Source organism: Aulonocara sp. 'chitande type north' Nkhata Bay, linkage group LG4, assembly GCF_057382095.1.
Source record: "Aulonocara sp. 'chitande type north' Nkhata Bay isolate Kocher_YH1m ecotype deep benthic linkage group LG4, A_spYH_male_GT1.1, whole genome shotgun sequence".
In the NCBI taxonomy this organism is placed as follows: Eukaryota; Metazoa; Chordata; class Actinopteri; order Cichliformes; family Cichlidae; genus Aulonocara; species Aulonocara sp. 'chitande type north' Nkhata Bay.
The window spans coordinates 6,664,427-6,736,515 of NC_141347.1; the positions used below are offsets into that span (position 1 = coordinate 6,664,427).

General features: G+C 43.4%; 2 protein-coding genes across 2 annotated transcripts; both read right to left on the reverse strand.

Moving 5' to 3' along the window:
* Window positions 1-50,570: 50,570 nt before the first annotated feature.
* LOC147331861 (uncharacterized) lies at window positions 50,571-53,239 on the reverse strand. Its single transcript, XM_086288166.1, has 2 exons — window positions 51,845-53,239; window positions 50,571-51,388 (listed from the first exon to the last, which is right to left on the reverse strand). The coding sequence occupies exons 1-2, from the start codon at window positions 53,223-53,225 to the stop codon at window positions 50,871-50,873; spliced, it is 1,899 nt and encodes a 632-aa protein (XP_086144292.1). The 5' UTR covers window positions 53,226-53,239; the 3' UTR covers window positions 50,571-50,870.
* A 1,547-nt stretch (window positions 53,240-54,786) lies between these two features.
* On the reverse strand, window positions 54,787-57,180 carry LOC147331862 (uncharacterized). Its single transcript, XM_086290435.1, has one exon. The coding sequence runs from the start codon at window positions 57,178-57,180 to the stop codon at window positions 54,787-54,789; it is 2,394 nt and encodes a 797-aa protein (XP_086146561.1).
* Window positions 57,181-72,089: the final 14,909 nt, after the last annotated feature.

Below are 72,089 nucleotides of genomic sequence, written 5' to 3' on the forward strand. Positions count from 1 at the left end.
CACCTCAAACATCATGTGATCCACTCTCAGTCTGCACTTTCATTCATGACTTCAACAGGTTGAAATGAGCTTTGAAGAAACATTCAGTGGAATAAATCTTTCATGGATTCATGTGAGCAGCAGATGAACTTTACAAAGAATCAGTGGATTTATCTTCTGTTTTAGATCAACTTTGATCACTTCGACCCATCTTAAGTCCGTTTGTTCTTCTCACTCACTAACGTCTCATATGATTTCAGATCCCTGCTGTTCCCCAGCTGCCCTGTAGGTGGCCTCAGTGTGTCTCACACCATTTACAGATGATTACAGGTCGTTTACAGTTCAAACAGGTCCAACATAAGAAATATGCAGAAAATATCCTGCTATAACAGTTTGGGTCAAAGTGCAGATGTTCCAGATGTTCTGAGTCTGTCTGTGTTTCATGTTAACATGTAGATGTTGGACCAAAGTGAAGCTTTTTGATGTGACAGCAGGAATGTGAAGTGTAACTCTGAGCTGTAGGAAATGAAACTAAATGGACTTTTTCTCCTTTATTTATAGGAAAGTGTAGGAGAGCAACAGATGAACAAGCGTTACTGTAACAGGAAACATCAGAGGACCTTTATGTTCATCATCATCACTGTTTCCTTGTTCTGTCACAAACACACACTTCCTGCTCTCTCTCTGATGGATCTGATTGGCTGTTTCATTCACAGGAGGTCAGGGCGTCACACCAACAGCTTTAACTGCACAACGACACACTTTAAATCATCTGCAGACAAACCTGTGTGTTCGATTTATGAAGAAATAATAAAGACGTGTGTACAGCTGTCCATGAAGCAGCTTCTCACACAAACTCTGACACTTCAGCCACTTTAATTCCTGCAAAGCTGCGTAATAAAGAGCTGTGACTGCTATGAGCTGCTGATGATGACTGCATGAAGCTCTCAGCTGAAGCTTCTTTCATTTATTTTAATGTTAATGTCGCCTTTTTAAGTCTGTGTGAGGATTTTAATGACACACATTAAAGGAGCTTCTTTGATTAAAACCAAATTCATGTTGATTTTCAGCCTGAAATGATAAAAACTTTAATAATTCTGTTTATAATCATCAACCTGGAGACTAATGAAAAGTATAATAGTGAAAAAAAAAAGCCTTTATTATTTGAGTAATGCCTGAATCTGCTCAGAGACGGAGACAACACAGAGGTGTTGATGACAGTTTGACATTAACTGAATTAAAAACAAAGTGCTCTTATTGTGAAAATCTGCCTCCTACTTCTTTAAATCATTTTTATGTATTTTTTAACGTCACAGTGAAACATTGAGGCATTAATCTGACACAGTTTGATCAGCAGCTGTGTTTTCACTGACGTTTCACTTTGATTTGTTCAGACTGAGCAGAGAGGATCGGTTCTCTGTGTGCGCACTGCTGAGAAACACAAGCTCATTTCTGCTGCTTCATGAAAAGTGTTATGGAGGAACAAGAAGTTCAGCCTCTAAACTCTCAGCGTGAGGACTGAGTGAAGAGTTTCAGAGCAGAGAGTTTTGGCTCACAGCTTTTAGCGTCTACACAAAGAGACGATTACGCACTTGATCTGAGAACATCTCCACCTCCTACAAACAAACTCTCCTACGAGCAGCTGTCACAACCACAACAGGCAGAAGACTGGATTTCTTCAGGTCAGATTTACTGCAGTTTGCATAAATTGTGTGTCACAGACTTTGTAGTTCACATTTGTGTGACTCGTTTAAATCTTCTCCTCCTGAAAGTGAAACTCTTACAAACACATCAGGCCACAACCTGCTGCAGGTTAATGATTGATCTGAAGGCAGCTGACCTTTGAGCAGGAACTTGTGAGTCTTTTATTGTGTTTAGCACTGCCAAGTGCTGGCCTGTGCTTCCACCATCACATTTACACTGGTAGGTTCAGCACTGCTGCCTGCTTCAGACTGAATCCAGCAGCACAAAGACACAAGTTAATAAAATCAGCATCTATTCCTTTATCACTGCTTTGTTACACAGGAGAACAACGCTCCAGTAACGCGTAATCCCATTATTTTTTTGAAGTACCGAGTAAAGTAAGGGATTACTATTGCAAAAACAGTAATTAGATTACCGTTACTTTCCCGTAGGAACGCTGCGTTACTGCGTTACTAAAACCGTGATTTTTTTGCGAGAATGTCTCACGACAGTGACGTAAGCGAGTGCGCCGTTAGTGACAACAGCAGTGTGCAGATCAACAATGGATCACATATCGAGTGCAGAGAGAGTATGAGCGTGCAGCGTTTAAAGCGTGGAAGTACTGACCTTACTTTGAGTTTGATTCCATAAAAAGTGACAAAAACATTAGTGTCCGCTGTGCGTGGGAAGAAAACTTCTTTTTACAGCGAAAAAACCCCTAAACTTCCAACAAGCACCGAGTAGCTACGACGTAATGAGAAACTCACAGAGAAACTCGCGGATTCTTCCACTGACCGCAGCACACCTGCACCAGGGTAAACCTCCGCCTACCCCACTCCTGCTTTACAGGTGAAAATAGAGCAACAGGACCGCTGAGTCTGTGACTTTATTTATTTTCTGCTGTGTTTTACTTGCATCTATTTGAAAGACTGAGTGTAAACACACAAAATATTTTATTTTATGTGCTGGAATGTGCAGAAAATAGGTTTAAATGTTAAACTAATTTCTTCCAGTCAGAGAATGTTGCAGATAATTAAATGTTTGCTTGATGCATAAAGTTAAAAGTTTAAAACTAATAAAACAAGTTTTAAAAAGAGACTTTTCCATTTGATTACATTTTGTATGATGGATTATGCAGAAAAAGTAGAATTGGGCTGAAAGATCTATCGCTTTATCACCTATTCAGGTTGTAAATCGGGTTTTTAAAAAGTAACTAAGTAACTAATTACTTTTGAAAATAAGTAATCAGTAAAGTAACGGGATTACTTTTTGGGGGAAGTAATCAGTAATTAGTTACTGATTACTTTTTTCAAGTAACTTGCCCAACACTGGACAGAGTGTTGGCTTCATCACCGACACACGTCACCACATCAGGAAACAGCTGGTTCAGTGAGTATTTAAGGTTCACTGCAGACAAACTGGAGAAAAACGAATCACATGAAACATTTGTTACTGGTTTCTGACCTCGTCGTAGAGACTCACATACCTGTGTTCTGCTATCAGTGTGATCACATGTGCTGGTACAGTTTGCCAGGTTGACCCATGTAACCTCCACTATCCTGTAGACGTGGAATATGTTTCACATATGGATCGCTTCATTACTCGACTATGACTGTGTGCTTCACAGGTGCTTACTGAAGTGCTGCTTTACACAAAACCAGACAGTAAAAATAAGAACTGCAGGTCCAGACCACAGGTTTATGTGTTGATAATGATGATGTGCAGTCACTCATTGTCACAGGATACTTCCTGCAATGATGCTACGGGTCATGCAGTTCTGCAGAAGTGGAGGAAACAGATGCTTTTCCTAACAGAGACACTTTAATGACTTAAAGAATCTAACTGACACACAAACCTCAGTTTGTCTGACATTCATGAGAGTAAACTGCTCCTGAATGTTCTGTTAGTTCACTGGATGTTCACCTGACTTCAAATGTAAAGATCCCTGAGACAAACTCTCACGAGTTCAGCGGCGACACGATCGCACAACCAGCCGCGACGTTAAAGGCCGACGCGCTCACTACCTTTGGTTACAGCTCTCAGCTCACACGACATACACAAAAATAATGACAACACGAGTCCTCTGTAGGACGTCACTGTGGTTTACTGACAATGTTCTCAACAACAGACGCACAACCCTGGTTTGGTCTGGTTATTTGTGTTGTACGGCTTCGTTGGTCTGACGAGCTTTTAGGGATGTCAGCAGAAGGATTTCACGTGCTGAGGTCATATTTATGAATCAACCTGAACAGCTAATACTTTACCTCTTTATTTTATAACACATATGAACACGTTATAGTAGATTTGTGCAATGTGTGTTTCACGTCTTTATGGGCGTATAGATCTGTAAACAGGCTGATGGGTGTGTGTCTGTTTATTGTAGCGGTGCAGAAATGTTAAAAATGATGATAATAACAACACTTCTCACATCAGGCTACAACACAAACCTCCTGATAGCTGCAAACAGCAAAACCCCCAACGACAGGCGCACAAAGAGCGAGCAGGGACCCACCCTGACAGCATGTGAGCCTCCTACTACGACTCACTGTGGAGCAACACAACACCAGGAGACGGAGGATATGAGAGAGGATACAACTGCTGTGGGGGAGCAGCCACACACTCCACAGGAGACGACGGGGTGAGAGATGGTTCGGTGCTCCTAACATCATGTGGACGCTCGTCTGCACATAAACAAACCTCACCTAACCCCACCTCCTTTCTCTTTTTGCAGGGTGGGGTGCTCCATCCTTACACACTTTGCACCACGTGGCGCTCCATCTATTCGTTTACCTTCTTGGGTCTCTTCCTCCTCTGTCCCAGCCCATTGAGGCGATCGCTGGGGTCCAGCCTGTAGTGGGAGTGGCTGTCCTCGCTCATCCTGTCCCCGTCCACGCCGGGTTATTCCTTTCTTCTTTCTGTCCTCTGAATCGAGCTGACCTCTCTCCTCTCTGGTCCTCGCTCTCTGAGCCGGCGGAGCATGAGAGAGAGGAGTGGTTGGGGAGAGGGAGGGGAGACGAGCGAGGGAAGGAGGGAGCACAATGGTGTTGCCATGGCAGCAGCTGCCACCAGTGTTTATCTGGAAACGTCGCTGGCAAACCAGAATAGTTGCCACACGTTGCCACTGACTCGTCTGCACAAAGCATTTTGTAGGTTACAGCATGAAACGACTGCAATCTCCACATTTACACGCACAATTTCTGTTTTACTCTCAAACTGATCAATAACAGCTTTCCTGTGTAACAAACACACAAAATAAAACAACTGTACCACCAATCAAACACAAGGAAAATAAATGATATTGTGAGTTCAGCAGTGGGTCTGTGACCGGTGTGAAAGAGGACGATAGATGAGTGGGTGTTTGTAGAAACAACCTTTGTGATTTAAATGTGAGACAGCAAAGCGTCAGACAGAAGCCTGAGCTGAATATTTCCTGTGATATGAAGTCACCGTGTTTGGGTCGGTCAGTCGACTACTACTCAGTGAGTGTCCCACACACACACAGACCCACACAGACCCACACACACACACACAGACCCACACAGACCCACACAGATCTTAATGATGGCCTCAGGCTTTGAGCTCCCACTAACAGCAGGTACCAGCAGCATCCCATCAATAGTGATGAAAAATGCAGCTACAGCTGCTTTTCCACTACTGGAAGTTAATGAGGTCAAAGCTGGAGCTTCACCCTGTTCAGACTGAACCATGTGAGCCGGCCTCGCTCCACAGAGGACGCCTCCAGGACAAGCGTGGGCTCCATCGAGGCCCACAGCTGCTGTGACATCGTGGACGTGTTCTTTAGCTTGTTTTTCAAACAATCTCAGCAAACGTGCCAAAATCATCTTCAGGGAGACTCTGTGGCACACAATCCAAAAACAAAGAAGGCTAAAGGACATGCTCTGTCCTCTGTGTGACCCACAGTCGTGGCTCAAATGTGGGACTGTGGCCTGGTGTGACCTGAACACTGTGGGAACCTGAGGGGCAAATCTGAGGATTTCATTTGGCTTTTTCATTAGAGATAAGATGGATTATGTGAATGAAAAGGCAACACACACACACACGTAGGGTAGCTGTAGCCCGACTGGCTCATCTGCTAATCAGAGGGTTGCTGGTTCGATACCTGGGATCCAAAGTGCAAACTTTTGGGGAACGAGTCTACTTTGTGTGCATCTGAGGTTGAAGCGGAGCTGGTTTCAATAAACTGCTAGTTTCCCTTTCATACTCCTGAAGGACGTTCCTCACAAAGAGCAAGGCAGCAAGTCTGTGCAGGTCCTCAGTCATGCAGGTCAGCGTCGTCTGAAGAGCTTCTCAGAGTTTCATCTCTCACCCAGTTCCAAGCCCAGTTTGTGTCCCAGATACATGCCACTGATGGCCAGGAAGTGACATCACTGGATCAGTTATGAGAGCGAACCCTTCAAGACTCAAACCTGCCTGGCAACGAGGGAAACGGCTACACAGGAAGTCCAGTGACGGGGTGCAGATGTTCCATCACCGGGATGTCATCGCTTGTTGTGTTTGCGTCACATACAAATGACATCACGGGACTTTCAGGTTGTGTTGCTGTAACAGCCCCACCCACACTGAGGTGGTGCTCAACTGTAACTGAGAAACAGAGTCGAGTAGAGTCAAGTTGAGCTGAGGCAGTTATGTTCTACTGGAAAAGAGGCGACTGTGGCTCAGGACGTCAGTCGGTAGTTCGATCCCCGGCTGCTCCAGTCTGCGTGCCAAAGTCACCTTGGGCGGGATACTGGCCCCTGTTGCTGCCAGTGCTTTTATTAGATGCTCTGGAACTGGTTTAGTGCTTAGGGAGGGTAGAAGAGTGCTATATAAGAACCAGTGCATTTACCATTTACCATTACCATTACTTACATTCTTTACAAATCCTACCATGTGAATTCATGGATTTTTTTTTCACATTCTGTCTCTCACAGTTGACGTGTACCTCTGGTGCAAATTACTGACCTCTGTCATCATTTTAGGTGGGGGAACTTGCACAATCGGTGGCTGACTAAATACTTTTTTGCCCCACTGTAAAATTCCCTGTCTGAATTACTTCTATGATTTATCGTGCAGTTTAGTGGAACTACAAGAAGGCTCTTATTACTAATAGGGATGGGTATCGTTTAGGTTTTATCCGATACCGGTGCCAAACCGTTACTTTTGAAACGGTGCCGGTGCTTAAACGGTGCTCAAACCGGTGCTTAACGAATGGAGAACACAAAATTGGTCCAAAAACCTCTCATGTTCAGCTGTTTTTTTGTAAAAAGATAACAATGTTAGCCTTTTCTGCAGCTATGGGGCATATATGGTATCACTCTTGGCTGGAAGCAGTGCTTAAACAATGGAAAAAACACAAACTTTGTCCAAAAACCTCTCATGTTTAGCTGTTTCCCTCTTTTTCTTTGGTCATTTTAGCTTTTTTGGCCTCTCTGTAAGTGTACATCTCACTCTAGACTCTGGCTAACCCATTCTCTCCTCCCTCCGCAGCATTCCTACCAGCCCACCTATGGCTGTGCCACATTATACTGTTCATGGTAATACTGGTTTAATGTTGGGCAACGATAAAAAAATTAAATATCGCGATAGAATATGGGTAAAGTGCGCATGCGCAGTGCCTTTGTTTTCATACCCACATGGTGGCGATAGAGAATGAGAAGGGGGAAAGCAGATCGTTGAGTGAAACACATGAACCAGAATTGGTTTGTAAAAATGCTGCAACTTCAGTGGTGTGGAACTGGTTTGGTGTTTGTCCGTCGGATACACAACAAAGCACCATTTTTTTGTAGAACATGCAAGCGGCCGTCGTTATTGCCATATTTTTCGGACTAAGGTGCTCGTAAATCTGGGAGTAATCTGGGTCCTAAACTCCGTCCTTCAGGACCCAAAGTCAAACGAACACTGCGACATCACTGAGAGTTAAAAACGGTCTAAATTCTTTCATCTTTAATAAAACGATCAGTGTTGCTGCTTTACCAGGTGTAACTATGAAGTTTAACATCCAGGCATCCATGAAAACAGAATTTATTATATTTAACGGACTTAGAAGTTAACAGGAAGTTAGCAGGAAGTTAGCGGAAGGTAGCTCACTGGTTTTGCTAGTGCCTAAGCATGATATAGCATGTTCTGACTGAGAGATTTCTGAACAAATTAAAACGTACAGCTCTGTTATCACTTCCAACATAAATGGAGACAGGAAACTAAACAGCAGTGACGTTTGTAGGGTTACTGAAGTTGGGCTAGCTGGTATATAATGATGTGCTACATGATCGCTAGCGACACAGCTGTGTTAGCATAAACACAGTGAAGCTGGAGGACGAACACTAACACTTTTCCACTCGATAAAAGTTAACGTGAGGGTTCCTGATGGTTAGAGACAAATGCAATCGCATGGCAGGATGCTGTAAACCACAGGTGTCGAACTCCAGACCTCGAGGGCCGGTGTCCTGCAGGTTTTAAATGTGTCCTTGATCCAACACAGCTGATTCAAATGGCTAAATGACCTCCTCAACATCTCTTGAAGTTCTCCAGAGGCCTGGTAATCAACTGATCATTTGATTCAGGTGTGTTGACCCAGTGTGAGCTCTAAAACCTGCAGGACACCGGCCCTCGAGGCCTGGAGTTTGACACCCCTGCTGTAAACCATAGGTGTCAAACTCTGGCCCGTGGGCCAAATTTGGCCCGCAACCTAATTACATTTGGCCCGCGAAGCCATACCAAATTACTATTAGAGCTGGCCTACTGGTATTATACAGCTAATATATATATTGTTTAGTATTAAGCTTTGCTTGTTCCATATTCAGTTTTTCAGCAAAACATGTTTGAGTCCATAAGAAAAGATTCATTCTTATATCTGGAGGAATAAATATATTTCAATAAATATTAACGTTAGCCCGCGACTTTGTTCCAGTTTTGAATTTTGGCCCACTGTGTATTTGAGTTTGCCACCACTGCTGTAAACGGACCAAACTTCAGTCAGGAGAACAACTGAGATAATCCATCCACAATACGAGGTTAGTCATTAATATACTGCAACAACATGGGAATAGAGCAGCTGCCAGAGAATTCAACATTAATGAATCAATGGTAGAGAAGTGGAGGAAGCAAGAAGAATGAGTTTAATAAAGTTTGATTTATCTGACTGCTTTGTTTCGCTTAATGTGCCTTATAATCCCGTGCACCTTATGGTCTGAAAAATACGTACTGCAAACGAAATCATTTGAAGAACTTGTTACATTAGCCTTGAGAATAGTTAGCTTCATAACTTGGCCAGCTCCAGGCCTCGAGGGCCGGTGTCCTGCAGGTTTTAGATCTCACCCTGGGTCTACACACCTGAATCAAATGATTAGTTCATTACCAGGTGTCTGGAGAACTTCAAGGCATGTTGAGCCATTTAAATCAGCTGGACACGTCTAACACCTGCAGGACACTCGTGGCCTGGGTTTGGACACCACTGCCATAACTGAATACTGAAAGAAACTACAAGTCACGATCAGCTTCCTCATCAAGAACATCGTGAGAAGTCAGTGCAGCTGAGCAGACTTACTCAGGAGGAGTGGTAGAGAAGGACTGAAGAATGGCCACATCAATTCTCCCTGTGCGATAACACAGGTGGATCCTGCAAAACGAGTGTGTTGTCTCTAGTACAACATATAACAATTCTGGGTTTATCTCTGGACTCCATCTCTTTTACATCACTCTGTCAGAGGCCATAGCTGTGAGTGCCTTCAATCGGGCATACTGGGCATTTGCCTGGTGGGCCGACAGTGATTCTTCGTATTTATGGGTTGATGGGTTTTGTTTTGTTTGTTTGTTTTGTAACGGCATGAGCAATGAAAGGTGGTGGATTGGCCAGATGCTAGCCGATGTGTAAAAATAACTCAGTTGTTTGGTGGTGGCTATGGCAGAGCTTCCACAGCCCTGCTCACAGCATTCCTGACTCTTTTTCGCCTGCACAAAACAGTCCCCTTTAGATTATACCTTCGGCTACTGGGTATGATGGCTCAGCCATCCTGGTGGTCTGGCTTGGCTGTTTAAGAGTGTTTCAGCGCTGGGTGGTTTCTTCAGGCGCTTCCTACTGTTCTTGTGAGGATTGACAATACCACCATGGGGGCTTATATTAGCCATCGGGGAGGGATGCATTCACGCTAATAGCAGCAAACATTTCCTCTCTCTGAGTGCAACACATCCCAGAGTCAGAATGGGGAATGAATCTGCGAGGCGTTGTGTTATATGGTGATTGGGCTTTGCATCCAGCCACTGTAGAACAGCTTCAGCTGGAGCTTTTAGCCACTACATAGAGCAATAATCTTCACTAAGCTTGATCTTAGAAACACGTTCCATCTGGTGGACATTGGGGAGGTGACGAATGGAAAACTGTTTTCAACACTTGGACATTTCAAGCGTGCCGGGCTGACAAATGCCTCAGTTGTTTTCCAGGCTTTAATCAATAATGTGCTCTTTGTATGTGCACCTGTTTGACCTGCAGATTTTTTTCCAGAGAACAACTAGAACAGGAAGCAAGTCAGAGTTCTTCAATGACTATGAGACACTAAGTCTAGTCTTGGTCTTGGTAGCCGGGGATCCGTCCACCATGGCCTCTGATCCTGGCTGCCACGTGGCACACATTGCATGCGACCCCTATGGCGCCCACTGCAGGTGGTGGGCCTGCATAAGAATGGGCCCATGTCCCTTTTTCGGGTTGTGCCCAGCCAGGCCCCATGGACCAGTGCCCGGCCACCAGATGTACAGCTTCTGGCACCCTCCCCGGGCCTGGCTCCAGGGCAGGGCCCTGGTAACACTATCCCAGGCAGGGTGAACTGTTTCCTTGATCTTGCACTCATAGGGGTCTTCTGAATTAAATTGAATTGAGGAGCAGACACAGACTGTTTTATATGAGATCCTTCTCATGCACTTCAACAGTCTTATTCATCATCGAGTCTTAAATGATCCTGTTATGACCAATGACTGCTCGACTGTGTCAAAGAGCTACTTCCACAGTGTGGAGAAGCCATAATTCTGACTCCACGCCAAATAAAAGGGGGAAACCCTCCCAGGGATTGACACCTAACAGTTAAATAGTTAAAGGATTAAACTTCTCTTTCCTTTCTTTAAACAAAAAAATATTTTCAAAAAACTATTCAAAGGTCCCAAATATCTTATTTCACTCAGGGGAGGAAGGCAGACGAGAGGCAGCTGTGTCATTATGGCGTTTGTATCCTGCTGCTACTGGGACCAGTTACAGTTCCTTTCACTAACACACACACACACACACACACATTCTAGTTTTGATATCTTAGTGAGGACCAATCCTAGCCGCTCACTGTAACCATCAATAATGGATGGTTAACGCTCAACCTAAACCTAACCATAACCTAACTGTAACCCTGACACTAGAACCACATTGTGAGTCTCAAACTCGTGAGGCACTTTTGTCCTCATAAATGACTGTTGGTCCCCACAAGTATAGTAACATTCCAATTCTTGGTCCCCACAGAGACATCTAAACAGGTACACACACACACTTTCATGTATTTTTGTCCACAGTATAAAAGCTGTTTGGGGCTGGGAGGAATTAAGTCCGTCCATGGCAACTTTCCCCGACTGCCTTCCACATTCTTTGAGTGCTTGCCTTGTCTGCTCGCTCTGGCGCTTTAATGACTTCCTTCAAATGGTACCAACACTTCAGCAACGACTGCAACATCATTTTTTCCATCTTCACAGCCCTGGAAGCATTGGACAGTATCATCTAATACATGGAAAATATTAAAACAGCTCAGCTCACAAAAGCAGGGAAACCTTGGGTGCAAACATGTGGAGACCACTAATTCATTTGCTGCATGTTGCCTCTGCTCAGTGTCTGCTCAGTAGAACATGGATCTACATGTTCACTCCTGCACTGGCCAAAGCTGGTAGTGGTACTGCTTAGACTCTTTGAGTGCTAACATTGGTGCTCCAATCATTTGGTGTGGCTCTAACGGTGTGATTCAGACTGAGCAGACCTGGTGCATTTTGAATCAAAACTGCAGAGTCATTTTACTATTATTTAATAAGGAAGAACAGAGAAGAGTCCATGACCACGTTATATCAGTAAAGATGTTGTGTCTGCATGAGAGTAGACTGTCTCTGCAGGCAGCATCACACCCAAACAGAGCAGACAGCCTGTTCATCCTGAGCTCGCCAAGGTCACCAAAGGTCAGGCGGACAAAAACCTGCAGTCTTAACAAAGCCACAGGCAAAGACACTCTTTATTATCAACTATCTAATAAAACGCAAAACAGCCAAGAAGTGAATCTGCCATGAATTTCACAACTTTACAAGCTAAGAAATAGACACTGAGCTTTATATTGATTAAATATGTTAAATAGATATTAAATTAAATACAGATCCTGATAAATGCCTCATTAATTTTTCATCATAGAATTACTGTTGAAACAACCCCTTATCCATGTTTGATGCCCTGCAATGGACTCACAGCCAACTGTAGAAAGCAGCCCAATCAGAGGCACTTTTTCTTTGACCCAGTTTATTCTAAGTGGAGATATTATCTGAATTTCAGGAGTGGGACCACACCTCATGCTCGCCGCCTCAGTTTATATATGCCCCCTTCACCAATACCCTCGGTTCTCATTTTCATGCCCACCTGGAGCCCAGGAGCCGCTGCCGGTCCTCTTTGAGGCCTTCCCCACATTGCAGCACCAGTACACGCTCCCTCATCCATCATCGCTCATCGTAACTGAGGATGTGGTCCCAGCTAGTGAAATTGCTAGTAAAAATGTTAATGTGATAAACTCACCAGCTACTGGCTCACTGACATCCAGTACAAGAAGGCCAGGCTTACCAAAACATACAGTTTGATTTGTGCGCTCTGCTGCTGCACACAAATACTGTCCAACACAAGGAATTCAGCCTGGATTTACACTCTTCCCAGTGTCCTATGGCAGGTCAGCTCTATCACAGGCAAGGACAGCTCTGACGCTTCAGAAGTGTTATCAAAATAAATAAATAAATAAACAAAATAGAAATAACATAGTAGTTTGGATCAAAAGCCAGACTAAGTTTGAAGATGCAATTGCATGGACTCGGAGGAATGAATATAAAGAGGGAGGGTACTCCAGAGTCTGGGAGGTACGACAGCAAAGGCCCGATCCCCTCTGGACTTCAGACGAGACCTCGGCTGCGTCAGGAGCATTTGATTGGAAGATCTAAGTGCCTTATTAGGGATTTACAAATGGAGGCGCTCGCATAGATAGCTGGGAGCTAAATTGTTCAAAATTTTAAAGGTAAGCAAAAGAATTTTGAATATTGGCACGATATTCAACAGGGAGCCAACGTAGGTTGGCTAAAACTGGTGTGATGTGGGCATAATTTCTAGTTCCAGTTAAGAGACGCGCAGCTGCATTTCAAACTAACTGGAGCCGGTGAATAGAGGAAGGTGGGAGGCCCGAGTAGAGGGAATCACAGTAGTCTAATCTGGAAGTGATAAGACCATGAACGAGTTTTTTAAGGTCCTTCAAAGGGAGGTATGGCTTTGCTTTAGATATCTGACGCAGCTGGTAGAAACAGTTTTTTACCACAGAGGAGATCTGTTTCTCGAGTTTGAAAGAGCAGGAAAACACCAAGGTTTCTAACAGTGAGTGAGAGATGGCTACCAAGGGACCCTAAGGCAGTTGTTCCAGCGGGGTGTGACTATCAAAAACTATAACTTCTGTCTTATCCTCGTTCAGTGTGAGAGACGTGACCACGTTTGTACCTCATTTAGACAGTCAAATAGGGGTTCCAGAGACGTAGAGACATCTGATGTCAAAGGGAAATAAATTTGTATGTCGTCGGCGTAGCAGTGAAAGGAAATGTTATATTTTTTAAGTATTACTCCCAAAGGCAGCATGTACAAGGAAAAAGAGAACTGGGCCGAGCACAGATCCTTGAGGCACACCACAATGGGGCAGAGGCCGAGGAGTGTTGCCCCATGGCTACGGAAAACGACCTCTTTGACAGATGAACCAAGATAAAGCTATAACTTTAAGACCAACGACATGTTCTAGAGATGAGAATCTTGTGGTCGACTGTGTCAAAGGCAGCAGTCAGATCTAGTAAAACTAAAACAATGGCCCACAGGTAGAAGAAGATCATTAAAAAGCCTAACTAACGCTGTCTCAGTGCGATGGCGAGGTTTAAAGCCAGACTGACTTTCACTGATACCGTTAGTATCAAGGAAGGACTGAAGTTGTTTTAGAACCACGTTTTCCAGAATTTTGGATATAAGAGGGAGTTTGGAGATCGGTCTGTAGTTAGAGCACTAGGGTCAAGATCCTTTTTCTTTATAATGGGTTGCACGACAGCGCGCTTAAATACTGACGGTGCACAACCTGATGACAGGGATACATTTAGTAAAAGTTGGATACAGGGACCGATAGTGTGCAAAGCTTCCTTAAGAAAACGAGAGGGAACGATATCACGGGGGGAGTTAGAGATGATCACTTATAGCTGTTAAATGAGAATAAGACAGTGGATTGGACAGGGTCAGAAACTAACAACGACTCAAGATGAGAGAGACGCCCTCAGAACTTAAATTTTGTCAGTGAAATATTTAAAAAAATTATCACGAAGTACAGGAGAGGCATCCCTACAAGTAAAGGGGCAAGGGTTTATCGAGGAATTACAAATACTAAAAAGGGCTCGGAGATTATGGCAGTTAGACCAAATAATACCAGAGAAGGAGGCAGATTTAGCAGCTTTAACAGACTTTTGATACCTAGATAGACATTTACGAAGCATGTCCAGAGAGACATGGAGTTTATCTTTTTTCCATTTTCGCTCAGCGCGCCGACATCCACGCCTAAGGGCGCCGGTAGGGTCATTACGCCAGGGTTGGCGTAACAATTTGGCACTTTTTGTCCTCAGAGGTGCCACCGAATTAAGAATGTCGGCGCATGTAGTATTAAGAAGGTTGGCAAGTTCCTCCGCTGATAAATCTGCAATACCATTAACATCAGAAAGAGGAGAATCAAGAAAAGCAGCAGTGAAATGAGCAAGTGACTGAGAGCTCATCGAGCGCGTTTGCCGTAGAGAACCATCACTATACAAATCAACATTGTTAATAACAGTATTAAACAAAACCGGAAAATGGTCTGAAATCCCGAAGTCCTTAATGTCCGTGATGCAGATATCCAAACCACGGGACAGTACCAAGTCGAGTGTGTGACCTTTTGTGTGAGTTGGATCACTTACGAACTGGGTGAGATTAAACGAATTCATAAGAGCAAGGAAGTCTTTGACTAGTGAGCCGTCCTCGCAACAAACGTGGAAGTTAAAATCACAAAGAATTAAAATACGATCATAGCGTAAGACGACACTCCCCAGTAAGTCAGCAAATTCAGAAATAAAATCCGTAACAAATTTCGGGGGGCGATACACCACAGCGCAAAGAAATGAGGTTCAGTTCAGTTCCAATAACTGCACCTCGAAGCTGGGGTACATGATGACAGCGGCCGACATCGAAATTTGTTTTTAAAAACTGAAGCTAGCCCTCCACCTCTGTCAGTGGACCGGGGTGAGCTCAGAAAGGTGAATCGGGTTGGTTCTGAGAAAGAAAAGAACTCACCAGGGCAAAGCCAAGTTCAGTCAAGAATAAGAAGTCCAGCCCGGATGAAAGATTCAGCATACAGAGTCCTGAAGCTGGCAGCATGGTGTTCAGAAAACAGCCTGGGACTGGGAGGTCATTGTCAATGTCAGGAGGCACTGACTTGGCCCCCCTCTACATCAACGGGGAGTGTGTGGAGAGGGTCCACACCTCCCGGTTCCTTGGTGTCCTCATCTCTGCTGACATCTCCTGGACAGACAACATCTCAGCGGTCGTCAAGAAGGCCCAACAGCGGCTGCACTTCCTGAGAGTCCTCAGGAAGTACAAGCTGAACTCCAACCTGCTGCTGACCTTCTACCGCTCGTCCATTGAGAGCCTGCTAACCTACTGCATCACAGTATGGTACGGCAGCTGCACTAAGGCGGATAGAGGCTTCAGAGTGTGGTCAAGACAGCACAGAAGATCATCGGCTGCCCCCTCCCCTCCCTGAAGGACATTTATTCCTCCCGCTGCCTCAGCAGAGCAGCAAACATCATCAAGGACAGCTCCCAGTCTGGTTCTAACCTGTTCAACCTGCTTCCCTCAGGGAGGCGCTACAGGTGCATCAGCAAGGAGACCCACAGACCCATAACCAGCCTGAACTCACACATGATAAACACAGTTCCACCCCCCAATCTAGGACCTCTACACACAGACTACACAACTATCATCACCACTGTGCAACACTTAATTTAGGTGCAGTAACCCACACTGTAATATATAGCACTATGTTTTGTTTCTATATTTGTAGATAGTGCTGCAGAACTGTGCAACTCACCCCTCTTTCTTTTCCCACGTCTGCACTGAATAGGAGATGCTCTGAAGCTTATTGTGCATGTGTGTAGTGACAATAAAACGCATTCTATTCTATTCTGTTTTTGTTCACATGCTAAGTTCAGCATTCAAAATCTTGGCGTTTGAGTCTTCTCTGAGTTTCAACTGTGTAAAATCTTTATCTCACTCCTAACATTTCTAAACATGGTCTCCTCTGCTGAACTGGAAGAAATTATCAATGTGTTTCCATCATTGCATTTAGATTAATGTACTGGCCTCTGTGGATTAGAGAAACCACCAAGGCTCTGCACCAGTCTACAGCTGACTCTGTCCATTCTTTTAAAAAGCAGGTCAAAACCTTTTTGTTTAAACAGATTTTCTGTTAAGAAGTTTTTGAAAATTCGTAGTTATTTATTTTTAAAACTACAGGTTTATGTTATGTTGGCACTTAATGGGTTTTTTGTGATGGTTTGTCTGTGAAAACTTCTTTACAATCACTAAAAACCAAAGAACACCACCCCCACAGTAAAGCGGTGGAAACATGGGTCACTTTTCTGCTAAGAGCACAAGATGACCTCCCTGCATGGAGGGGCCAATAGACAGGACCGCGTATCGTACTGTGACGAGGAACCTTCGTCCCATGAAGATGGATGTTCAAGCATGACGATGATCCAAAACATCGTGTCGAGGTAACGAAGCAGTGGATGAAAATAAGAGTGGCCTATCGAGTCTTCTATAGAAAATCTGTGGAGAATGTTTTCTCCGTCTTCCACTCATCACCTCCAGCTGGTGACGGCAGATGGCTGCCCCTCACCGAGCCTGGGGTTACTTCTTCTTCTCTGTAATGTTGTAGGGTATTTACCTTATAAATATGAAATATATAAATATGAAACATGTCAAAACAAAGCAGAGACAGCGATCAGTGATAACTGATTCTCAGTGCTGGAGATAAGGATGTACGGTAACCTTCAACATTACACATTCTGTGGACACATACTGTTTGATCTATTGTTAGCATAAAGACGCTGACAGGTGCAGATGAATGAGCCCCTGATTTCTTCAGCCTACAGCAGACAGACTGTCAGGAGTTAGCTGCAGGACTGCAGAGCGTATGCTTGGTTTCATGTTGTGTTGTTGTTTTTAGCCTGACAGATGCCAAATGATCTGTCTGATCAAACGGGCGATTGTGGAAGAACACAAGCGCTTTGTCCTCTGGAGGCTGCTGACCTTCTCTGGCCACACAAACTGCTACACACACTCACACACTGACATTAACCTGTCAATGTGGTACACCACTCTATACTTCACATATCTTGGTTGTCCTCATTTACACGACAAACACTTAAATAGACACACACAGTGACACTGTACGCCACCCCGAGAGGCCCAGTGTGGCACGCTACTGGTGTGTCACATGCTCAGAGTCCAAACAGCCTCTGTGAACCCACACTGCTGCAAATATGTCGCCAGCGCCTCCAGATTCAAATCAGTGTGTCATTGAGCAACAGAGGTTAGCAAAGGTGTCCCAGTCCAAATATGGTGTAACAGCAGGAACGTGTGGGACATTCCTTTCTTATGACTTCATAAACTCAGCTACTGGGAGATTAATCCAGCGTGGTGTGGCAGCTTTGATCGTAGACCAAAAATGTGCAGTCCAAAAAGATCCCAGCGTAATCAAAACAGGCCGTCCTTTGGCGTCCACCGGGCAGTGTTTTGTAAATAATATGTGTTTATCATTTATATGGGAATATAAAGAACTAGTTTTAGCTGTTCTACATAAACAGCATATCCCAAATATCATCAAAACAGAAAATTAGAATAAGAGCTTTCAAATCCAATTTATCGGCACAATTATTTCAATTTACTTAAATGTGCTCCGAGGGCTAACAGGCTGTTTAGATCACAGGGACATGTTACATAATGAAGTAATGAATGTCATTTCTAACTGTTTGATTTTAAAAAGTATGTTTGATAAATGTGGGACAAGGACAAGCATGTAATGGGATTAGTGGGGATACATTCATGGAGGAGAGGAGAAGTCCTAAAGCTAGCTAATGAAAGGACAGCAAACTAACACAGAGGAAGAGGTCAAGGCAGAACAACAAAGATTTCTTTGCAGGGTGAGATGAGGAAGGGAGGAGAGTAACCACTGTGATCACCCAGAAGAGAATGACTCAGGTCTGTGTCCAGTCTCCCCAAATCAGCATGACACAGCAAACTAAGCTACATAAATCTCTGAATTACCAGCTGAGCCACTAATCCAGGCGGTATGACACTCGCCAAACTGCTAGTTCTGTGATATTTTACCACCGAGCATAAAAGTGCTTACAGGAAAGGCCAGGAAAGAATAAGCCATGAATACAGAGTTTAAATCATAAGAATATTTTATAACGTTTAACATTACGCAGAAGCATTTCATATTCATGAAACGCTTTCAATTAAAAGAAAACATCGAAACAGGTAATAAGGACACACCCAACATGCTCAACACCCACTTTAGTACTTCCTACTCAGCAGTTTCAATTACTGGTTAAAGCAAATGTGTTAGAAACTTAAAGCACGTAAAGAATCTGCTCAAGTCAAACAAGACATCAGACAACACATCACCAAGAAGGCAAGTTTAAAGCAGTCCTACAGAAAGGTTTCAAAACTCACTCCCACAGCTTGATTCCAAGGATGTTAGATTCCTATCGGGCCTTTTCTACTGTTAATGTTTAAGCTAAATGACAACTTTGTTTGTCCACTGTCAGCATTCGAAACAACTTCTACAGGGTTTAATGGAGCACACAGATTTGACTTTTTACAAAAGCACTCAATGAGCTGTAGTAATGAAGAATTGTATCACAGTATGTTTTGTCATATCCTGTCTAAGATGTTTTTTCTTGCATGAGCCTAAGCACTCATTTATACTCGTATCCAATACAACTGATTTCGGTTTTATGCTTCCTAAAACCCTTAAAATTCCTTGTCAACGTCTTTTAGTTTAACCAATCCTAAAGAAAATCAAGCATTTCAGAAGCATGTTTTTGTTTGTTAAGCCATTGACCCATGAATCACTGAAACATAAAAAAGGCACTCAAGTCAAGGGATGAACCAGTATTGTGTCTAGCACGTACATAACAGACTTAGCAAAGAACCAATTTTAAACTGTATCTTTTAAACTGTGCTCTCAAACACATTTAATTTCTTACAAAATGCCAAAGACAACATAGTTTGACAGGCACAATAGCATCTCTGCAACAGCGTGATTCCCAAACAGCTGTCTGGGAGGCTGTAAAGAAATCATTGTTACAGAAGGGAAACGGAGAAAAGGCTGAACACTGCCAAATGGTTCAAGAAATGTCTTTCTTTGTAAGAAATTACATCTTTTTCAGTTCTTCTTTCAACTCTTGGTACCCCTACAGCTTCTCGTGTTCCTTCTTCCTGATGCAGCTGTCGTTCGGGACCACTACATCGATCACTACGGCCGTCTTCTTCTGTTTGTCTACCACAATTTTGTCCGTCTGTATCTGGAAGTCCCACAGGATCTTAGCTCGGTCATTCTCCACCACCTTTGGGGGCATCTCCCATTTTGACCTCGGGACTTCCAGGTTATACTCGGCACAGATGTTCCTGTACACTATGCCGGCCACTTGGTTATGGCGTTCCATGTATGCCTTGCCTGCTAGCATCTTGCACCCTGCTGTTATGTGCTGGATTGTCTCTGGGGCATCTTTACACAGCCTGCACCTGGGGTCTTGCCTGGTGTGATAGACCCCAGCCTCTATGGATCTTGTACTCAGAGCTTGTTCTTGTGCTGCCATGATTAGTGCCTCTGTGCTGTCTTTCAGTCCAGCTTTGTCCAGCCACTGGTAGGATTTCTGGATATCAGCCACCTCCTCTATCTGCCGGTGGTACATACCGTGCAGGGGCCTGTCCTTCCATGATGGTTCCTCGTCTCCCTCCTCTTTCTTGGGTTTCTGCTGCCTGAGGTATTCACTGAGCACTCGGTCAGTTGGGACCATCTTCCCAATGTATTCTTGGATGTTCCTTGTCTCATCCTGGACTGTGGTGCTGACACTCACCAGTCCCCGGCCCCCTTCCTTCCGCTTAGCGTACAGCCTCAGGGTGCTGGACTTGGGGTGAAACCCTCCATGCATGGTAAGGAGCTTTCTTGTCTTTATGTCAGTGGCTTCTATCTCCTCCTTTGGCCAGCCTATTACCCCAGCAGGGTACCTGATCACGGGCAGGGCGTAGGTGTTGATGGCCCGGATCTTGTTCTTACTGTTCAGCTGACTCCTCAGGACTTGCCTGACCCTCTGCAGGTACTTGGTGGATGCAGCTTTCCTGGCGGCCTCTTCATGGTTCCCATTCACCTGCGGGATCCCCAGGTACTTGTAACTGTCCTCTATGTCTTCAATGTTGCCTTCTGGTAGTTTGATCCAACTGCTCCATTCTGTAGTCTGCATCTGTAGCCAGTCTTGTCAAAGACCTCACTGAGAGGGTTCAGGCCTATGCAGAACAGCAGCGGCGACAGAGCATCTCCATATGGGTTGCATCCTACTCCCATATGCTCTTCCAGTATTGCTCCATCTCCAGCCTTGGTGGGGCTCTTCTCATAGTGTCCCCCTGCCACTGAGAATATACCTTGAACTGTAGATTACTCTTAGTTAATTCTCCTGCCTTCTATCTCTCTGGTATGGTCCCTTCAAGCGGCTGGCCAAGGCTTTGAGTCGTTGCTTGGCAGTTTCCAAGGCCTCAGGTATGGGGAGCTTGCTGTACTTCTTAGGCACCTTCTTCATCGCACCTTTCTGCAGCTCTGATAGTTGGCTAACATCCCTTCGTGCTCCCTTGGTCTTTCAATTCAATTCAATTCAATTTTATTTATATAGCGCCAAATCACAACAAAAGTCGCCTCAAGGGTTTAGCCTTAGTGTCCTTCTCCATGGGAGGCATTGCTACTTGAGATTGTTCATGTTGCAGCCAAGAACTTCACTGGTGACTGCTGCCATGGTGTAAATCAGCTGGTTGGTTCCAGCGATGGTCACACTAGGGACTGTCCACTGCAGTAAAAACTCTGCATTATCACTCCGTTACCTGCTGGAAGCACTGCCACAGTCTGATTTTCTTTCATCACTACCTGAATTGTTTGACTAAAAGGAAAAAGAAATGGCAGATGTCCTTCTCTACAGGGGAGAACTGTTGGCAAACTGTTCACCACCCCCCAACCGCCCTGTCTGTCATCACTCCACTAGCATTGCTGTTTGTAATTATATTCACTCCACTTTTACACACCTATACATAATATCCTAAAAGCCACAAATCAACTAGAACCCTGCTCTGTTTGGTAATGAACTGTGATAAAACAAATATCCCCTGCCTATGAAAAACCATAGGCTTCCCAAGGGAGTCATGAGTTCATAATGTTCATGTTTATAAACACTTAAAGCTGACCTGGGGCCCGTTCTTCGTACCTCGCTAAGTAGGTTAGCCGGATTAGATTGTTGACGATTTCGCGTGATCCTGGATCAGTCGGTTCCCCGAAGCTCATCCGGGACTTGCTGTCATAGCAACAGAGCCGTAAGCGTAAACCTGCTCGGGAGCAGGTTTACTTTATGTAAACAGGATTAGATCGCGGCCACGCAGGTATGTCCGCTTCATTTATACGAAAGCAACAGCGATATTTTTCCACTGTTTCACCATAAATAAATATTATCAATGTAACTAAAGATAATGCAGCACTTGATCCTTTTATTGATGTCACACAGATACATACAGGTCATTTCCTAAAAAAGGGAAATGAACTATTAACATTCTATTACATGTATGTGATTATTACAGATGTAATTCATATTTCAGAGTAGTAATTGTAAATTACTTCGTGTAATCAAGATGAGAGACCACGGCTATAAAAGCGAAGGTGGATTTGGGAAGCCTGTCGCAGCCATATCCTGTCCGTATACGCGACCAACCCATTGCGGAAGGTGCAAGATTGATAAGGAGAGTCCTCAGAATCCAGCGTATATTGCGGGACAGACAGGATCCTTTAGCTCAGCGCGACAGTGTGCTCATAGAGAGATATCGATATTCCCGTGAGGGTATTATTTACTTAACCAACTTGTTGACGAGGGGGTGCAGGACCACCACCTGTCTTTTTTTCCTCTGCCCTTTTCTTGGTTGCTGTTATGAACAAACTAACAGAGTATTACAGGCCAGTATTACCTTGCCAAGAGACGCAAAGCAATCTAAGAGATAAATATTACCATTCTGTAGAATACTCCTGTATTCCACTTTTACTTGTTCCCATGTTCTTGTGGGTCCTGTTGTGGCTCTAATGTGAAAGGGGATATAATATAACATATTATAATATAATATAATGCCATATGATATTGGACAATATAGTGTCATATGATAGATCTACCCTACCGCCTACTGGTGTTGGCCAGAGGGGCCGATGGCGCGATATGGCAGCCTGGCTACAACCGTAGCTGCCTCCACCAGTGTGTGAATGTGGGAGTGAATGAATAGTGGTATCGTAAAGCGCTTTGGGTGCCTTGGAAAGCGCTATATAAACCCAATCCATTATTATTATCATTATTAAATTACCTACGAGTTTGATTTGTCAGCAACTTTCTGCCAGCCCTCTCTCCTTGCTTTTGCAGCCTTTGCAGTGTTCTCTTGCGTTTTAATTAAACTCTGAAACTCCTGAAATCCCTCACTCATGAGTTCTTGCTCTGCTGCCGGAAAATACCGAGCACGCCCCTTCGACATTTTCGCCGACCAATCAGCGGGTTGCCGATCAATGTTTCTACTATCGATGCGTAGCCCCTTTTACGACACCCAGTGATGTCACATTCCTGCGTCCAGCTGTACTAATCGTCAACAGCAGGTGTGTTCGGGGAACCGGATTAGCGAGCTCACGGTTAGCGCGATGATTTGATCTTGGATGTGTCATTTGATCTTGGATGTAGTAAGCGACGTACGAAGAACGGGCCCCTGGAGTAGGTCCCAGGCCCTGAACTCCATAAGCAAGAAAATGGATTGATGTATAAATACACACACACATATATACAAATATATTAGGGGTGCAACGATACACAAAATTCACGGTTCGGTTCGATACTTTGGTGTCACGGTTCGATATTTTTTCGATACAAAAAAAATGTTCATGCCTTTTTAATTTGTCAGTTATTAAAATTATAAATATATATTTTAACTCAAAAGTACAGTTTTTAAATTTAATGTTGCTGAAACACCAAAGTAATAAAAAATAAATAAATCTATCTGATGGAGGAATCGCTCATCTTTGGAAAAGAGAGTTTATTACAGAGAAATGGCTCTTTCAAAATAAAAGCTATACTATACGCTTCTTCTGGGCTATATTCTCAGCAGCATATTAAACATATCAGGTCCCCATAAGGAGAATCCTGTGCTAACGGCTGTCTAAATGACTCGGGTAAAGTTTGTAGCATGGTGCTTGTTGTTTTTGTCGGCTTCCACTTGTCTTTGCACCAGGATGATGTCGGAGTAAATGTGCAGTCATATTCATTGTGTTCCCACTAGTGCTGTCAGCGTTAATCTGAAATGACGTTAACGCCACAACACGGCAAATCTCCGTTAACGAGCGACCGCGGATCGCCCCGTGCGTGGGGCTGGACGGCGTCAACACGTTAACGAGCTAACTGCGCTAACACACTAGCTCCCACCCATGTAATTGAGCATTGCGTGGCACATCCAACATACTGTTTTACTTTAGTCCATGACGCGCTTACCTTCAGGGTCATACGTCACATGAAGACCAAAATAGTTCCAAAGGCCAGATCTGAATGAGGGTGGGGGAGGTTCAGTTTGCCATGTTGCAAGGAGCTTAGCTTCTGTCTCGCTAGCTTGCACTGCGCTCAGTGGATCTGTGCTCGACAGTGCAGCCTAGGCGGAGTAGTCGAACGCAGATCCACTGAGCGCTCAACACAGACAGCATCTGCAGAAGGAAAGTTGATAAAATAAATTAAAAATGTTGTATTGTTCGATACATATGTGTACTGAACCGAAAGCACTGTATCGAACGGTTCAATATCGATACGAGTATCGTTGCACCCCTAATATATATATATATATATATATATATATATATATATATATGTGTGTGTGTGTGTGTTTCTGTGGTTCAGCATTATGATGCTGAACCACATCATAATGAATAAATGGATAAATTTCCAAAATCCCGGAGCAATGCAAATTAGCCGGTGCGAGGTAAGGAGCTCTGTCATTGGTTAGACAGTCTTAGCTTTGCACCTATACCAAAGGCCATTCAGCCTCTGTGTTTACACTCTGCCTACACAGATGTTGGACATGAGACGACACAGGAAAAGGATTTTTGATGTGAGGTTTTTATTGAGATTTTATTTCTTTTTTTTCTGATTTGAAGTATTTATTAATGGAATAATAATTTATTTTCAAATACTGATTTATAAATTTTTTTATTTTCAATTAATACAAGATATTTTAGCTTAAAATAAGTGAAAAAAATCTGCCAATGGAACAAGTGAAAAATCTCTAGTTTTTCTCTAGTTTCAAGATTCACTGTCTTGAAACAAGTTCCTTTAGCTTACTGAAATGTTGCCCTGTAGCTGATTGTGTCTTATTTTAAGTGTAATGAGATAATTTTGACTAGAAATAAGACAAATATACTTGGTAAGATTTTGAGTTTGAACCATTGTGCGACGCTCTCCTCGGCTCGACAGACACAATCTCACCATGTCGGCACAATATACTGAGTGCAATCCATAACATGATTTTATCTCACTGTAACTTTTAAATCGACCAAATGTTGCGTAAATGACGTGTCACGTGACTTGAGCACATGCACACCCCCTGTCCTCACAGCAGACATTCATCTTAGCCCCCCCCCCCCCCCCCCCCGTGTTTTGAGATCATTGCTGCAACAAAAAGTTGCCACACATATTTCTACATGAAACGTACTGAATCAGTTGGCACATATTTAATATATATTAAATATAATATAATGTTGTTTTGTTGAGTGGCTGAAATAAAGCTGAATCGCATCACAGGAACGACACAGCCCTGTTCCTCCAGGCTGTTAACCTGTGAATCAGCAAACATGTATGATTTATTGTCATTCATTTGCTGAACAAACTTTCCTCTGAACTTTGACCCCCTATGAGCAGCACCCTAACCATGGATTGGAGAAGAATGTGAGATGGTAACAATGACAGCTCAGGAGATGGCAAATACACTAGAAGAGCTACCTTTATATCACGCTGAGCTGAGGGTTTGTCAAGCCCAGCTCAGATTTTCAGGAGAAAGGTGATGTGAACCAAAAGCAGGAGGAGATCATCACTGCTGGACCGAAGGCTAAGAAGGAAGAGCTTCTGCTGTTTGCAGTGTATACTGCTGTGGATGCTGTATCGTGTGACATGCACAAGATGTTTTATGCAGACTGAACTCTTTCTTTGTAGTGTTTACCTGGAGAAGATCGGAGGGGCTGGCTAAAATGATGAAAGCTCGAAGCAGATTAGAACACCGCTTTGAAAACTTGTACATGTGCTGTGGGTTTGAGGGGGATTCAGTGACCTTGTGGGGCCATAACAGAGAAATGACAGCAGTGTAGTGGATCAAATAAAGAGTGATGATGTTATATTTGTGACTGTAGCAGGACCAAGGCTCAAAAGGTTGCAGGCGTTGTTAATTGAGCAGAAGATGGACGGCATCAAGCCCTCTCCTCGACAGCTACAGGATCACAGTCTGCAGGTTCAGTTATGCAACGTTTTAGCATCGATGCGTGAAGTTAAGAGCAGACAGGGAGGTTATTTTTGCACTGGGCTGGAATGACTCAGTTTACCTGTCAAAGGCTATCACGGCTGGGAGAAAACCCTCAGCATTAGTAAAGAAGGACCACGGTGGCCTCTGGGTAGAAACACTGCAGAGTTCATGTGGATACGCTGCTGCATTAGGTCAGATAGAAATATCATAAAGCATCATTAAGTAAAAACGTTTATTAAGAACAAATGTTTAAATATTGTTAACGTGTTTCCCAGAAACATCTGTAGAGACAAAGAGCTTTCTGTTGTTGCTTCGAGGAAACAAGCTCTTCTTTTTAGTTTTGTCCTGGTATTTATTCCAGGACGGACTCATCCACTGAGCAGTGTTTGGGTTTCTTCCTTTTCCTCGTTCTGGATGCAAACTATTACAACTTGGGCTTTATTTCAGTGACAATGGCCTTAAGCTGCAATACAACAGGAAGTTACTCATATATAGTAATTTCCCAGACCATATTAAAAATCCATTAACAGGAAATACAAATGATGGGACAATGCCACAGCATGGACATTAGAACAGTTGGGAAAATTTACCTGGAAAAAGGTGAAAATGAGGCTTCATTGAACTGGAATTACAAAGACCAGGAATGTGAGATCCACCAGCCACAACTGAGGGTTTTTACACATCATATCCTCAAAGTAGAACTACAGTGATCAAAAGAATCGACTTTAATGTTATTCTTTCTTTATTTATGTCAGATTTAACCCCCCAAAAAGCTTTAATCTTTAACTAGTCTTTGGACGTAGCTACAGCACGGTCAGGTTGACAGTTTATGGGTAACATGTGGCCACCAGGCACTGCGACACACTTCCATGTTATATTACCTTGGCGTCCCGTAGGAATACAGGAGAATCATGTGAGGAATCTAAGAGTTGTTTCTTAATTCAATTCAGTTTTATTTACACAGCACCAAATCACAACAGCAGTCGTCTCAAGGTGCTTTATACTGTAAGGTAGCTCGTACAATAATACATACAGAGAAAAACCCAACAATCATATGACCCCCTATGAGCAGCACTTTGGCGACAGTGGGAAGGAAAAACTCCCTTTTAACAGGAAGAAACCTCCAGCAGAACCAGGCTCAGGGAGGGGCGGGGCCATCTGCTGTGATTGGTTGGGGTGAGAGAAGGAAGACAGGATAAAGACATGCTGTGGAAGAGAGACAGATGAACCGCTGAGTGTTGTCCCGTCGAGGTGGCTCTTCTATGTTGTGCATTTATGGCACCAAACCACAAATGCAAAGGAAGAAAGGGTCGAGGCACAGCACCCAGCTGCCTGACAATATTCAGGCAACGTCCAAAGCCCCACAAAGGACCTACCCACACCCCACTGGCCCCGCCCAGATCAAGGAGCTGTCACAGCAGACAAAAATGTGAAGTCCGCACATAGTCGCCATGGCACCCACCAACCCACCACACCATCCCCCATGGAGCTACCAGGAGAGGCATACTGGCCCACTGAGGATCACAGAGGAGCAGACCCAGGGGGGCTGACAGCACAGCCCCCACCCACCAGTCGTGCAGCTTATTTTATCTTGTCAGCGTGAGCCCCACCTAAAGGGGACAGAGGGATTAGTGAGTTGCATTAGTGGGGCAGGAGAGAGTGAAGCAGGGGAGCCAATGTCACTGCGATACGACTCCTCAACACCATCCAGCCTGCCCCACCACTCATAATGAGTCCTGCTGTGCTCTGTAGCAATGATGCATTTTATGTGTGTGTGCCAGGTTAGTGCTGTGGATTCAAAGGAGCACAGTTCCACTAAACAGGAGATCAGGATAAACCCCAGTAACCAACCCTGCCCCCGCCATCACATATTCTCAATCCCAACAGAGGCCAGCCCCACAATGACATGCCACACGTGATACACAGCCAACATTACTGTTATAATTACATGTTTCCTTTATTACTTTCCTTTCAACCTCTTTATTTTGCACCTTAAACTTTCTTTGGTTGCTACAAGCCACAAAGTCCTTTATGGTTTGTCTCTGTTGTGTGGAGGGCTGTTTTTAAGAGCTCAAAAATGGGTGTATCAGAGTCAAACAGGCAGCACAGTGGAAAAGTGGTTGGCACTGTTTCCTGACAGCAAGAAGGTTCTGGGTTCAAATCCAACATCTAAGCTGTTTGCATGCTCTCCCCATGTCTGGGTCCTCTCTGGGTTCTCTGGCTCCCACAGTCCAAAGACGAGCAGTTAGTGGGGTTAGGTTGATTGGTGTATGTGCCCATGAGTATGAGTGTACACGGGTGTTTCTCTGTGTTAGTGACAGTCTGACAGAAGGCTGCATCCCTCAGCCTCATGTGGGCTGTGTAGCCCCTTTACAACTGCAGTGAGAGTTCAGACCTGTTTCTGGTGGGTGGTGGACTCCTCCAGGGCTTCCCCTGATTCCCCTTCAGCCACAGAAGACTGTGGCCTCAGAAACTCATATCTGCTTTTTGCAAATGAAGCAAACCTGTTGGCTTCATCAGCAGGGGCGGATGTAGAAGGGTGGCATGGGGTGGCAAGTGCCACCCTAAAATGATCCCTTGCCACCCCAAGTGCCACCCCAGTTTTGCATATGACGGTGTTGTTTATTAAAATAAGTTTAACAGTTTGAGCGTAGTTACAGTCAGCAGTGAATATAAATGCTAGAACTGGATATATTCCATAGTGTCCCCCCCTCCACATTAACAAATGGTTCAGCCCATAGCAGGACGGCTTTCTTCTTGTTTTCAGCAGCAAGCGATGCTTATGATTGTGCCAGAGCACATTTTGAACAACACCATGGGAATTTCTGATTTTACACAGGTGGGTGGATGTTACACTGTGAAAATGAAGGAAGGTGAGTGCTATTTTAAATGGTTGTAGAAAATGAAAAAACAGCAGGTGTATTGGCTGCATTTTTAGATAAATAGTTGTATCTGTTTACAAAATGTACAATTTATATTTGCATTTCAAGTTATAAACATTTACCCAACACGTCTGTGGTTTTTTTACAGTAAAAAATACTGCTAGGATTTTAGGTTCTTTGTGTGATTTCAGATCAGTAATAGTTACATTAATAGTAATAGTAATACTAATGCAGTATGTCAGTGAAAAAACAACTAAATTCAGTTGAGCTGAAAAGATACCAAACAAAGCAAGAGGAGGAAAAAATAAAATGAAACAATCTGAGGGTGAAACACAAACGTAAACTCAAAGGAGTCACAAATGTCCGGTTGTGTTTCAGACCTCAGAGGGTGAATCCAACAAATCATGAAAAATGAGGTTTACATGTTTGTTCATGACAGTGCAGATTTCTGACATTTTGTGTCATTTAAGCTGCAACAATGTGACTGTTTTCTAACAAAAACAGTGAAACTTAAGTTAGACTTGTGTTTGTAAATGAAGCGCCCCATGTTGTGTAGCTTTCTGGAGTTTATACTTATTGGGCTACATATGTATTTAATATACAGGCTGTACAGTACATAACATCAAAACTCACATGTTTCATGTAACTAAAGTGTGTAATCATGTGGGTACAGACAATAATTAAGTTATAGACTATATTTATATGAAAAACGTGCATACTTACTGCATTTGAATCATTTTAACCACATGTAACCACCTGCATATGTGTTTGGGGGAAAAAGGCTTTGATTTTGCCACCCTAAGAAAATTTCTCTAGAGCCGCCCCTGACCATTTCACAGGATTTGCATTTAAAGATGCAACAAGACTAAAATGGTTAGGGTCAGGAGGTCAAAGGTCAGAGCTCCTGTGGGTCTGAGGGCGGCCTCACGCTGGAGAAGGATGAAGGAGTCTGACCTGAGCCAGTGTTTGACATGAACACATCAGCACTGCTGTCAGTGAGCCTAACGACAGCCGTTAGCATCATTTCAGTGTTTCAGTCATAAAAACACTTCCTGTCACTGTGGTGGTTACAGTGACATCATGCAGTTTGTGCTTTGACCTCCAGAGGGCGAGAAATTAGCACAGACAGAGAGCTCCATTCAAACTTTGCTGCCATCAGGAATAATTCTTCAAATATAATCATCAGTGTTTGAGCAGTTATGATATCAGGGACAATCTAGACATGTGTGACAATACTGAACATGTCACATGACACACCTCAAACATCATGTGATCCACTCTCAGTCTGCACTTTCATTCATGACTTCAACAGGTTGAAATGAGCTTTGAAGAAACATCAGTGAAATAAATCTTTCATGGATTCATGTGAGCAGCAGATGAACTTTGTACCAACAACATCTTCAATAACAGAGTCTGAATGAAGCTCAGGTGTTGATGCTGCTCACTGATTGGACGCTTGCTTTCAGCTCTGCTCTCAGTCTTTACTGCACAGGTGAAGGTAGAAAGTGTGACTGGATCTATAGACTGGAAACAGAGAAACATGCTGAACATTTGAAGCTTTGCAGCAGAAATGTTCATGTTACAAATACAGCAGAGCTGATCTGGGATCAGTGTGTTCACACCTGCAGCTACAACAAGGTTTCATGTCTCCACACGTCAGCATGTGAACTTTACTCTGACTCAGTCTGAGCAGTCAGACGGCATATTTTTAAAGTTAACACATCAGCACACACAGAGCTGAGCCCCTCCCACCTGTGCTGAGTTTCAGGTGGAGCCCCGCCTCCTTCCAGGAAGCAGCTCACCTGTGTGTCCGTGTTTAGTGTCCAGGTGTGGAGTGGAGCTTGTTGTTGGTGTGTGAAGAAACTGTAAGTTTGCTTTGTTTCCTCCTTTAACAGTTTGTCTTTAGGAACTTTACTGTTTGTTCAGCTCGTGTTTGATTTCTTCACACAACAAACTGTGTGTGTTTGTATTTCCGGTCTCTCCATTAAAGTCAGTGTGTAATGTTTCCTGGCTAACATCAGCTGTGTGCAGCTTAGTTCAGCACAAATCTGCCGCTCCATAGTTCACGGTAACGGACTCACAGCTGGACCAACGAGGCCGAGTGTGTCCGCCACTCTGAGCTACGTTCGTGTTTGTGTACTTGTAGTTTGTACTTTGAGTTCACTCAGAGCCCACAGAGGACGCAGCGTACGTGATGACGTCACAGCCCTTTGCCTCCTTTACTGTCACTGTGATTAATATTTACACACGAGACACCTGCAGAGCTCTGACGCTGAGCTAGCACACAGCATGCTAACGCTAAGCTAACGCTAAGCTAACACTAAGCTAAAGCTAAGCTAACACTAAGCTAACACTAAGAGTTCTTACAGACACGAGTTAAAAAGCTGCTTTTAGTTTGTGATCAGAGTCCAGGACTGAGAGCAGCAGCAGAGCTGATGGATGATGAATTACTGGATGGAAGAAGCTTCTCATTAGCAGTGAATCAGTGTGTGTGCAGTTCTCTGCAAACTCAGCAGGAAGAATTAGTGTGAAGCTTTAACTCTGCTGATCCTCTTTGAATCCTGGATCAGCTGAAATGTTTAAAATGTTGTTCACAGGTGTTGGACTGACTGAAGCTTCCAGTCACAGTGAAGCAGTGTGTGTCAGTGAATGCATCGTGTGTGCTTCAGGCTCCATCTAGTGGACTGATAGCAGAGCAGCTGATGGCAGCTTCCTCTGCCTCACACTGCTGTCTGACTGCATCCAGCTGACACTGAGATGAAGCAGGAAAGAAGCAGCTGATATTTGGACAGCACACATGATGGAAGGAGGATTTCAGCTGATGTGCACATGAATGATTTGTGTTTCCTCTGCAGGTAGAAAGTGTGTGTGAGCTGAATTGAGCAGCATGGATCAGTGTGAGGACAGAGAGGAGGGAGCCCCTCCCTCTAAAAGCACTCTGTGTGGGGAACATGAGAGCCAGACCAAAGCTCAGAGGTGAGATGACCATCTCTAACTGTCCATGACTCTTCTCCATGTCACAGCTCAGCACTCACATCACTGCTGCATCATTATTCACAGGAACCAGCCTGGACCTCGACCCAGCTCTGTGTCCTTACAGAGTGACGCGTCTAAAGATCGTCCCATTTATTTTAAATCCCAGCCTGCGTCTGCTGCAGAGAGGTGAGCTGTTAGCAACATGAACTCTTTGATGTCAGTTTATCTGATTTAAATGAACTGTTTGATGTTTCCTGGTCTCTAAACTGCATCTCAAAGGAAGTCACTGAACCTTTATTCCTTATTTCTATCAAACATGTCCAACATTTAAACTCCTGCTGCTCACAGTGGGACCATCAATAGTCCTGCACAGTGTAAATGACCCCTGGGTGGCGCTCTGTTCTTACACTGTGAAACACTACTTTGGAGTTTCCTTCTGCTCATTCTCAAAACACATTTTTCTTCTCTGACAGGATCCATGGGAGACCTGCTGGACCTGAACCTGGACCCAGCTCTGTGTCCTTACAGAGTGACCGGTCTTTAGATCGTCTCATTAATTTTAAAGTCCAGCCTGTGTCTGCTGCAGAGAGGTGAGCTGTTAGCAACATGAACTCTTTGATTAAACTGCTTGATGTTGTTGGATATAAACTACAAACACGTCGTTCCCTCAGTCCCATTTAAACTGTCTTTTAAAACAAGCCTTTGGTTTCTAAACAACTGAAAACCCACTTCAGCAAACAGGAAGTGATCAGAGCGTCTGTCCACTTCCTGTCAGGCCCTGCAAACATTTCATATTGAAGAAAAGTAGCTGACATCTCACATTTTTACTCCACCACATTCAACCATTTTGACATTTTACAGCATGAAACTCTTGTCACATGACTCCTGTTATGTTATAGAGTCATGTGACCACCAGGGAGGGATTTGTATGGATGAAACATATTCAAATCAATCTGATTCATCAATGGAAACATTTTTGGTGTAAATGCAGCAACACTGAAAACGCTGAAGATAAAAACACAACAGATGAAATATGAACAAATCGAGGCTTTGAATACACGTGTGTGTGTTTGAGACACAGAGATAAATGGATTGTGTGTCTGTCCTATTGCTGCGTGAGGATTTTATTGTAGATTTTGTGCGTGTACACTTTTGACCACGAAGGTGTTGAAAGGGCGTAAAACAGTTGGAGGCACCAGAGTGAACACTAGTGCTGTCAGTAGATTAAAACATGACTAATTAATGACACAATCTTCTGTCATTAATCCTGATTAATCACAATTACTTGATCAATAGCTGCAGTTACATTTTTCCAACTTTATATTTAAGCCTGTAACAGACGTTTACACCATATAATGAAGTCAATGCAGAATAAACACAAAGAATGTTAAACGCTTCAATTCAAAGAGACTTTGAATAGTTTTCAGTCTTTAACTCAGCTTCTCTGCTGTAAATACAACTTTGTAACAAACATATATACTAAAAGCTAAGTGTGCACTAATATATAATAATATATAATCTATATTACTGCTGTTAATGAAAATGTTTAATCAGACTCATCACAGGGTTACTGTGGATTCATTTGGATTAATCACCATTAAACATCATTTTTAATGTAAACGAATCAAAGTTCATTTCATGAGCAAACAGACTCGAGAGAAAAGGGCAAATTTACACACTTAACATGTTTATTGAACATGTAAACATTGATTAACCTCCTGAATGAGCCGACCCCCCCAGGGACAGTCCTGCATGCTAATGATGGGCTCTGCTCTGTACCTGCAGGATTCTGTCAGCCACAAACTCCTCAGCTGATCCTGAATCTGAGCCCATCTGTCAAACAATCATTTTCTTCACAGGTCTGTGGAGGTGGCACTGATCCTGCAGCAGTCTAACACTCTCTGTCACTCTTCTTCAAGTCTTTGACACGAGGAACCAAAACTATGTTATTAACAACACTAACAGGTCTGCAGTTTGTCCACTTGGCAGTTGTGTCATCAGTGCTTTGCATTGTTGTGATATTTTAAGCTGGAAGTGCTTCGGTGAAAAGAAAATTCCTTCTGTCACGATGTGCAGAATCCTTCATGTTGGTCGGCTGGTCCGTCTTGTTATTTTTTTAATACTCAAACTTTCCATCGGGAGGTCAGTGTGTGTTTGTCATCTTCCATATTGAGCTGATTGGTTCAGCTTCCGTCACTAACAGATGTGCTGCACATCTGCACGTGTGCAAAGGTAACTCTACTCAGACAAACTGCTCGAAGTGCGTTGATAGAAACATTTCAGGGATTTTGAGTCGTTCTGCTCTCCAGATGTGTCGTGTTAAAGGTTTTTATCATGTTAATCATGATAACAGATGAACCCCTAACCCTACATGTTAATTTTGACAGCACTGGTAAATCCTTTTTAATGTTCTTCTGTCAGATCATTGATTAGACTCGACTCCAAATACGAGACTCGGAAAACTCAAATGAAAACTCAAATCAAAGCAATGAGAAAAGGACTTCTTGTGTTAGAATGAAAACATATGGAAGTGGTCAGGTTTCAAACACTCGATGAATCTACTGCACAGTTACATTCAGGGACCTTTGGCCTCCTGAGAGCATTAGTTGATGGTTCATCACAGTTTTCTCAAAGTTTCCTCTGAGCTTCTGCAGCATCATCACTTCCATCACTGATGATAGAAAGTTCATAGAAAACAGAAAATATATCTTCAGAATCTGAGAGTCTAAAACTTGACAGACTTGATTCAGATGAAGTTATTTGAGCAGAAACTCCTGGATCTTTATCCTGTGTTGATCTAATCCTTCATGGTTCTTCCACAGAGTGGAGCAGCAGAGCTCAGAGGTTCCCAGTGGTCAGTCTGCCCAGCAGCATCAAACACAGCTGGACTCCATATTTATGGTCTGTACATGTACAACAACTACTTTATTATTAATATTAATAATAATGCATTTATTTATAGGTCCCTTTCAGAACACCAAGGACTCTGTGGACTAAATGACCAAAACAAACAAACTTTGAAATCAGACGGTGCAAATGTGATCACAGGGAAACGTTTTAAACATCGAGGCTTTAAACAGAAACCAAAGTGAAACAGTTTGTAGTCGAGATCAGTGGGAATGAAGCTGAATAACTGTTTCTTCAATAACTTTGAGCTCTTAAAAAACAAAAACTAGCTGAAAGTCTGGCTGCTCTTATGAAAAGTACAGAGAAATTATGGGTCGCTCAACACTTGTGCACAATATAAGAGTTTAAATAAATCTAAAGAATAACTCAAAGTCCTACAATCATACTGAGAAAATCATCTACAGCTAACTATCCAAGTGGATTTGTTTAAGACAGCTCCATCTGCTGGTGGCCCTCTGCAGGTGCATGAAAGGGGCGTGTTTATAGTGAAAGTAGTAGAGAAAGTAAACCCCACGGGAAGGAGGAGGACTCTCAGCGGCTTCCAGCTCATATTCAGACATTTGACTTCTCACTGAAAGCAGCAAGTTTGAGTGTCTGTACCTTAGTTAGAAGAGATAACATGGTCATAGTAATTAGAGTTGATTGAGCAATGCTGTCCTTGTAATGTAGTTTATGATTTTTATGGACAAGTCCAGTTTTTCTGTAGAGCCTCTCAAGTTGGTGACAGCAGCAGTGGAAGTTCACGTGTAAACCAGAGCAGCAAATCAGGTCCAAATGTGTTGTTCACAGTGAGTGGGATCATCAGTGTGCTGCTATGTTAACCTCCTGCAGCAGGATGTCTTTGGTCAGAGAATGGATAGATCACGAAGTCATTGTTGAGTTTAGGGAGACAGTAGACAGTTGAAGGAGGTTCAGCCAGTTGACACACAGTAGATAAAATAACTGAAGGCAGGAGCAGACACCTGTATGACTTTCCACCTCTCACATAGATTATTTCCCTGGGCAGCGCCACAGGGCTGGTAGATGTAAACAAAGCTGGAGGAGAGGATTTATTCATCTGAGAAAAGTCACAGAGTTGTGTCTTGATGCTCAATCATCCAGGTTTTTTTCTCTGGTCCCCTCCCCAATCAGACCAGGAGTGACATGTTTAGCTGCATGTTCTCCTTAAATTGCTGGCTGTCTGAGTGGTGTCCCAGAAACGATGTGGGCTTCATAGATAATTGGCAAACCTTCTGGAGGAAACCTTGTCTTGTTAGGAGAGACGGCATCCATCCCACTTTGGATGGAGCAGCTCTCATTTCTAGAAATATGGACAAATTTATTAAACCCCCCAAAATATGACTATCCAGAGTTGGGACCAGGAAGCAGAGTTGCAGTCTTACACGCTTCTCTGCAGCTTCTCTCCTCCTGCTACCCCCCCAAAAACCCATCTCCATAGAGACTGTGTCAGCTTCCAAAAAGACAAAAAACAAACTAAAAACCAGCAACAAACAACTTAAACATAAACAATCACAAAGAAAGAACAATACAGTATCCACATCTGAACCAAAGAGTAAAACAGTGAAATGTGGATTATTAAATATTAGGTCTCTCTTCTCCAAGTCTCTGTTAGTACATGACTTAATAATTGATCAACAAATTGATTTACTCTGCCTTACAGAAACCTGGTTGCAGCAGGATGATTATGTTAGTTTAAATGAATCAACACCCCCGAGCCATTCTAACTACCAGAAATCTCGAAGCACAGGCCGAGGGGGAGGTGTGGCAGCAATTTTTCACACCAGCCTATTAATTAATGAAAGACCAAGACAGACTTTTAATTCATTTGAAAGCCTGATGCTTAACATTGTCCACCCCAGCTGTGAAACTCAGAAACCAGTCTTACTTGTTGTCATCTATGGTCCACCTGGGCCTTACACAGAGTTTCTGTCTGATTTCTCAGAGTTTTTATCTGATTTAGTTCTGAGCTCAGATAAAATAATTATTGTGGGTGATTTTAACATCCATGTAGATGCTAAAAATGACAGCCTCAACATGGCATTTAATCTGTTATTAGACTCAATTGGCTTCTCTCAAAATGTAAAAGAACCCACCCACCACTTTAATCACACTCTAGATCTTGTTTTAACATATGGCATCGAACCTGAACATTTAACAGTGTTTCCTGAAAACCCTATGCTGTCTGATCATTTCCTGATAACATTTACTTTTACAATAATTGATTACACAGCGGTGAAGAGTAGACTTTATCAAAGTAGATGTCTTTCTGAAAGCACTGTAACTAAGTTTAAGAATATAATCCACCCACTGTTATCATCTCCAATGCCCTGTACCAACACAGAGCAAAGCAGCTATCTGAACGCTACCCCAACAGAGGTCGATTATCTTGTTAATAATTTCACCTCCTCACTACGTACGACTCTGGATACTGTAGCTCCTGTGAAAACGAAGGCCTCAAATCAGAAGTACCTGACTCCGTGGTATAATTCTGAAACACGTACCCTAAAGCAGATGACTCGTAATCTGGAGAGGAAATGGCGTGTCACAAATCTAGAGGATCATCATTTAGCCTGGAGAAATAGTTTGCTGCTTTATAAGAAAGCCCTCTGCAAGGCCAGAACATCTTACTATTCATCACTGATTGAAGAAAATAAGAACAACCCTAGGTTTCTCTTCAGCACTGTAGCCAGGCTGACAAAAAGTCAGAGCTCTTTTGAGCCAACCATCCCTTTAACGTTAACTAGTAATGACTTCATGAACTTCTTCACAAATAAAATTTTTATCATTAGAGAAAAAATTACCAATAATCATCCCACAGATGTAATATTATCTACAGCTACTCTTAGTACCATTGATATTAAGTTAGATTCTTTTTCTCCAATTGATCTTTCTGAGTTAACTTCAATAATTACTTCCTCCAAACCATCAACGTGTCTTTTAGACCCCATTCCTACAAAACTGCTCAAAGAAGTCCTGCCATTAATTAATTCTTCAATCTTAAATATGATCAACCTATCTCTAATGATCGGCTATGTACCACAGGCCTTCAAGCTGGCTGTAGTTAAACCTTTACTCAAAAAGCCATCTCTAGACCCAGCAGTCTTAGCTAATTATAGGCCAATCTCCAACCTTCCTTTCATATCAAAAATCCTTGAAAGAGTAGTTGTCAAACAGCTAACAGATCATCTGCAGAGGAATGGTTTATTTGAAGAGTTTCAGTCAGGTTTCAGAGCTCAGCACAGCACAGAAACAGCTTTAGTGAAGGTTACAAATGATCTTCTTATGGCCTCTGACAGTGGACTCATCTCTGTGCTTGTCCTGCTAGACCTCAGTGCAGCGTTCGATACTGTTGATCATAATATCCTATTAGAGCGATTAGAACATGCTGTAGGTATTACAGGTACTGCGCTGCAGTGGTTTGTATCATATCTATCTAATAGACTCCAATTCGTGCATGTAAATGGAGAGTCCTCTTCACACACTGAGGTTAATTATGGAGTTCCACAGGGTTCAGTGCTAGGACCAATTCTGTTTACATTATACATGCTTCCCTTAGGCAGTATCATTAGAAGACATAGCATACATTTTCACTGCTATGCAGATGACACCCAGCTCTATCTGTCCATGAAGCCAGATAACACACACCAATTAGTTAAACTGCAGGAATGTCTTAAAGACATAAAGACCTGGATGGCCGCTAACTTTCTGCTTCTTAATTCAGATAAAACTGAGGTTATTGGACTCGGCCCTGAAAATCTTAGAAATATGGTATCTAACCAGATTCTTACTCTGGATGGCATTACCTTGGCCTCCAGTAACGCGGTGAGGAACCTTGGAGTCATTTTTGACCAGGACATGTCCTTCAACGCACATATTAAACAAATATGTAAGACTGCTTTCTTCCATTTGCGCAACATCTCTAAAATTAGAAATATCCTGTCTCAGAGTGACGCTGAAAAACTAGTTCATGCATTTATTACTTCCAGGCTGGACTACTGTAATTCATTATTATCAGGATGTCCAAAAAACTCACTGAAAAGCCTTCAGCTGATCCAAAATGCTGCAGCAAGAGTCCTGACAGGGACTAGAAAGAGAGAGCATATTTCTCCTGTTTTGTCTTCCTGTTAAATCCAGAATTCAAAATCCTGCTCCTCACATACAAGGTCTTAAATAATCAGGCCCCATCTTATCTTAATGACCTTGTAGTACCATATCACCCTATTAGAGCGCTCCGCTCTCGCTCTGCAGGCCTACTTGTTGTTCCTAGAGTATTTAAAAGTAGAATGGGAGGCAGAGCCTTCAGTTTTCAGGCCCCTCTTCTGTGGAACCAGCTTCCAGTTTGGATTCAGGAGACAGACACTATCTCTACTTTTAAGATTAGGCTTCAAACTTTCCTTTTTGCTAAAGCATGTAGTTAGGGCTGGACCAGGTGACCCTGGATCCTCCCTTAGTTATGCTGCAATAGATGTAGGCTGCCGGGGGATTCCCATGATGCATTGAGTTTTTCCTTTCCAGTCACCTTTCTCACTCACTATGTATTAATAGACCTCTCTGCATTGAATCATATCTGTTATTAACCTCTGTCTCTCTTCCACAGCATGTCTTTATCCTGTCTTCCTTCTCTCACCCCAACCGGTCGCAGCAGATGGCCGCCCCTCCCTGAGCCTGGTTCTGCCGGAGGTTTCTTCCTGTTAAAAGGGAGTTTTTCCTTCCCACTGTCGCCAAAGTGCTTGCTCATAGGGGGTCATATGATTGTTGGGTTTTTCTCTGTATCTATGAAGCGCCTTGAGGCGACTTTTGTTGTGATTTGGCGCTATATAAATAAAATTGAATTGAATTGAATTGAAAATCCCAAAAAGCTTGATTCTGTTCATCTGGATGTTTTCAGTGGGAGAAACGTTTCATCATCATCAGGTGACTTCTTCAGTCTCAGCTGACTGCAGGTTTCAATCTCATAAACAGGACATTTGTATGACTGAAACCAGCCCACTGAAGGAACAATGGGCTGGGAGGTCAGTTCATTGATCATTGGTACGCATATTGTCAGGACCATTGATCAATGGTTGTTGATCAATGGTCATGAGTCCAGTTCACAGAGAGCTGGGGAATGGCTGCAATCACAGCATGTAAGATGGTGACAAATGTACCCTTAGGCCCCTCCTCCATTCAGAGATGGTCTTTCCTTTTCACATAAATGGCCTCCTTGACTCCGCCCTCAAACCAGCGTTCACATTTACTCAGGACCTTCTTGATGTGAAGTTCTTCTGCTTCGCTGGCTGCTGTGTCTGTGGGGATGGTGTTTGTTCTGTGTTGTAGCGTCCTGATGACGCCCAGTTTGTGCCCCAGTGGATGATGAGAGTCAAACCTTAAATACTGATCTGTATGTGTAAACAGAGTGAACCTTTAAGACCAGTTGTCTGTACGATCAACTCAGTCACCTGAAACATCTCCAAGTTTCTGGCTTTGATCATCAACCTGTTGGTAGTTCAGCTCTGAACACCAGTGAAATGTTTCTCCCACTGAAATCGCTGCATTCATATGAACAGAATCAACGTTTTGGGATCATGGAGTTGTGGACAAAGTCTCAGTTAATCAGATAAAGTCAAACCTATAATTGGTAAAGAGTTCGTGGATGATATGCCCCTTGATGGTAAAGAAGTGGATGTTGTGTGGACTAAAGTTCAGAGTGGTGGGTCATTCATAAAGTATTCTGTTCCAGCTGCTGGAGGACAACATCATCACTTTTGTGAAGAGCGAGCTGAAGAAGATCCAGAAGGCTCTGAATCCAAATAAGCCCCAGTGCTTGGAGTTTCAGAGGGAGGATGATGAGCAGAGGAGAAACAGCAGAGAGGCATTTGTGAAGATCACAGTGGACTTCCTGAGGAGAATGAAGCAGGAGGAGCTGGCTGACCGTCTGCAGAGACGTAAGAGGATTTATCTAAAGATTTAAGCTGCTGGATAAATGAGAGACTTGTGACACCAGTGTGTTCAGTCATTTCTCAGTGGGTCAGAAATTGTCATCAGCATTTTGTAAAATATGATTGTTAAAGTTGTATTTTTATTATTATTATTCAGAACTTCCAGCTGCTGTTTGTCATCGTAACCTTAAGTCTAAGCTGAAGAAGAAGTTCCAGTGTGTGTTTGAGGGCATCGCTAAAGCAGGAAACCCAACCCTTCTGAATCAGATCTACACAGAGCTCTACATCACAGAGGGAGGGACTGCAGAGGTCAATGATGAACATGAGGTCAGACAGATTGAAACAGCATCCAGGAAACCAGACAGACCAGAAACAACCATCAGACAAGAAGACATCTTTAAAGCCTCACCTGGAAGAGATGAACCAATCAGAACAGTGCTGACAAAGGGAGTGGCTGGCATTGGGAAAACAGTCTTAACACAGAAATACAGCCTGGACTGGGCTGAAGACAAAGCCAACCAGGACATCCAGTTCATATTTCCATTCACTTTCAGAGAGCTGAATGTGCTGAAAGAGGAAAAGTTCAGCTTGGTGGGACTTGTTCATCACTTCTTTACTGAAACCAAAGAAGCAGGAATCTGCAGCTTTGAAGACTTCCAGGTTGTGTTCATCTTTGATGGTCTGGATGAGTGTCGACTTCCTCTGGACTTCCACAAAACTACAATCCTAACTGACCCTAGAAAGTCCACCTCAGTGGATGTGCTGCTGATAAACCTCATCAGGGGGAAACTGCTTCCCTCTGCTCGCCTCTGGATAACCACACGACCTGCAGCAGCCAATCAGATCCCTCCTGACTGTGTTGGCATGGTGACAGAGGTCAGAGGGTTCACTGACCCACAGAAGGAGGAGTACTTCAGGAAGAGATTCAGAGATAAGAAGCAGGCCAGCAGCATCATCTCCCACATCAAGACATCACGAAGCCTCCACATCATGTGTCACATCCCAGTCTTCTGCTGGATCACTGCTACAGTTCTGGAGGATGTGCTGGAAACCAGAGAGGGAGGACAGCTGCCCAACACCCTGACTGAGATGTACATCCACTTCCTGGTGGTTCAGGCCAAAGTGAAGAAGGTCAAGTATGATGGAGGAGCTGAGACAGATCCACACTGGAGTCCAGAGAGCAGGAAGATGATGGAGTCTCTGGGAAAACTGGCTTTTGATCAGCTGCAGAAAGGAAACCTGATCTTCTATGAATCAGACCTGACAGAGTGTGGCATCGATATCAGAGCAGCCTCAGTGTACTCAGGAGTGTTCACACAGATCTTTAAAGAGGAGAGAGGACTGTACCAGGACAAGGTGTTCTGCTTCATCCATCTGAGTGTTCAGGAGTTTCTGGCTGCTCTTCATGTCCATCTGACCTTCAGCAACTCTGGACTCAATCTGCTGGAACAACAACAAACAACATCCAAGAAGTCTGAAACGGAAGAATCTGCAAAGAAACACTTCTACCAGAGTGCTGTGAACAAGGCCTTACAGAGTCCAAATGGACACCTGGACTTGTTCCTCCGCTTCCTCCTGGGTCTTTCACTGCAGACCAATCAGACTCTCCTACGAGGTCTGATGACACAAACAGGAAGTAGCTCACAGACCAATCAGGAAACAGTCCAGTACATCAAGAAGAAGCTCAGTGAGAATCTGTCTGCAGAGAAAAGCATCAATCTGATCCACTGTCTGAATGAACTGAATGATCGTTCTCTAGTGGAGGAGATCCAACAATACAGGACTTCAGGAAGTCTCTCCACAGGTAAACTGTCTCCTGCTCAGTGCTCAGCTCTGACCTTCATGTTACTGTCATCAGAAGAAGATCTGGATGAGTTTGACTTTAAGAAATATTCTGCTTCAGAGGAGGCTCTTCTGAGAATGCTGCCAGTGGTCAAAGCCTCCAATAAAGCTCTGTAAGTAAACATGAACTCATTGCTTAAAATCTTATAATCGATAAAAATCTTAAAACCATGGGAAATAAATCAGAAATGCTGAGTTCAAAGAACAGTTAAAAAACATAAAAATAGTGAATTAAATGATTATCATTCACTCAGTAAATATTTTTTCAGTCCAGCAGGCCGTGTCAGTATTTCTGACACATTTTTGTCTATATCTCTTATCAAAGTACAATCCAGACCCAGCCAATAAGAACATGAGCTCTGATCCTTCAGCCCCTCTGACAGGTTTATTATCGTCAGCTTGTTCACGTCTCCAAATCCAGCAGTTTGTTTTTTATCTCATTTTCAGTGCACACTCTCCCTTTTTTATTATAAATCTCTGCTGTGACTGTCCTGTTTTCATCCAGGATGGAGGGAAAACTTGGGCTTCCATCCATCCATCCATCTTCATCCGCTTTATCTGAGGCTGGGTCGCGGGGGCAGCAGCCTAAGCAAAGAGGCCCAGACCTCCCTCTCCCCAGCCACCTCCTCCAGCTTATCCGGGGGAATACCAAGGCGTTCCCAGGCCAGCCGAGAGATATAATCTCTCCAGCGTGTCCTGGGTCTGCCCCGGGGCCTCCTCCCGGTGGGACATGCCTGGAACACCTCACCCAGGAGGCGCCCAGGGGGCATCCTTGTCAGATGCCCGAACCACCTCAGCTGGCTCCTTTCGATGTGGAGCAGCAGCGGCTCTACTCTGAGCCCCTCCCGGATGGCCGAACTTCCCACCCTATCTCTAAGGGAGAGGCCAGCCACCCTTCGGAGGAAGCTCATTTCTGCCGCTTGTATCCGCGATCTCGTTCTTTCGGTCACTACCCACAGCTCGTGGCCATAGGTGAGGGTAGGGACGTAGATCGACCGGTAAATTGAGAGCTTCGCTTTTACACTCAGCTCCCTCTTCACCACGACGGACCGGTGCAGCGTCCGCATTACTGCAGCTGCAGCCCCAATCTGTCTGTCGATCTCCGGCTCCCTTCTCCCATCACTCGCGAACAAGACCCCGAGATACTTGAACTCCTCCACTTGGGGCAGGAACTCATCCCCGACCCGGAGTGGGCACTCCACCCTTTTCCGGCTGAGAACCATGGCCTCAGATTTGGAGGTGCTGATCCTCATTCCCGCTGCTTCACACTCGGCTGCGAACCGTTCCAGTGCGAGCTGGAGGCCCTCACCCGATGAAGCCAACAGAACCACATCATCCGCAAAAATCAGAGATGAGATTCTGAGGCCACCAAAGCGAAAGCCCTCCGCCACTTGGCTGCGCCTAGAAATCCTGCCCATAAAAATTATGAACAGAACCGGAGACAAAGGGCAGCCCTGGCGGAGCCCATCACCCACCGGGAACGAGTCCGACTTATTGCCGGCAATGCGAACCAAGCTCTTGCAACGGTTGTATCGGGATCGAATGGCCCGTAGCAATGGGCCAGACACCCCATACTCCCGCAACACCTCCCACAGGACACCCCGAGGGACATGGTCGAATGCCTTCTCCAAGTCCACAAAACACATGTAGACTGGTTGGGCAAACTCCCATGCACCCTCAAGTATCCTCGAGAGGATAAAGAGCTGGTCCAGTGTTCCGCGACCAGGACGAAAACCGCATTGTTCCTCCTGTATCCGAGGTTCGACTAGCGGACGAACTCTCCTTTCCAGCACCCTGGCATAGACTTTCCCAGGGAGGCTGAGGAGTGTGATACCCCTGTAGTTGGAACACACCCTCCGGTCCCCCTTCTTAAAGATGGGGACCACCACCCCGGTCTGCCAGTCCACAGGTACTGCCCCTGATCACCATGCAACATTGCAGAGGCGTGTCAACCAGGACAGCCCTACAACATCCAAAGCCTTCAGGAACTCGGGGCGGACCTCATCAACACCAGGGGCTCTGCCACCAAGGAGTTGTTTAACTGCTTCAGTGACCTCGCCCCCGGAAATTGGCGGGTCATTCCCCTCATCCCCAGACTTTGCTTCCTCCTCGGAAGACATGTCAGTGGGATTAAGGAGGTCCTCGAAGTATTCCTTCCACCGCCTGACAATTTTCTCAGTCGACGTCAGCAGCGCTCCGCCAGCACTATACACAGTGCAGGTAGAGCACCGCTTTCCCCTCCTGAGACGCCTGACGGTTTGCCAGAATCTCTTCGAGGCAGTCCGAAAGTCTTTTTCCATGGCCTCTCCGAACTCCTCCCACACCCGAGTTTTTGCTTCAGCCACTGCCCGAGCCACATTCCGCTTGGCCTGTCGATACCTGTCGGCTGCCTCCGGAGTCCCACAGGCTAACCAAGCCCGATAGGACTCCTTCTTCAGCCTGGTGGCTCCCTTCACCTCTGGTGTCCACCATTTGGTTCGGGGATTACCACCACGGCAGGTACCAACCACCTTGCGGCCGCAGCTCAATGCAGCAGCTTTGGCAATGGAGATGCTGAACATGGTCCATTCGGACTCAATGTCCCCAGTCTCCCTCGGAATGCTGTTGAAGCTCTGCCGGAGGTGTGCGTTGAAGATCTCGCGGACTGGGGCCTCTGCTAGACGTTCCCAGCACACCCTCACTACGCGTTTAGGTGCACCAGGTCTGTCCAGCGTCCTCCCCTGCCACCTGATCCAACTCACCACCAGGTGGTGATCAGTTGACAGCTCAGCCCCTCTCTTTACCCGAGTGTCCAGAACATATGGTCGCAGGTCTGGTGATACGATTACAAAATCGATCATCGACCTACGGCCTAGAGCGTCCTGGTGCCACGTGCACTTATGGACACTCTTATGTTCGAACAGGGTGTTCATTATGGCCAAACTGTGATTAGCACAGAAGTCCAATAACAAAGCACCGCTCGGGTTCAGATCAGGGAGGCCGTTCCTCCCAATCAAGCCCCTCCAGGTCTCGCTGTCGTTACCCACGTGAGCATTGAAGTCTCCCAGCAGGACAACAGAGTCTCCAGGTGGAGCACCTTCCAGCACCCCCCCCCTCCAGGGACTCTAGGAACTCTGAACTGCCACTCGGCGCATAAGCGCAGATGACAGTCAGGACCCGTTCCCCGACCCTAAGGCGCAGGGAACAAACCCTCTCGTCCACCGGGAAAATCCCCAACGTACCAGCAGCAAGCCGAGGGGATATTAGAATACCCACCCAGCCCGCTGCCTCTCACCAGGGGCAACTCCAGACTGAGACAGAGTCCAGCCCCTCTCCAGGAGACTGGTTCCAGAGCCCAAGCCATGCGTAGAGGTGAGCCCGACTATATCTAGCCGGTACCTCTCAACCTCACGCACTAACTCAGGCTCCTTCCCCACCAGAGAGGTGACATTCCATGTCCCTATTGCCAGTCTTGGCAGCTGGGGGTCAGTCCACCAAGGCCTCCGCTCCTGGCCGCCACCCGGCACACAATGCACCCGACCCCTATGGCGCCTCCTGCGGGTGGTGGGCCTGCAGGAGGATGGGCCCATGTCTCCTCTTCGGGCTGTGCCCGGCCGGGCCCCATGGACTAAGGCCCGGCCACCAGACGCTCGCCCTCGGGCACCCTCCCCGGGCCTGGCTCCAGGGGGGGGGCCCTGGTAACCCTATCCCGGGGAGGGTAAACTGTTCTCTCGATATCCTTTTCATAAGGGTCTTCTGAATCGCTCTTTGTCTGGTCCCTCACCCAGGACCAATTTGCCATGGGAGACCCTACCAGGGGGCAAAAGCCCCCAGACAACATAGCCCCTGGGATCCCTGGGACACACAAACCCCTCCACCACGATAAGGTAGCGATTCAAGGAGGAGAACTTGGGCTTCATAATTGAAATTGCCACTCAGGTCCTGTTTCTTGACAGTATTCATATCTAACTGTAAGGCTTCCATAACCAGTGTTCCCACAGAATTACAGTGGGTTCTCTCTGGGTCCTCTACAGTTTCTTCCCACTGTCCACAGACATGCAGTTAGATTACCTGGTGATCTAAACTTCATGCAGGTGTGTGTGTGAGAATGGTTGTCTTTCCCTCTGTGGGCTTAGTGGAAGAGACTGGATGGATCTCTGCTTTGTCTTTGATATATCCTGACAGCAAACATTCTCCATGAAGTCTGCATTTCAGCTCATCTCCTTTATACACACCTTTAACAGGAGGAGTTTTATACAGCTAGTGTTTAAAATCCAGTGTTACTCACAGTTAAATAGCATAACAATTACTGAATTAGTAAGATTTTCTAAAATAATTGTTTTAGTTAATATTGTATGATAGTGTACACAGAATTATTAGCTCAGTAGGTAGAGTGGTCGCCCCATGATCATAAGGTCAGGGGTCGAATCCACCGAACAGCTACCTTGATGGTACCCCTGAGCAAGGTACCATCAAGGTACCAATCGTGTGCACTGGACTGGTAGCACTCATAGTGTCATAGGTTGGGTTTTTTTGTTTTTTTTAAAAGGTTTAACATATAAACAAATTTCATTTGATCACATATATTTTTTGTTTTGTTTTGTTTTTTCCCTTTCTCTCCCAGACTGAGCAGCTGTAACATCTCAGAGGAAGGCTGTGAAAATTTGTTGTCAGTGGTCAGCTCCCAGTCCTGTAGTCTGAGAGAGCTGGACCTGAGTACCAACAGCCTGAAAGCTTCAGCAGTAAAGCTTCTGTCTGCTGCAGTGGAGAGTCCACACGCCAAACTGAATATTCTGAGGTCAGATCAATTTGTATTCTGTTTAGTTCTGTTTGTTTATATGTTTGATGTTTGGTTTTGTTTATATCAACTAACAAAAATAATCAATAATTTAACCAGTAAAGGTAAACTTTATCCAGTTATCCTTGTTCCATAGCATTTTTATTCATTTATAAGTTAAAGTGAACTTATACTAACCTGCTCAGCACAAGACAATAAGCTATTGCACCCTGATTACACTTTAACAACAATCTTTATTCATGTTTTTATCTTCAGACTTAACATCTGTGAACTCTCAGAGGAAAACTGTGAAGCTCTGTCCTCAGTTCTCAGCTCACAGTCCTCTAGTCTGACAGAGCTGGACCTGAGTATCAGAAAGCTACAGGATTCAGGAGTGAAGCTTCTGTCTGCTGGACTACAACGTTTAAACTGTAAACTGAATACTCTGAGGTCAGATCAGAAAACAGTTTGTTGTTAGAATTATTCAATTATTTAAGTTCATACATATGATGTTGTTTCTTAGTATGTTTATGTTTCCTCTAAAAATAGAAAGTCAAGATTTAATGTTGTGAAATGTATTAACAAACTCAACATGAGTATTTGTTGTATGACTGTCTTTTATTTTTCAGACTGAGTGGCTGTAACCTGTCAGAGAGAAGCTGTGAAGCTCTGTCCTCAGTCCTCAGCTCCCAGTCCTCCAGTCTGAGAGAGCTGGACCTGAGTAACTCTGACCTGCAGGATTCAGGAGTGAAGCTTCTGTCTGCTGGACTAAAGAGTTCACAGTGTGCAGTGGAAACTCTCAGGTCAGGATTCAAACTTTTCCACAGATGATCATTTGAAATGTGACTTATATTATTGTATAAACAGGTAACTTTTATACAGCTGTCAAGTGAACTTTTATTTACATTTGAGTGGATAATTGGACTCCGAATTACTTTCAAAAGTAATTGGCGACTACCGATTGGTTTGCTGTTAGTTTTTTTATTCACAGTACTTACTTAATTTTAAAGGCTGATTTCTCAAAATGAGATGTTTATCTTTTCTTCTACAACACTTGGAGCCACCAAATCTTCTTGCTTCATTTATTCATTACAGTTTGATTTAAAGAATATTAGACTCGTAACATAATAAATACATTTATTTCACTTCTTCTTGAGAGAAAGAAAGGGATGACTGGGTGAGCTCCAGTGGTTCATCCCAGCAGAGAGAGCAGCACACTGGGCTGCAAATGATCACAGTAGTAATAGCCATAGTTTGATAAAACAGGCATTCTTACCCTGTAGATAATACAGGGTTCTGGTGCCGATGTGGGGGAGGGGAGTCGCCCGGTACTAACTACATACTGAAGTGTCTTGTGTTCCAAGAACACAACGACCAAGACAGAGAGATCCTACTGGCAACCTTCTGGTTACAAGATGAGCTTCCCAACCCCCAGAACCGCGGTCTTATCCTCCAGTTCTGTGTTGATGATAATCACATAATAGGAGAGCAGCTGGGCATCCAGTGGAAGTGTGATGGAAATCAAAATCCTGAATTGGATTCGGTGCGGTTGCGTTACTATTTTTCAACAACCAATCTTATATCAGCTGCATGGAAGTAGCTATAAGTAATCTGGGCGCTACAGCTTTAACCCTTTAAGACTTACCATAGAACCAAGTCCGCCACAGCTTATATTATATTTTTACATGCTGTGGAGCCATTTTTGGGAGCATTTCAAGTTGCTCTACATCAATACAACCATTACAGCCTAAATTTTAATAATATGCATGCATTAAGTGCATAGAAATTACATAAATTGCAAAAAGTGCAATAAACTAAAAAAAATTTGAAAATCGTTTTTGTTTTTTAACATATATTTCTAGTTAGAGAAATTTAAGAGGCTTATCCCTCAAAACTGTAAATGCAAAAAAGTTGCACAAAATAATTTCCCACCACATGAAATTTATTTTGAGTGTCTTCATAGTTTTATTTTTGAAATACACTAATTTCTATACACTGCAGGAAAAACGAAAATAAATATTATAGTGCAAATTTGCAAAAAAGCAGCATATGCATCAAAATAAACTATTTCCAGCAGTGCAATATGAGTCCTAAGCATCCCAGAAACAACACAGAAAGTCAGAAAGTCAAACATAACTTTAAAAAACACTAGTATAGGGTTATGAGGCCATGATGGTAAAAAATACATTTCTGCAAAAATGACATCACTTCCGGTTTTGGGCAGGTCATGGCGGATATGCGATAGTTCACGCTGATGTCAATTCCAAAGTAGGAAGTGTTACAAACAGCTGATCGGATCGGCAAAGCGTGTTTCTGGAATATTATGTTACGCAAAACAGAGTGTGCCCACTCTGACCGGCTTTAAAGGGTTAAGCAGCTGCATGCACTCCCGCGGACAGCGATCACTTTCTGGCAGACGATCACTTTTTGGCACAACACCTGGAGCTAAGGGGGCAAAACAATCGCATGAGTGCTGCTGTTTGGCTGAGGAAGAATAAAGTATTCATGGTAAGTGTTAAGATTCAAAAATTGAGAAAGGGTACAAGAGGTGATCGAAAAATAACCACACTGGTCCGGCCGGGTGAAGTCAAACGAAGATTTTAATTCACATGTGGGAAGATCACTGAACACAGCAATTGATCTTCGACTTACTAAAGCACAAACAATTATTTTATAACATCAGGGTTTGTTTACTGACGCGCCCCTTCATGCGTCACAGATACATTTTATACATAGATCAGATCAACATCATCATGACTTTTCACCTAGAAAATCATCTTCTATTTTCATGGCTAGCCCTTCCTGTCTACCTTTCAGTTCTTGTCTTGTTCCTCTTTCTTGCCGAGACACCAAGAAACGGTTCCTCTTTTACCAAGACAATTTTGCAGTTACAGCCAAACATAACTAACCTCTTCCTCTAAATAAATCTAATTTAAAGTGTGTGTGTGTGTGTGTGTGTTGACCTCACATGCTCTTTGTGTCACCTCTTCACCTACTGTCTGTGTCTCGTCCTCAAATGCTCTTTCTCAATTCACCTGTTGCACTTCTGACCTTTTACCAGACCAGAAGCTCACTGAGACTATGTGTATGTCTTCTACTAAATAAATGTTTTAACCAAGAACCTCTACTAAAACCTTAATACAAGAATATGAACATATAAAAGATAATAAAATAAACTGATATGAGTGTTTTGTAAGCATGTATTGCAATTCCTTCTATGTTCTAGTTTTCCCTCAGCATGTATCACCTGAACAGTCACGTCAGTGAAGCTTACGACCTTTAAAGAACCTGAACATCAACTCAAATAAGCACAGATATGCAATATGTATAAAATAATTATAACTGCCCCTGAAATACAAAGTTAACATCATCATAAACATCTTAAGGCCATCTTAAAGCTATCTGTTATATTGTTAAAGCAATGCTCATACTGCAAATTATATTATGCTGGTAAAATACTTTTTGTTTATCCCCACAATCCCCCTTTCGACCTCTGACACCCCAGAGGTCGATACATAGGTTGTTGTTCACTCCTCAGTCCACTCGGCTACCTCCAGATCCATCATCGGCATCATGGACATAGGGGCCACCGCCCCAGGGTCCACTGCCTTTACAATCACTTTCTCTACCAACCTTCGGGCACAAGGAATGAGACAACAACCACAGGTCACCAAAATACCCACCAATACAGATAGAGACAACATAATTGACAGAACAAGCCCCTTCCACTTTCCCCTTTTTTTTTTTTTTTTTTTAAACCACCCCTTTTCAAACTCTCAATTTGTTACCACTCCTTTTTGTAGGCGCGGCGATCTCCTCCTAGGCTGCTCTTCTTTCTTCGGCCTTCCAGGTAGACTACTGGTCGGCCCGTTGCACAGGTGAAGAGGTTTATTCTGCCTCTGTTTCTTGACACCTGCGTTCTTTGAAGACAAATTTTCCTCCACCAAGCTCTCGTGTGCGGGTGCACACTGCGACCAATGGTACCAGGTGTCGCCTTTCCCTTTCAGCTGGACTGCTGTAGCCGTCCGGGCGGTCACCTCATACGGACCAGTCCAGCGGGGCTCCTTCCACTTTCGCTTAATGACCTTCAGCCACACTGCCTTTGCGTCCGGGACCTCTCCGTTCCCCGTGGGTCTCTCACAAGTGACCTGTTTTGTAAAGCTGGACACAAGAGCTTTCAACTCATTAAAATATTCTGCATGAGACCTGTTGCTTGTCCTGGGCTGCTCCACCGGGACCACTGTCCAGGGTGCTGGAAACTGTCTCCCAGTCAGCAGCTCATAAGGGGTGAAACCTGTGGATTGGTTAACAGAACATCTTATGGTCATCAAAGCAATGGGCAGGGCTGCGACCCAATTTAGCCCTGTCTGCGCACAAATTTTAGCCAACTTGTTTTTCAAATTTAGGTTCATCCTCTCTACCTTTCCTTGAGATTGAGGATGATAGACCGTCCCGAACTTATGTTGCACTCCCAACATCCTCTCTACCTCTTGCAAATCTTTGTTCTTGAAGTGAGTACCATTGTCTGACCTAATTCTCTTGGGAAACCCATGCCTTGGAATGTAATGATTGATTAAGCACTTAATCACACTTTTCGCATCTTCACATTTGGTCGCCCATGCTTCGGGCCATCCAGTCAGAACATCCACACACACCAACAAATACCTCACCCCACCTGGGCCTGTATCAATCATGTCGGTATAATCAATCACGACCTCTTCTCCTGGCCTTTCTGGCATGAGAAACTTACCAGCTTCAGGTTTTACTGCTGGCTTTGGGTTGTGTGCCCCACAAATTAGGCACGTTCTGGCCTTTTCCAGTATCATCCTTCTCAAATCAGGATGCCACCATCGGCACAAATTTCTCTCCATCTGTTTCACTCCCACGTGACCAAGCCCGTGAGCCTCATTCACCTTTTGTTCCGCCATTTTGGCCGTTAAAGCGGGACGCCCATCTGGCCCCCTCCACAAACCGCCATCTTGCCAGGCTCCTTTGTTTTCCCACACCCCCTTTTCCTCTGGGGATGTCTCCTCCTGAGCCTGTCTAACTTCTTCCATGCTGTTAGTGCTAACCTCCTCTTCTGGGGTTACCTGCACCAGTTGTCTCTGTCCTTTGTAGCCCGCTGCTTCCTTTGCGGCTTCGTCAGCTTTCTGATTTCCTCTTGCCACCATACTGTCTGCTTGTGAGTGGCCTTTGCATTTTATAATACTTACCTCGTCTGGGTCCTCCAGGGCCTTTTCCAGTTCCTCCATTTCCTTTTTGTGACAGATGGGTGCATTAGTGGCCGTTCTGAACCCGGCTCTCTTCCACTGAGCCAGTTCCACATGAGCTGCTCCAAACGCATATGCTGAGTCAGTGTAGATGTTCACTCTCATGTTTTTAGCCAACCTCAGGGCTCGAGTTAGGGCTATCACTTCAGCTCTCTGGGCCGACTGTTGTCCCTCAATTTTTCCTGCTTCTTTGACCTGAAACTCAGTTCCTACTCTACAGACTACTGCATAGCCCGCTTTCAATCCTTCTTCATCTCTGTGGCAGCATCCATCTGTGAACCAATCCTCAGCTCCGTATATGGGCTCTGCCTTCAGGTCTTCCCTGATTTTTCCTTCAACCTGGGCTTTCTTAATACAGTCATGTGGTTCTCCTGACCCCATTAGGTCTGCCATATTTATTCCTTCATGTGTGAATATCAAATTTGGCGCCTCTAAAATTTTGCTCAACCTTTGTTGCGTCAGTGGAGTCATTGTGAATGCCTGTGAGTTCACATAGGCCACTACACTGTGTGTAGTAAGCACTTTCAGTGGGTGTTCCCTCACTATATGTGCTGTTTTCTGAATTATCTTTGCTACTCCTGCTGCGTGTTGTGTGCATGTGGGATGCCTTGCTTCTGTTGAATTTAATCTTATGCTGACATACATAAGTACATCCCTACCTCCCCCTTTTTTCTGAAACAACACACCATTCACAACTCCCTTTGTTTCTGAAACATCAAGATAAAATGCCTCATCATAGTTAGGTGTGGCCAGATCTGTGGCTCTTGACAAATCCTGTTTTAGTGAAATGAACGCTGTCTCTGTGTCCGGCGTCCAAGGCAATTCAGCCTTCAGATTTCGAACACCAACTTTCTTGATCATGTCCCTTAAAGGGGCCGTTTTACCCGCATAGTTCGGAATGAACTGCCTGCTGTAACCTGTCAAGCCAAGAAAGGAAAGCAACTCCTTCACCGTTCTTGGTTTTGGATGTGTCAGAATTTGGTCTCTGTGTGTGTTCATTAGCCCCACTGATCTGTGTGCGATCACCCGGCCCAGGAATGTTACCTCTGGCCGGACCAACTGCAGTTTTTCTTTGCTCACTTTGAAGCCACACTCCGCCAATCTGTTCAACACCACGAGCGATGCTGCCGTACAGGCCGCTGCTGACGGGGCTGCAACAAGAAGATCATCAACATACTGTATTAATGTACAGCCCCCTGGCAGTTGACATGGGGACAATGCCTCTTTCAACACCTGATTAAAAATTCCTGGTGAGAGTGCAAAGCCTTGTGGTAGGCGTGTGTACCTAAATTTGCGGCCTCTGTATGTGAATGAGAAAATGTCTCTGAATGACTCGTGCAGTGGGAGACAAAAGAATGCATTCGCTAGGTCAATACATGCGAACCACTCTTGGTCTTCAGTTTTGTGCTTCTATTATGGTCTGTTAAATGGTATGTCAGACTTCAGCTGGAACAGGACAGGCGAACAATTAGCTAGACCTACATCTGTGGGCCCTGCGGACCACAAAGTACCAGGCAATTTTGAGAGCTCAGCTACTGCATCAGGATGATCCATTCTTTCCCTGCCATGTATTCTGGAGATTTCTCTATGTTCTAAGATCACTGCATCGTTGGACAAACAAGTTATGCGATATATTTTACATTTTGGTGCATACCAGACATTTGGAATTTGGGTGCTTTGCCAGCATGCGTTGTCCAGCGCCCGCTTGACCATTGGTCCCAGATCTCTTGGCCCATGACCCTCGTGGACCGCCAATGTAATGTGAGGGGCTGAATCCTCTCCCACATTGTACCAAGGCAGTTGTTCATCAGTAAATTTCACAGCCGCGGCCACACCTTCTGGTCCAACATAAATGTTATGTGTTTGCACATTCCACGTCTGTCCCTCAAGATCAGACTGGAAATGTTCCCGATAGATATCGTTATCTTCCCTATCATAAAAGAGTGTAACGTGGAAAGGATCTCGCGGAGGGGAATAGACGGCCAGGCTCATTATCCAGGGTCTCCATAGCTGATAATGTCTCAAAATGCCTTCTTCCACTAGCCTCCCCCAGTAGATTTCGGCAGTGGGTTGTTCAGAGTTCTGGACTAGATATTGAGTCTTTGAAGGTGATCCCAGTTTCACAAGCAGGTCCCTGCCCATGAGATTTTCCAGGCACCTGTGAGGACACCACATATTGGTGTTTCAAAGTCTGTTTTCCCAGCTGTGTCAATGCTGGATCTGTCAATGGCAGAGTCATCGGAATCCCGGAAAAGCCTACCACATTAACTGTGTGACAGGAGAGTGTTGCACTGTCTGGTGTGTCTTTCAATGTTGAATATGTTGCTCCAGTATCCACCAGGAAGGGCAATTCAGTGCCTTCCACGGTCATCGACAGCATGGGTTCTGCCGTTCCCACGCTGTTCGGTTTCTCCGGGCTCCGTCAGTATTGCTCCCCCTCCCAGCCCCAGTCGGCTACTGGGTACTGGGGGGCTGGTGCTGCATTTGGGTTTGGAGCTTGATGTGCTCCCCTATAAGCAGCTCTTTGTCTTGGGCCTCCTCGTGCCTGGGATTGATAGCCTCGCCCCTGATAGTTCTGCGGCGGTTCAGGGCAATCTCGGGCCCAGTGTCCTTCTGCTCCACATCTCAGACACGCAGTCCAAGACACACTGCCAGGATTCCCCGGATTCCGAGCCCTTTGTCCTCCCCTCACGGATCCACCACGCCCTCTCTGCGGTCCACCGGTCCCCCAATTCCCCACTGGTTGACGCTGCCTTGGTGCATTGGCGGGCCAACGATCGCCAGGGTAGAGACCTGGATCCTGATTTGGCCAGTCAGGCACAGGATCGGGCTGAGGCCTTGCCACCATTATAGTCTTATTTAGTTCTTTCGGTTCTTTTTTCTTCGCATTATATTTTTCGCGAGCCTCCCCCAGCTGCAGCCTAAGCAGCTGCGCCTGTGCTTCATCTAACTCTTTCTTTTGTTTGTTCGTCAAATCCTGTTCCTGCTGAAGTCTGTGGGTCACATGTCTCTCCCACTGCACCGAGTCTGCAACGGCAAAATCTGGGTTCTTTTCCAAATCAACTGCAACCTGATTGGGCAGCCCTGCCAGCACCGCCGAACGAAACCACGCTCTACTTTCACCCTCCTTCCCCGGATGTATTCCTGTCTCTAACAACCATTGTTCCTTTGCTTTAGCTAAAAACTCTCTGGGTGTGTTTTTGGGATCCCAAATAATTTTTGGAATGGCTCCAGAGTTAGGAGTTGGGTACTTCTCCCGGACTGCATCTGCTAAGTCATTCTGCACCTCATGGTATTGTAGGTCATTTGCATATCTGGTTGTTTGAGCTATCTGCTCTACATCTGCTAACCCACCACCCAGCATACAACGTCCGGCCAAAGCGCGAAAATCGCCCAGCGCTAATTCTTCTCCTTCGGTCAGCGCGCCCAGCCTTCTCAACCAGCTAGCTCCTCCCTCAGTTATTGGTGGAAGTTGTTTAACCAATGCTTCCAAATCTCTCACCTTATAGGCGCGATAAACTGGTTCGTTCTTTGGACCTGCTATTAGAGGCAGATTTAAACCAGGGTCAGGAGCTCCTTGTTCAAAACTCACTTTTCTACTCTTCCTCGACTTTCCTTTTCCCTTTGAGCTCCTAAATATGGGCTGTCTCTGTGCTTGATCTCTCTTCACACTTCTTTTCCTCAAAATTAGGCTTGTACTTGGTTGGGGCTCAGGTCCTCCATCTTCGTCCTCCTTATCGTCCTCTTCTTCTGATGACGTCGCACGGTCTTCATTCTCCTCTTCTGGCCCTCCCTGCATTACTCTCTGCTTTATAACCTCCAATGCTGTTAATGCCTCTATTAACGCACGTGGGGGCTCATGCATTTGTCCATACACTTCTCCTTCCCAATGTTCTCCCTTGGTTATCACTCCTTGTGGTATTTTGTCCTTCATTCTAGGGGTCCTTTTGGCCTCCCCGTCCTGCTTTGGCTGTTCCACTGTAGACACTTCGGCCCGTATGATGTTTCCACTATCCACCGAACTGGGAGGCGAGGTCGAGCCTTCATCTGCAGCTGAGGCTATCATTCTCCCTCCCATATCTTGGGACTGACATTCCACTGCCCTTATCCCTTCTTCGGGGATATTCAGGGGAGTAGTAGTATATTCAACATCTGCTATTCCGCCAAGGACAACTCCAGTCTGTCCATCAGGACCACGAACTTGTCCCCCTCCAAGGGTCATTACAGGCATGACATATGGTGGTGGTGGTGCACAACGTGCCAATTCAGCCCAAGGATATAGTTTCGGTGTGTAATACCTGTTAGCCTCTTCTACCTTCGGAGTCAAGTCCTTCACTTGGTCCTTTAGCTTCTTATTTTCCTCCTTCAAATGTATCAAAGACTCCATTATACTCACCATGTCTCCTGATTTTCCTGTGTCATCCTCCTCCTCAGTCATCCAGGAAGAGGCTGCCCTCCACAGGAACAGCCACTTACAGCACCTGTCATGAGTTTCTTTTAGGTCCTTAATTTCTCCTCTGGCTTTCCTGTTCACTGAATGTCCCTTGGACTCCTCTTCAAATTGTTTCAATTTCTGTTCACATCTCTCTCCCTCAGTTTTTAACACCAGGCTCAGAGCTATTTTATCACCCAGCCCTTTCTGTTGAGATGTAATAAGTTTACTTACCTCAACCTCCATCGCTTGGCACTCTTTCTCTGCTGCTTTTAATGCTCCAGGTGAAGCCAAACGAATAGCTTTCTTAAGCTGTTCAAGCTGATCCTTCAAAGGTTTGCATCCCCTTTTCCCACTAGGTGTCGCACTCGAGCTGTCAGCCATTCTCTGAAACACAGACTTACCTCTTCCAATGGCGTTGGTCGACTCCACCTTCTTGGTCTAGGTCACCCAGACACGCTTAACTTTCGGTTTCAGTCTTCGTCTCGCTGTCCTCGCAACCACTGGCTCCTCTTCCCCTGCTCGGTGATACACAAAGTTTAACCCAGCACTTTAGACGCTGTCCTCGCGTTCTCAAGCGTTGACACTCAATCAAAATTATTCGCCCTCAAAGTGTTAATATATGACACCAGCAACCCTTATGCGCGACGCGCTCACCTCCGTATACTTACCTCTCCAATAGTTCCTCGGATTAGTGTTTTTTCATTTATTTTAAACCCATTAACGGCGCTGCGCGTCCCTTATATACTTTACAGCAACACACCCTCAAGGGTCCCTCAACTTGTCCCGTACTAATAAGTCTAAAACCAAGAAATCACCTTTATGACATTATGTCAAAGCTTTCTCCATGTTGCACAGCCTGCCACAGGTTTAACAAAAAAATCGCTGCCCGAGAAGGCTCCCACATATCAAGGTGGTCGTTTTCACAAACTTCCAGCAGACCCTCAAATAAACAAAAACAACGACCCAGGCAGGCTTCCAGTTCAGCCTCCTCAATTTCTATGCACACTGAAAACTCATGGGGAGATTCTTCTGTCTCCCCGTGTCCTACACAATTCACCTCCAAATGATCCCCTACAATTGAAATTTCAGTGTGGAATGACGCAGAGATTAACATTTCCTTATTTATTCACTATATGTAACCTGAATTTTCTCTCTCTCTTCAAATAACAAAGGTTATCTTTACAATTTGTTATTAAACTACTAATTAAGTTGCTTTTTATGGTGTCAGTGATAAACTGCCCCTAAAAAGTCCACTTTATTGCGTGCTCATTGAGTTACTCCTATCAAAACTATTTAACAAGTTTAATTTACACATACTCATTAATTTGTCACGCTTATTAGTGGCTCATGGTTGCTTAAAGCCTATGTCTGACTTGACCACAGAGTTAGAGCATCATTCAATCCTCTCAGGATGACCACTCCACTTACTCTGCATCCAGTCAGCTCATGAATTAACAACCCTTGCAGACTGTAACCCTTTTTATTTTTTGTTTATGCCTTCAAATCCACCTTAAATCTTCTTTACCTAAACGTTGGTTTTAAACACAAACAATTCTTATATTCTATTTTGAAACGCTGTCACCATTCATATATTTACAATGTTGTTATTTACTAAGCCAGCATTTTAACTGCAGACATTTATCCACATTTGCAAACAATAGTTATAGAGCTGAATGACACACAAAACCGAAAGCATAGTCCTCTCATGCGCTCTGCATCAGCTGCCTCATTTGCATGCACACACACTCTTCATCTAAGAATAGCAGCAGGCAGTCAGTGCATTGCTGACTCGACCCACAGAGATCTTTTTTAATACAGAGACGTCTTATATTTACAACTGCACAGATTTTAAACCTTTTAACACCTATCGAATTTCGACAAATTTAACATAACAGTTTAACTGATAAACTCCCTGAGTTTTTTACGATCAATTAACCAGTATCTGTCCAACAGTTTCTGGCCTCATCTCTAAAATCCCTAACTCAATTTAAAAGTGTCCAACACCCAAGGTCCAACCTTTGCTGCCCAAAAAAGCGCAGATACCGTTCCAAACGGTAAGGAGATTCTAACTCCTAGCTATTTTGGAGGTTCCCAAGTTCTCCCCGGTTGCCAACCGTACTAACCCTATTCGCCGATAGGTCAGGGCCAAGCGTCCTTGGCCGGGAGGGAGCGTTACCTCCGAGAACTGCGCTTCCTAGAACCCCCACGGTTCCGTTCTAAAATAATTTATAATACTTTGAAACAACAATCAACACCCGAAACAAGTGTATAACTGAAGCAGGTCCAACCTTATAACCAAAAAATAAACAAATTCCCTAACCTACTAAACGGTCCAACCGCATTCAATCATTACCAGCAGTCCAACTGCTTTAAATCCTCAGATTCTTATCAAAATCAAAACAGACATGCACCAGTAATTTCAGTGAGTAGACTTAAATTTTATCATGTCCAATTTGGCACACTTTGGAAATAATTCAACAGGTAGTGCCTTACCTTTTGGATAAGCCGGCTTATGCCCACTCACTTCGGCCACTGGAATTCATGTCTGCCCGTCTGACCACCTCGGACCACCGCTCACACCTCCACTTTTTTCCCTTACTCAACCACCGGACGAAGCCCCCAGATGTTAAGATTCAAAAATTGAGAAAGGGTACAAGAGGTGATCGAAAAATAACCACACTGGTCCGGCCGGGTGAAGTCAAACGAAGATTTTAATTCACATGTGGGAAGATCACTGAACACAGCAATTGATCTTCGACTTACTAAAGCACAAACAATTATTTTATAACATCAGGGTTTGTTTACTGACGCGCCCCTTCATGCGTCACAGATACATTTTATACATAGATCAGATCAACATCATCATGACTTTTCACCTAGAAAATCATCTTCTATTTTCATGGCTAGCCCTTCCTGTCTACCTTTCAGTTCTTGTCTTGTTCCTCTTTCTTGCCGAGACACCAAGAAACGGTTCCTCTTTTACCAAGACAATTTTGCAGTTACAGCCAAACATAACTAACCTCTTCCTCTAAATAAATCTAATTTAAAGTGTGTGTGTGTGTGTGTGTGTGTTGACCTCACATGCTCTTTGTGTCACCTCTTCACCTACTGTCTGTGTCTCGTCCTCAAATGCTCTTTCTCAATTCACCTGTTGCACTTCTGACCTTTTACCAGACCAGAAGCTCACTGAGACTATGTGTATGTCTTCTACTAAATAAATGTTTTAACCAAGAACCTCTACTAAAACCTTAATACAAGAATATGAACATATAAAAGATAATAAAATAAACTGATATGAGTGTTTTGTAAGCATGTATTGCAATTCCTTCTATGTTCTAGTTTTCCCTCAGCATGTATCACCTGAACAGTCACGTCAGTGAAGCTTACGACCTTTAAAGAACCTGAACATCAACTCAAATAAGCACAGATATGCAATATGTATAAAATAATTATAACTGCCCCTGAAATACAAAGTTAACATCATCATAAACATCTTAAGGCCATCTTAAAGCTATCTGTTATATTGTTAAAGCAATGCTCATACTGCAAATTATATTATGCTGGTAAAATACTTTTTGTTTATCCCCACATAAGCCAATCACATGACCACTTCAAGATTACAAAGCAACAAGGTGACATATACCAGTTTTTAAATTGTGTTGATAGGTCACATAAAACCAGAGTCATGATAAACAATATATACGCAGCGTTTTTTTCCTCAATAGTTTCGTCACTTTTACTGTCTAAGGACAGCACAGCAAGCACTCTCTGCTTATGAGCAAAAAACCCCCCAAATCATCCCTTTCCTGTTGGTGGAAAAATGAACCATGTCGACCAATCAAAAAAATGATATAGCAACATGACATTTGGTTGTTTAGGAAGAGGGGGAAGTTTTAGGAGTGACGGTGTGAGATGTGAGAGATTTGTGACGTTTAGCGTATTTGGAGTGTGTGCATAGTATGTTGTGTTGTGTAGTTAGTGTGTAGGGGAAAAAAGAACAAAAAAAGTTAGTGTGTAGTGTAGTGGATAGTTTTATGTTGTCTGTCAGAACAATGAGGCAATTGCTGAATGTTAAGTGCCCTGAGGCGACTGTTGTGATTTGGCACTATATAAATAGAGTTGAATTGAATGGAATTGTTACAGGTGCTGCCACAAAACCAGCAAATGCAGATTACAGTGTAAACGGTGTCTCCAGGTAGAAACAGCAGTGATACACCTGCTGCTGTCAGACCTGCAGGTATCAGGCTGTGATGTTCTCCTTTATGGTGGACAGAAATTATTTTTTTGGAGTGGCACAAATAATTTGTGGCATCTTATTTAATGCAGAACAGCTGATTGTTCTGTAAATAGTTTGAAATAGTTATTTTTAAAAAATCAAGGTAAAAGGTAAATTGTTACAAATAACAAAATGGTTGTTTGCAAACCTTGTGTATAGGATTTTAAGGGTGTTCGTCTTGTAACCGGAAGGTTGCCGGTTCGAGCCCCGGCTCGGACAGTCTCGGTCATTGTGTCTTTGGGCAAGACACTTCACCTAGCGCCTACTGGTGATGGCCAGAGGGGCCGATGGTGCGATATGGCAGCCTCGCTTCTGTCAGTCTGCCCCAGGGCAGCTGTGGCTACAACTGTAGTTGCCTCCACCAGTGTGTGAATGTGAGAGTGAATGAATAGTGGCATTGTAAAGCGCTTTAAGGCCCGAAAAGCGCTATATAAATGCAATCCATTATTATTATTATTATTATTATTATTAAAATATTATTAAAATATTAAAATTATTAGATTTCAAGTTAATGATTTATTAAACATGTTTGTGGTTGTAACAGTAAAAAATATAACTTTTTCTACTCATATTGTTTTTTGTCTGATTTTAGGTCAATTGTGTTAATACAGTATGTCAAAATGAAAACATAACTGTAAATTCAGACACGTGAGGTTGTGCTGAAAAGAATGATACCAAACAGGCAAAGTAAATAGTTTTTAAAGGTGGAATATAGAGGTCAAATCAAAAGTAGTTAAAAATGGCCAATTATACCCTGGACCCCAGAGGGTTGAACATTTTTTTTTTAAAGTAACGCAATAGTTACTTTTCAAGTAATTAATTACTTTTAGTAACTGACTTACAATATTTTAACTCTAAGTAACTACGTAGAGTTAACTATAGTTAGTAGTATAGTTACTAGAGATGGCACGATACCACTTTTTTATGTCCGATACCGATACCGATATCATAAATTTGGATATCTGCCGATACCGATATGAATCCGATATAGTGTTTTTTAATCAACAAAACTGTTTTTTAAAATATCTTGCTGCATTTTGTATAAGTTCATACTCAAGTTTAAAACAACAACTACACTAAAGCTATTCTGTTATACCTGTATGCAAAAAAAAATATTTCATAGTTCAGCAATACTGATCAATCTAATAAACTTAGACCTACACCATCCTCCCTATTCTGGTATTTTAAAGAGTACTTAGCGTAAATATTAAGCAACCTAACTAATAGGGTTCCAACTCCCAGCAACAACAAAAATAAATAAATAAAAAATAGGGAACCACCCCTCACACTCCACCTCATGATGCTTAATCGACGTAATCAACCTTAATTTGATGCAGTGTGAAAAAAAATGCACAGAAATCAATTATTTTTCAAGAAATATTAAATAGATTCAACATCTTTCTTCAACAAAATTGCAGACTGCACAGATGGTACCTTCCCAAAGGAAAAAGTACTATAGCTTACTAGGGTATATATATTAGACTTAATAGTCACTATATACAGTAATTGACTGCTATTCCTTTTACATCAAATTAAAACTTTGGGTGTCAGATAATTATTTATTAAAAGCTCGACATTTTAAATGAGAATAAGAAAGAAAAGTATGTCTTTGTGCCCCCTTTTCCCTGTTAATGCCCTATCGGCCCCCCTGGCTAAACTTTGCTAGCTCCGCCCCTGCACAGTTACCAGCCGTCAGCTACGTAGAAAAAGATCCTGGTGTAGAAAGTAATATTAAATAAATTGTAACAACAGCTTATCAAGCTTAAACGTGCTGCTGTTGTTCAGCCGCTGGTTTCCTCTTTCTGGTGCAAAGTGGGCCAAAAACAAACAAGAGAGACGGACTCGAGACAGAAAAGCCGATCAGCTGATCATTAAGCAGTTTCATGATTGAAGTAGCAGCAAGAAGAGGCAGTCGTTTGTTAAGCTTAACGCAGGAATGCTTTACAAACATTCAGAGATGGACTTACACACTTGCTTTACTTCTCTCGGGATAACTTTGTCGGAGATGAAATGCCGGGTTGCTAGCGAAGCTCCAAATGTTATCCAGACCACCGACAGGTCCCGCATGCCACAGCCGCTCTATCACGTGATGCATACTGCTCCGACGTGCTAACGTTCTGAGGTGAGTTACGGCGTGTTGCAAGTTTTGTGAGGTGCTTTCGTGATATTTAATGGATCGGATTACATTTTTTATTTTTCTCCGATATCCGATCCAGTAATTTAGGTCAGTATCGGACCGATACCGATACGTAATATCGGATCGGTCCATCTCTAATAGTTACTAGTTACTTCTTGGTAACTACTAACTATAATTACTTGTTCAAAGTCACTTGCCCAACACTGATCCCAAACCATCTCCACTGGGTTTAGGTCAGGTGACTGTATCCTCACTACAGACCGAATAAATCACCTGAATTTGGAAGTCTGCCTCCGTGTTCTTTAACCGGAGCACACCCACCGTACCTGGCCACTCTAAATCAGCTAAACTCCTGGAGACAACACTTTGTCCATTTTATTTAGACACAGCGGCACCTCTGAAGCAAAGTGTTGTCCATTCTTCAAATTTCTATCCCTGGATAAATGAAAATACTCTAAATTTCAAGAGATATTCTGTCAAGTTAGAACGTTTATGGAAGGCTTCCAAGCTTGAGGTTCATCGAGTACATCTCAAGGAATCAATATCCTCACTTAACAACATGATAAAAAAGCTGGAACTGAATAGTTTTCAAATCTAATGGCTTCAGAAAAGAACCAAAGTATTGTTTGATACAATTATGAAAATTGTCTCTCCTGATATTCCTCGTGTACCAGTCTATACTAAATCTAATTGTAATGAATCATTGAACGAACGTGGAAAAAACAGTTGCAGAACAACTTAACGACTTTCTGGAGAAAAACAGTGTTCTGGACATTTTCCAGTCTGGTTTCTGTAAACTGTCCTCCACTGAGATGGCTTAACTTAAAGTGTGTGGTGACATTCTGATGGCAGCAGACTCTGGAGAGTGCACTGAGTTGGATGTCTCCTCTGCTTTTGATACTGTTGATCACAGCATCATGATAAATAGGCTGAAGGACTTGTTCAGGATTACTGGTGTTGCTTTAAAATGGTTTGTCGTATCTACTGTATCTGAGAGATCTTTGACTGTCTGTATGAATCATGTGTTGTCTGAAACATCCGTTCTGCCTTCTGGGGTACCTCAAGGATCTGTTTTAGGCCCGATTCTCTTTTTGGTTTATATACGTCCTCTAGGCCACAGGTGACAAACGCCAGGCCTCGAGGGCTGGTGTCCTGCAGTTTTTAGATGTTTCCTTGATCCATCACATCTGATTTAAATGGTTAAATTCCTCCTCAACACATCCTGAGGTTCTCCAGAGGCCTGGTAATGAATTTGATTCAGGTGTGCTGACCCAGGGTTAGACCTAAAACCTGCAGGACACCGGCCCTCGAGGCCTGGAGTTCCCCACCCCTGCTCTAGGCCAAATTATCAGATATTACAATAATATTTCTTATCATCTCTACGCTGATGACATTCAGACATTAAGTTATACTGTTCTTTCAAAGATTCTCAGTTTGATACATTTTCTTGTTTAAATAATTGTCTTTCAGGAATCAAATAATTGTGAAACTTCAACTTTCTCCAGTTTAATACGGATAAAACAGAAACTTTGATCATTGCTCCTGATCACATGTCTTCAGAAATTAGGCAGCAGATCAGTTTTTAGGTCCTTCCATTAAATCGAGTCTCAGAAACTTAGGTGTTATTTTCGACAGTTCAATGTTGCTTGAGAAACTCTCTAAACAACTGTTTCAAAACAGTTTTTATCATCCAAGAAACATTTCTAAACTCAGACTGGTGTCAAAGGCAGAACTTGAGATGATTCTTCATGCTTTTATCTCTACTCACTTGGAGTATTGTAATGGTCTTTTTTACTTGTCTCAACAAATCAGCTCTGGAGCTTCACACTGTACAGAATGCTGCGGCGAGACTTTTAACTGGCACAAACAAGAGGTCACACATTACTCCAGTTTTGGCTTCTCTTCATTGGTTGCCACTAAATTTTAGGGTTCATTTTAACATTATACTCATAACTTTTAGAGCTGTACATGGTGAAGCTCCTCAGTGCATCTCTGACCTGTTGAAACCTCATGCTTCATACCGAGCACTTAGGTCTTTAGGTCAGAGGTCACTATTGGTCCCACAGACTCGGTTCAACACACGTGGGGATCGAGCTTTTCAGGCACCGAGGCTGTGGAACTCCCTGCTGTTATCTTTATGCTGTCTAGACTCCACTGACTCTTTGAAAAAGCAGATGAAGACATTTCTATACAAACGAGATTATGTGCTATATAAATATATTCTACTTACTTACTTGAATAATAGTTCATTTATGAATATTTTTTTATTAAAATATTTATTTTCTTTACTTTATCACCCAATTAAATTATAATTCTGTAAATAAGGGTGATAGTGTGGCCTGTGTAGGTTGTCTTCAGGTTCTCTGCTTCCTCCCACAGTCCAAAAACATGCATGCTGGGTTAACTGGAGTGATTGTGAGCATAAATGCACAAGTGTTTACCTGGCTACATCACCGTGGTTACTGATGCTGAACCTATAACCTGGTCTGGATCAGGTTATATTCAGAGTGTGTGTTTTAAAATTGACTGAAGTGCCTCGTTTTCACTGAGCCTTTCATTTACAGAAAGCTTTAAGTGTGATATAGATTCAGTCATATCTGACTAATGTCAGTGAGTGAGGCCGAGCTGTAAAGTCACATTTCTGCTAATTAGCACACCAGCTAACTAGCACACCGGCTATCTAGCAAACCAGCTAAGTAGCAGACCAGCTAACTAGCGAACCGGCTAACTAGCACACTGGCTAACTAGTACACCAGCCGACTAGCGAACCGGCTAACTAGCATACCAGCTAACTAGCACACCAGCTGACTAGCGAACCGGCTAAATAGCACACCGGCTAACTAGCACACCAGCTAACTAGCAGACCAGCTAACTGCAGCCACAGGCTGAAGGACGATTAAATGTAGTGGAGATATCAGGGATTACACTGGTGTGTCCGATTCACTCTTTAGCACTCCAGTCACTCTGGTGTGTCAGCCAGAACACCACTGAAGGCCCAGCGTGTGGAATAAGGAGCTTAAGGTTTGGTTTGAGGCACTTTATTCTTTCACTGATTGATTCTTGTGGCTGTGATCACGTGTGTGGTTTCTTACAAAAAGGAAGTACACAATACAAATACATGACAAATAAGATGAATAGATAAGATACATATCCAGTTATATGCATACGTCAGTATAGCTAACATAACCATATATAAGGACAAAGATCACAGTACTATAATGCAGTAATGTTAAACACAAAGGTGTATATCTACATAAATCTATCCTATCAGTGATCAGAGTACTGTAGTATACTTCTACTACTTACACTATACAAACTAAACTGCATTAGTGTGACTTTAAGTTACCATCAGTACAGACGAACTGATGGTAGTTGGACAAAATAAAGGCTTTGCAATTATTGTGAAGGGCTTCCGGTTAAAGTAAGATCAGCTGATTACCTCATAACAAATTGTTTGCTATAGAATGCAGCTCCCAGTCTTCATTAATATCATGTACTATAACTCCCAGGTCTACAGAGAGACCAACAGCTGGTGCACGTTGTAACGCTGTGGCTGTCGTAGTCTCTCCTTTTTCTACAGCTCATTTGTTCTTCTTGTGATGGTGCGTCTTGAGGGAGGCTCATACATGCGGTCATTTGTTGATCCTAAGAACGTTCCTCAGACCGACTTCTTCAACAACACTAATTGGCCTGAAGTTTGTAGCTACTCACTTCACTGTGGCGTCTGTTAGCTTGTCTTTCTTTGGTTTATCTTGACTCCTCCGACAAGCTGATCCTACGTAGTCTGCCCAAGCCTCCCACCTCTGTTTGTTTGGGTGGTTTGTTTGCTGCCATCAACAGCGTGTAATGCATTTAAATGATACTTCAGACTTGAAGTACTCCGACGATAAAAAACTCAACTTTGCTTAAAAATAACTTTAGTTGTATCAACACTGCCCTCTGGAATAATTAGACTTTGGTGACAAACTGATGTGATCTCCATGTTTCCTTTGTTGGACTGTGGGCGAGTGTCAGAACTGAATGTACTGAGTAACATGTGGAGTTTAAATATGTGTCAGTTCCAGTTTTAGAGCTCTAAAGTGCAGCTATCATGTTAGGAATATGTTAGGAATAGACAGGAACACTGAGCACACTGAGGTCAAATCTTTATTTATCCAGTTCATCTGTAGGCTGAGCTCAGTCCATCCATTTAGTGAAATGATGTTTAAAGGTCTCCTTGTTCTGTGAGCGTGCACAGATCCTGAAGCAGAAAGCCTGGGTTAACAGAGAAATGATCATCACTGTGATGATGCTCACCATCTCTGACTGGGATTTGAGGTTTTGTCAAAGCAGCAAAGAAAGCCTGGCTATGTTGGACTGGGTGTGGAAGCAGCTCCCAGTTTGAGTTCAGGAGACAGACACCCTCTCTACTTTGACGATCAGCTTCAAACTTTCCTTTTTGATAAAACTTATAGTTAGAGCTGGATCAGGTGACCCTGAACCATCACTTAGTTATGCTGCTATAGAGATGGATAACAGATGGATTGTTGTTTTGTGTGTCTGCAGTCTGTCAGGCTGTCTGATCACAGAGGAAGGCTGTACTTCTCTGGCCTCAGCTCTGACCTCCAACCCCTCCCATCTGAGAGAGCTGGACCTGAGCTACAATCATCCAGGTGACTCAGGAATGAAGCAGCTGTCGGCTGGACTGAAGGATCCAGGCTGGAGACTGGACACTCTCAGGTATGGAGAGAATGTCTGATATAGGAGGAAGAGCTGGAATCATTTCCTGTGTCTTTCACTCACTTCCTGTTTGTTTCCTGCAGATGAGACATGAACAATCACACATGAAGGAATATTTGCAGGGACAGACACACTAGTCTAGCTGGATAGTACATGGATATTTATGTAGGGGGTCTTCAAGGAGTCTGTTTGCAGGAACATTAATGATAACTGATAAGTCATGTTGAGAGTTTCATTAAAAGTAGACTTACAGTTAGGTAATATTTGGACAGAGACAACATTTTGTAACTTTAGATACAAGTATCAGCCATGTGTGTGTTTCCCATGCTGTATGTCCACAGTCACAGTGACAGTCAGTGACACTGACAGAAGGATGAAACAAGGCTGTGAATCATTTCAGTCTGTGTGTGTGACAAAGAGGCAGACAGGAGCAGCTAACATTTGGAAATGGAAGCTTACTGGAAACACTACATTCACGGCTGAATTCACAATAGATTTGTTCTCAAGTGCACATTTAGCAGCTAATGCTAATACTGTTTTCCCTTTGCTTTCTACAGCAGCTATTGCTAAGTAGGCCACTTTGCTCCGCTAAGGATTTGTGTGACCATGATGGAGACTCTGATAAGCTAATGCTGCTAAGCTAATGCTGTTTACGGGCCCTGTTAGAATCAATATTTCATTCTCATTCTGTTGTTTGAGAACAATATTAACGTTTCACATCATTATAACACAAGAGAAAAGGGTATTGGCATTAGCTACTAGTGCTTATTCACCTCAAATTACCTTTAGCTGCTAATGGCAGCCTACTTAGCATTAACTCCTCACTAATATAATGCTAATTTACATCAAATTAGCATTAACTGCTCATATTGTTATAAGGAAAGAGAAAACGGTATTAGCATTTGCTGCTAATAATTATTCACCCCTAATTAGAATAAGCCGCTAAAAGCAGCCAACTTAGCATTAATTCCTCACTTTGTTGTTACCCAACGGAAAAGAGTATTAGTATTAGCTACTATCATTTTTAATAAGTAAGAGAAAACAGTATTAGCAGTAGCGCATAATGCTAATTCACGTCAACGTAGTATTAGTTAATAATGGCAGCCTACTTAGCATTAACTGCTCACTAATATAATGCTAATTCGCATCAAATTAGCATTAGCTGCTCAAGTTGTTATAAGGAAAAAGAGAAAACGGTATTAGTATTAGCTGCTAATAATTATTCACCCCTAATTAGAGTTAGCCCCTAATGGCAGGCTACTTAGCATTAACTCCTGACATTGTTATAATGCAGGGGGAAAGAGTTACCATTATCGGATAATGCTAATTCTCATCAAATTAGCATTAGTTAATAACGGTAGACTTCATATCATTAGCTGCTGTCATTCTTACAAAGCAAACAGTATGAGCATTAGCTGTTAATCCTTTTTCATCTAAAATTAGAATTAGCCACTAATGGCGTATTGTTAAAAAGTAAGAAAAAACATTGTTAGCATAAGCGGATAATGCTAATTCATCTCAAATTAGTATTAGCTAATAATGGCACCTGCTTAGCATTAGCTGGTCACATTGTTATAAGGCAAGAAAATATGGTATTAGCATTAGCTGCCAATTTCTATTTACCTAAAATTAGCATTAGCCACTAATGGTAGCCTATAGCAAAAACTTCTTAATGCTAAATGAAGTTAATTAATGCTAAGTAGGTTTAACTGAAATTAAAGTAGTGTTAGCATTAGCTGCTGATATTGTTAAAAGGTAAGATAAAACATTGCTAGCAGCAGCGGATAATGCTAACACACATAATAATTAGCATTACCTAATAATGGCAGCCTTCTTAGCATTAGCTGCTCATATTGTTATAATGCAAGGGAAAAGAGTTGGCAAAAACAGTGTTAGCATTAGTGGATAATGCTAATTCACCTAAATTAGCATTAGCTAATAATGGCTACGTACTTAGCATTACCTACTAATATTGATATAAAGCAAGAAAATATGGTATTAGCATTAGCTTCTAATGCTTTCTCATCTAAAATTAGAATTAGCCACTAATGGCATCCTATTTAGCATTAACTCTTCACATCGCAAGGGAAAAATTAGAATTCAATAAAAAAAAAAAGTGTTCACATTAGCTACTTGTATTGTTAAAAAGTAAGAAAAAACATTGTTAGCATAAGGGGATAATGCTAATTCACCTCAAATTAGTATTAGCTAATAACGGCAACCTACATAGCATTAGCTGGTCACATTGTTATAAAGCAAGAAAATATGGTATTAGCATTATCTGCCAATTCCTATTCACCTAAAATTAGCATTACCTGCTAATGGCAGTCTACTTAGCATTAACTCCTCACTAATGTGATGCTAATTCACATTAAATTAGCTTTAGCATTAGCTGCTAGCATCACCTACCTAGCACTAGCTGCTCACATTGTTAAAAGGGAAGAGAATACAATATTAGCATTAGCTGGTAATATTTATTCACCCCTAATTAGAATTAGCCACTAATGGCAGCATACTTAGCGTTAACTCCTCACATCGTTGTAATGCAAATGAGGCTAACTTGCATTAAATTAGACTGCTGTTATTAGCTAATGCTATTTAGCAGTAGCTGCTCACATTGTTATAAAGCAAAGGAAAACGATATGAGCATTAGGTTCTAATGCGTATTTGCCTTAAATTAGACGTAGGTGCTAATGGCAGCCTACTTAGCATTAGCAGCTCAGATGTTATAATGCTAGGAAAAAGAGTGTTAGCATTAGCCGTTCACATTGTTATAAAGTTAAGGGAAATAGTGTTAGCATTAGCTACTCACATTTTTAAAAAAAGTAAGTGTTAGCATTAGTGCATAATGCTAATTCATGTCAAATTAGCATTAGTTAATAACGGCAGCCTATTTAGCATTAGCAGATAATGTTGACCTTGGCCCACTGGAAAAGTTCAGAACTAAAGATTTAGGAGTGTTTCTCGATAGCTCTTTCTCGTTTGAGAAACAAATGAATTCTGTTATTAAAACCAGCTGTAAGGTTTATATTGTTGATTGTCATTTATGCTTAGAAATATTTACTCATATATGCTTAGAGTTGTATAATCGATTGCATGATGATAGAGGTTTGATCCTTAGTAGTCTGTAAAGACTCTGTGTGCCTTCCAGAGTGCTCTGGCATGCACACACCACTTGGGGCCATGAGAGAGGTCGTACCCTCTCTTACTGATTTATGGTGTAGGACAGGGGTCTCAAACTCAATTTAGCTGGGGGCCGCTGCAGGCAGAGTCTGGGTGAGGCTGGGCCGCATTAGGTTTTCCACAAGAAAGGCATGGTTAAAAAATTCCAATCTTCTCAAATCTCTTTATTTTTATTTTTTAACACAAAATATTAAAAATAAATAAACAAATTAAGAATTAATAAGAAAATCAATCAATCTGTAATACATAAATAAAACAATAATAAGATATTTTTAGTCAGTGAACTTGTGTGTTTCTTTCAGTCTTCTATATCTGCTGTGTTTAGATTGAAATGTCTGTATTAACAGTTCTATAACCTTCTTCTGAACATGAATGGAACACTGTAGAAAATGAACTGTTCTTCTGAACATGGCTTCTCTTGCCTACTCCTTGCTGCTAGAGACCTGGCAGCGTTTCCTCTCGCATAGCCGAGCCAGATTTGGCCTGAGGGAGGAAGCAGTTGCGGCCCTCAGTATGTCTTGAAGATGATCATCCGTAAGTCTGGACCTGTACTTGGACTTATTGAAGTTCAAAGTGGAGAAGAGCTTTTGGCACAAGTATGTGCTACCAAAAAGGCACATGGTCCGCTTGAACATTCGGGAAAGCCGAGGGAAACTAGGGCTCAAGTCTCTCAAAAATTGTCCAAGCTTCTCTGCTTTTCCACTCACCTCCCTGAACTTTGCTTTGAGTTCAGAGTTGCACTGCAGCTCAATGAGCTCCATTTGAAGCACAGAAGGGGCATCTTGCACATCAAAGGAGACGGGGTCCGCAAAAATGTGAAAGGTGGCTCTGTGTGTCTTGAAGTCAGCAAATCTGGGATCAAATTCCTCCTGTAGCCTCAAAATGACATCAACATACTCGTCAGCACTGAATGGTGTGCCTGCATCCACGAGTGCCTTGCATGCTGGGAAATGGCAAAGGTTTGTCTGAGAGAGC

Bases quoted from the DNA above. Each gene is read 5' to 3' on its own strand.
- LOC147331861 (XM_086288166.1), bottom strand. From the start codon at position 53,225: ATGATCAAGAAAGTTGGTGTTCGAAATCTGAAGGCTGAATTGCCTTGG. The intron at 51,389-51,844 runs GTAAGTTTCTCA...ACCAATCCACAG, and splicing joins AGCAGTAAAACCTGAAGCTG to GTTTCACCCCTTATGAGCTG.
- LOC147331862 (XM_086290435.1), bottom strand. From the start codon at position 57,180: ATGGCTGACAGCTCGAGTGCGACACCTAGTGGGAAAAGGGGATGCAAA.